The following is a 72089-nucleotide window of genomic DNA, read 5'->3' on the forward strand; positions in this document are numbered from 1 at the left end:
TTACCCAAAAGGTATCTAAAAACCGAGATCTATAACATGAGGAATGAAACATAACTTAAACCATTTTACACTAATCAAGTCAAGAAAAATAGTTCATTTGGTTAAGATGAACATATTTGGACATAAAACCCATTTTTGGGCTTAAATTGTTAAAAATACAAAACTAAGGGCCCAAAACGACAATTTATAATTTATGGAGGTTAAAAAGGGTCCAAACAGTTTCTAATACAATTTTTCTGAATATCAACATTTTTGAGGGGCTTAAAATGTAAATCTTGAACTTAATGGGCTAAAATGGGCTTTTCGGCCCAATAAGCTCCAATTTGCGAAAATTTTTAATTTGAGGGGCTGGAAATGCAACTTTCTGTAAAACAGGGGATTTCAAGTGTATTAAAACCATTTCAAAGGTCAAAAATGTTTTTTTTCAAATTCAAAAGGGATCAAAAATGCAAAACTTTTCCATTTTGGGCCAAAACTGTAAAAGTTGCGAAAATGGGGGTTCCAACCTAGAAAACTTCATTTTTTGAAGGACTTAAGCTGTTTACAAAGTAAATTTGGGCTGAAAATGTCTTCTCAATAAGTTATGGTACTAAAGTGTCAAGAAAAATGGTTTAAGGACTAAAATGTAAATTCTTTTATATAATGGACTAAAAGTGCAAATTTTATCCAAGAAGGGTTGTGAAAAGGTAAAATCTTCCCTTTAAACAAATAAATCCCTTAAGACAAAATACGAGATCCACGACTACCGGCGAAACGTAATAACAAATACACTTTCAACACCAATATCGTTACCAAACGAATTGATTCGGTCTCGAATCAATAACAAGACAAAAATCAATAAACAATAGTACTTCAATAAACACGCGAGATCTACGAGGAGTCAATATTCAGTCTTTGGGCTTGAAAGTTTCAAATCGTGCTTGTTGGGCCTTGCTAGCCCAATAACATGATCTTTGGGCCCGAAGGGAACGCGCTTACATGTTATTGGGCCTTCTATGACCTAGTTCCATGTAAAAGGACTACAATAGCTGTATTGTGTTGTTGGAACCCAAGGGTCCATTGGTACTGCTAGCGAAGCCGAGAAGTCAAATGCGAGTCGGGCCAAGTGCCTTTCGCATTCCCGATAGCTTTGAACAACTTATGGAAATAAAGGGGGCTTTGTACCCTCCTTTCTCCTCGATTGTGGGGCTATGAGAAGTCAGGGTGGTTGGATTAAGTGAGTAGTATGGACGATGCCTAAAGGATCGTTTGTAATTGGTAGTTATAAACTAGTCGTTTTCATTAATGCGTGATTATAACAACTCACAACCCATAATTAATCCAATGTCACCTGGGTAATATCGAGTAGACAAATTCGTGGCGTAAATCAAGAGAAGTCAGGGTGGTTGGATTAAGTGAGTAGTACGGACGACGCCTAAAGTATCGTTTGTAATTGGTAGTTATAAACTAGTCATTTTCATTAATGCGTGATTATAACAACTCACAACCCATAATTAATCCAATGTCACCTGGGTAATCAAAAACAATCGTTGTATCGGTATAACAATAAATAAGACACGTAATTTTATGTATTGGGAAAACCTCGGGTTTTCCCGGGGAGTTCAACACTTTTACCTATGTGATGTATACAACGTTCAACAATTATACATGTTTACAAAAATCGACTAGCATACTTACGGATCTTCACACTTTTTATAAACAATACTCTTTTCAGAAAATATCGGATTTTCTGGGTTTTTCAAACTTCACAGAAATCATTTTTCACAACATTACTTATGAACTCACCAACATTTCATATGTTGATGTTTTTCCAAAATACTTGTATTCTCAGGTAACAGGTAAACCGAAGAATAAGTACCAAGTGATGTCATGGTGTTTTGCTTAGATTTATTATCGAACGGTTTATGTTATGGATTTGTAATGTTTAAAACAATGTACTGAATGTAAACAATATCAGTTGTAATATTTCAATGCATGGTGATGAATGATGTTATGATTCATGTATAATCATTGTGATGGTATTCAATTAAGTCACAATAGCCCTCGGACGTTTCCGCCGTCTGGTTCGGGGGTGTGACAGGTTGGTATCAGAGCTCTGTTTATAGTGAACTAGCATATCTAACCACACATTGATATGCAACTATAAACCTAAAGAGGGATTAACACAACTCGGAACAAAACAAGTAAAACATAACAATAAAAACACCCTTGCTTGTATTAGGAACAAGAACATAATACCGAACCAAACAAGATAATGCTAGTATCTCGGTTAAGCCAGAACTGTTCTAGTCATATCGAGGAGTGGATGTAGCCTGATCAACTACATTCCCTCCAAGGTATAACTATCACACGTCCTGAGAAGATCGTGATAGCTAGGGAACCTAAAAACATACCCGTTTATCACCAAGAAGAGAACATCCATTTAGTTTATACAATAGTGGTAGAGGCATAGGATAATGATAGTTTATTCGTATACCTTCTCCCAGCCTTCATGGAAGGGGAGCAGCAGGGCATTCAGTTTCATCAAGTCCTAGTGGCTCACGGAATGCTTGAAGATGAACCAGAAGGGAATTAAGAGGGAGCACACGACGTCGGACCTGACGAGTACACGGACACTAACTACGAGTTTGAGGAGACTGATGATGACATGGAGGAAGGAGAAAACTCGAGCAAAGATAACACCACGTCATTTGTCGGCGAGGCGCAACTGGACCACCCCGCCCCACCAGTGAACCCCGCAAGGGAGAACCACTCTCTGGAAGCTGAGATTGCCGCCCTGCGGCAGCAGCTGTTCACCATGGAAGCATGTGCAGTACAAGCTGAGCATGAGAGGGATGAGGTCATTGGAGACATGACTGAGATGGCTCAGTTGCTGGCTCAACACTTCGGCATATGATCCCGCCACTATATTAGGACATACCATGGAGTGTTACGGATAGACTTATCTTACTAGCTCATTAGGATCTATGTTATGTACCCCGACTCTATGTTTAAGTGACTACACTACTCATAGATTCGTTATGCTGTCGAACTAATATCACTTATATATGCTCTTTCGAGCAAAATTTTCATATATCAAATGCGGATAATATTAGTAAACTTTTATGTGTTTTACTTTGATGTGGTAATCTGCTATGTGTACGAATCCATGATTGTGTGCCAAATTGTGAAAGTACCTAAGTTAGTGCCACACACCTAGCTCATAGGATCACGCTCTCACAAAAAGCACAGATACTCAACATCTTTCTGTTCCTTGGTAGAAAGATGCCTCGACGACCCACTCGCGGAAACCCTGGACCAACCCCACCCGAAGTTGACTCAACTGCATTCCAGGCAGCTGTATCTGCTGCGGTCACCGCAACAATGGCACAAATTCACCAAGGGAACGATGGAGGAGTCAACGGACAAGAGGCCGGGAGTTTGAACAACGGAATGAATCAAGGACCCACCAAAACATGTTCCTACAAAGACTTGACAAACGCCAAACCACGAACCTTTAACGGCACTGGAAGAATGATCACCCTGAAACGATGGATCGAGAAGGTGGAATCGGTGTTCGAGATATGCGATTGCCCTGAAGAGATGAAGGTTAAGTTTGTTGCATGCACTTTTATTGACCAAGCGCTCACTTGGTGGAACGGACACGTGGAAGCAATAACACTCCCCGTAGCCACTTCCATGCCATGGGAAGAAATGAAAGATATGTTGATGGCCGAATACTGCCCTCGTGGTGAAATTCAGAAAATGGAGCAAGAGCTGTGGAACCTCACTGTCCGGAATGCTGATATAGATACCTATATATCAAGGTTTAGCGAACTGTCTCTGTTATGTCCTAGCATGATCACCTCAGAAGGAAAGAAGATCGAGCGATTCATCTGGGGACTAACCTCCCCGATCCAAGGAAACATGATAGTTGCAAATCCCGAAACTTTCGACATTGCTAAGAGATTGGCCAAGAAGCTGTATGACCACAACAACAAGAAGGGTGAGAAGCCGGCGGAGACTGAAGCTAAGAAGGAAAAGGATAGCAAGAAGGGGAAGAACGACAAGAGAAAGGGGCGTCAAGGCTCCGAATCTTCCAAGAAGCAGCAAACAGTGGCGGTTAATGCTGCAACTGCGCAAGTTCCGCCCACACCACATGCTTCAGCCTCAGCTGCTCCAAGTGCTCCTAGACCTTATTCCGGTAATCTTCCCAAGTGCAACAAGTGCGGTCTCCATCACAATGGAGAATGCAGGGAGATGCAGTGCACCAGTTGCAATCGGAATGGGCACACGGCAAGGTACTGCAGGACTTACCCTCCTCAGAATCAACAATAGGGAAGCAACAACAATAACAACCGCAACAACAACAACACCAACACCGGCGGCAACAATGCAGGACCTAGCCACACCTGCTATGGGTGTGGAAGGACTGGGAATTTCCGTCGAAATGGCCCTAAAAACAACAATCCCGAAAATGGAGGAACAGGAAGGGTGCTGACCATGGGTCAGGGGGAGGCGATTCAGGATCCCGCTATTGTTACCAGTACATTTCCCCTAAACCACACTTATGCACGCATCCTATTTGACACCGGAGCAGAGCGAAGTTTTGTGAGCAATAAGTTTAAACATTTGTTAAAACAACAACCCCAGAAGCTCAATGAAACCTTTACGGTGGAAATGGCCAATGGGAAAAACGAATCCACTGGGAAATCTACATCGGATGTACCCTAACCCTAAATCAACACGTCTTTCAAATAGACTTAATGCATGTTTCCATTAGGAGTTTCGATGTGATTATTGGCATGGACTGGTTAATCCCCCACCATGCTGAAATTATGTGTCACGAGAAGGCCGTTCGCCTTCACCTTCCCAACCACGAAACCCAAATTATTTACGGAGACAAACCTAGCATGAAACTTTACCTCATCTCGTGCATCCAGGCACAGAAGCATCTGCGAAAGAACGATTTGACGTTCCTGGCTCACATATTGGATAAAACCAAGGAAGAGGTTAACATTCAAGACATTCCAATAGCACGTGAATTCCCAGACGTATTTCCTAAAGATCTTCCTGGAGTACCCCCAGAGAGACAAGTTGAGTTCCGAATTGATCTCGTTCCGGGAGCAACTCCTCTCGCTAAATCGCCTTACCGACTAGCTCCTGCTGAAATGCAGGAATTGTCCAGCCAACTCAGCGAACTCCTGGGCAAGGGATTCATCCGACCCAGCTACTCGCCATGGGGAGCTCCGGTCATCTTTGTCAAAAAGAAGGACGGATCTTTTAGAATGTGCATCGATTACAAGGAGCTAAACACACTCACTGTCAAAAATCATTATCCACTCTCACGAATCGACGATCTATTTGACCAGCTCCAAGGAGCTAGTTACTTTTCTAAGATAGATCTACGGTCCGGGTACCATCAACTCAAGGTCCAGGAAGAGGATATTCCCAAAACCACTTTTCGAACTCGTTACGGACATTATGAATTTGTCGTAATGCCCTTCGGTCTAACGAATGCCCCTGCCGCATTTATAGACCTAATGAACTGAATCTGTCGACAATTCCTCGACAACTTTGTTATCGTCTTCATTGACGACATTCTAGTCTATTCCCGAAGCAAAGAAGAGCATGGCCAACATCTTCGACAAATCCTGGAAACCCTGCGGACGGAGAAGCTATACGCAAAACTCTCCAAGTGTGAGTTCTGGCTCCGTAGCGTGAACTTCCTAGGTCATGTTGTTAGTCAAGATGGAATACATGTGGACCCTTCTAAGGTCAAATCCGTTGAAGGATGGGCGGTCCCGACGATACCCACATAAATTCTCCAATTCTTAGGCCTAGCAGGCTACTATAGGAGGTTCATTCAAAACTTTCCTAAGAATGCCAAGCCACTTACCTCGCTTACACAAAAGGGCATACCATTCAAATGGACGGACAAACAAGAAGTTGCATTCCGAACTCTGAAGCAAGCACTCTGCAGTGCCCCGGTACTATCTTTACCAGAGGGAACGGAAGATTTCGTGGTTTACTGTGACGCGTCAAATCAGGGTTTAGGTTGCGCTCTCATGCAGCGTGGAAGAGTGATAGCTTACGCATCCAGCCAACTAAAGACACACGAAGTGAATTATACAACCCATGATATGGAATTGGGAGCAGTGGTCTTTTCTCTGAAGATTTGGAGGCATTACCTTTATGGTACGAAGTGCACCATCTTCACAGACCACAAGAGTCTCCAGCACATCTTGAATCAGAAAGAGCTGAATATGAGGCAACGAAGATAGGTCAAACTATTAAACGATTACGAGTATGAAATCAAGTACCACCCAGGCAAGGCCAACGTGGTAGCTGATGCCTTGAGCCAGAAGGATTACTCTAATCGTCATGCGAAAACTCTCTCAATAACCATCCAATCTCACCTAACCACTCAGATCAGGGTAGCCCAGTCAGATGCAATGAAGACGGAAAACAGAGCAAGCGAAGCATTACGCGGAATGGAGAAGAATCTAGAGGTAAAAGAGGACGGAGTATACTATTTCATGAACCGTATTTGGGTCCCTAAACTCGGAGGATTTATGGAGGTAGTCATGAATGAAGCTCACAAGACGCGATACTCCATCCATCTAGGTTCGGAAAAAATGTACTTGGATATTAAACAACAATATTGGTGGTCTAACATGAAGGCAGAAATTGCCACATATGTCAGCAAGTGCCTTACTTGTGCCAAAGTAAAGGTGGAATACCAGAAGCCCTCGGGGCTATTACAGCAACCGGTGATCCCCGAGTGGAAATGGGAAGGGATTTCCATGGACTTTGTGACCAATCTACCCAAGACGTCGGACGGATTAGACACTATATGGGTAATAGTTGACCGACTGACGAAATCCGCCCATTTCCTGCCAATAAAAGAATCCTACAAGATGGAGAGACTGACCCGAATATACATCCGAGAAATCGTGAGGCTTCACGGAGTACCATTGTCTATCATCACAGATAGAGATAGTAGATTCACTTCACGTTTTTGGCAATCACTTCAGAAAGCACTTGGAACCCATCTCGACATGAGCACTGCTTATCACCCACAAACGGACGGTCAAAGCGAACGAACCATCCAGGTTCTCGAAGACATGCTTGGCGCATGTGTGATAGACTTTGGGAAGTCTTGGGATACCCACTTACCTTAGTTGAATTCTCGTATAACAACAATTACCATTTGAGCATCAAAGTCGCTCCTCTTGAAGCCCTATATGGACGTAAGTGTAGATCACCGTTGTGTTGGGCTGAAGTGGGCGACACCCAGCTAGCGAGGGAACTAACATCAGACAAGAAGTTAACGGGACCAGAGATCATACGTGAAACCACGGAAAAGATAGTTCAAATCAGAGCTCGACTACAAGCATCGCACGACTGACAAAAGAGCTACGCTGATAAACGGCGAAAGCCCTTAGAGTTTCAGGTCGGGGATCGACTGCTGTTAAAAGTTTAACCTTAGAAAGGGGTCATTCATTTCGGAAAACGGGGAAAACTGAACCTACGATACATTGGACCTTTAGAGATCGTTGCCCGAATAGGTCCAGTGGCGTACAAACCGCAGCTACCCGCTGAGCTAAGTAGTGTACACCCCGTGTTCCATGTTTCCAATCTAAAGAAGTGCCTATCAGATGAAACTCTCATCATTCCCCTTGATGGGATTGAAATCAACGAGAATTTCCTGTTCGTTGAAGAACCAGTCGAAATCATGGACAGGGAGGTGAAGCGTACTAAACAAAGTCGCATCCCGATCGTGAAAGTACGGTGGAACGCGAAGCATGGGCCAGAATTCACGTGGGAACGCGAAGACCAAATGAAGCAAAAGTACCCTCACCTATTCTAGCATTCTCAAATCTAGCTTTCAAAAGAATTTCGGGACGAAATTCTCTCTAACGGGGGGATCATGTCACAACTAGAAATTTTTGTGCCTTGTAACTACAACGCTTAAGCCAAATTATGAATCAAAGACATGAGAGCATGTATGATGCTTACTCTATGACAACAGAATTTCAATCAAACACCCCATACAATCATTTCAAGTAGTCAATAAGCAATTGGAAACCCTAGAAGTTCTTGTTTAAGTCCATTTTGGACTAGGACTTCCTTATTGGGCCCAATGGACCAATAAGCTTCCAATTTGACCATATCGGGATTAGAACTCTTAAATGGGCTCTAATTGGATCCACTTCCATTTATTTCAATATTTTGGGCCATATTGGGCCTAGAATGAAATAAATTAATTAAATGAACCATATTGGGCCATAATTAACCTAATTTAGCCCTAATAGGTCATAAAAATCCCACATATATTTATTTGGCCCAAACATCACTTAACATAACCATGAAAAAGGGCTTAAGCATACAAGGCCAAAATTCTTTTCTTTTTCCTCTCTAATTCTCGGCCCAAGCCCAAAAGGAGAAGAAGAAGTTGACTTCTTGCATGACACCTCATCTTTGTATGGAAGATATCTAGGTTATTACACTTCAAACATCCATGCCATCTCATGTTTTCATGCAACTCACTTCAAAATCACTCTTCTCTCCTCTCTCTCTCTCTCTTGCTCTCGGCCGAATCCAAGCACACACACACATTTCACTCACAATTCTCTCAAGAAACTCTCTCATTCCATCTCCATATTTTCGAGGTCTAGGAGGTGTTCAAGGGATTCTTCCATAAAAATCATCATCTAAGGTAAGATGTTGCTTAGATCCATAAGCTAGCTATTTCATTCCGTTCAAGAATCATCTCCTAATTCATTCAAACTTATGATTTAGCACCTTAGAAGCATCAAAGTTCGAGATCTTCCAAGAAAGGTTGCTAGGACCGAATTTTTCTCATTTTTCCATCCAAAAACCGAAACCACACCCAAGGTGAGCTTCATACCCCTTTTCTTTCGGTTTTCATGAGTTTTTATGGGGGAGAATACAAGAAAATGTATAGATCTATGAGTAAATGTATGCTATGTGTGATTTGATGCATGTTTGTGTGTAATATCATGTGTTGTGATGAATATGTTACCCAAAAAGTATCTAGAAACCGAGATCTATAACATGAGGAATGAAATAAATATAACTTAAACCATTTTACACTAATCAAGTCAAGAAAAATATTTCATTTGGTTAGGATGAACATATTTGGACATAAAACCCATTTTTGGGCTTAAATTGTCAAAAATACAAAACTAAGGGCCCAAAACGACAAATTATAATTTCTAGAGGTTAAAAAGGGTCCAAACAGTTTCTAATACAATTTTTCTGAATATCAACATTTTTGAGGGGCTTAAAATGTAAATCTTGAACTTAATGGACTAAAATGGGCTTTTCGACCCAATAAGTTCAATTTTGCGAAAATTTTAAATTTGAGGGGCTGGAAATGCAACTTTCTGTAAAACAGGGGATTTCAAGTGTTTAAAACCATTTCAAAGGTCAAAAATGTTTTTTTCAAATTCAAAAGGGATCAAAAATGCAAAACTTTTCCATTTTGGGCCAAAACTGTAAAAGTTGCGAAAATGGGGGTTCCAACCGAGAAAACTTCATTTTTGAAGGAATTAAGCTGTTTACAAAGTAAATTTGGGCTGAAAATGTCTTCTCAATAAGTTATGGTACTAAAGTGTCAAGAAAAATGGTTTAAGGACTAAAATGGAAATTCTTTTATATCATGGACTAAAAGTGCAAATTTTATCCAAGAAGGGTTGTGAAAAGGTAAAATCTTACCTTTAAACAAATAAATCCCTTAAGACAAAATACGAGATCCACGACTACCGGTGAAACGTAATAACAAATACACTTTCAACACCAATATCGTTACCAAACGAATTGATTCGGTCTCGAATCAATAACAAGAAAAAAATAAATAAACAATAGTACTTCAATAAACACACGAGATCTACGAGGAGTCAATATTCAATCTTTGGGCTTGAAAGTTTCAAATTGTGCTTGTTGGGCCTTGCTAGCCCAATCACATGATCTTTTGGCCCGAAGGGAACGCGCTTACATGTTATTAGGCCTTCTATGACCTAATTCCATGTAAAAGGACTTTCAATAGCTATTGTGCTGTTGGACCCCAAGGGTCCATTGGTACTGCTAGCGAAGTCGAGAAGTCAAATGTGAGTCGAGCCAAGTGCCTTTCGCATTCCCGATAGCCTTGAACAACTTATGGAAATAAATGGGGCTTCGTACCCTCCTTTCTCCTTGGTTGTGGGGCTATGAGAAGTCAGGGTGGTTGGATTAAGTGAGTAGTACGGACGACGCCTAAAGGATCGTTTGTAATTGGTAGTTATAAACTAGTCATTTTCATTAATGCATGATTATAACAACTCACAACCCATAATTAATCCAATGTCACCTGGGTAATCAAAAACAATCATCGTATCAGTAAAACAATAAATAAGACACGTAATTTTATGTATTGGGAAAACATCGGGTTTTCCTGGGGAGTTCAACACTTTTACCTATGTGATGTATACAACGTTCAACAATTATACATGTTTACAAAAATCGACAAGCATACTTACGGATCTTCACACTTTTTTATAAACAATACTCTTTTCAGAAAATATCGGTTTTCTGGGTGTTTCAAACTTCACAGAAATCATTTTTCACAACATTACTTATGAACTCACCAACATTTCATATGTTGACGTTTTTCCAAAATACTTGTATTCTCAGGTAACAGGTAAACCGAAGAATAAGTACCAAGTGATGTCATGGTGTTTTGCTTAGATTTATTATCGAACGGTTTATGTTATGGATTTGTAATGTTTAAAACAATGTACTGAATGTAAACAATATCAGTTGTAATATTTCAATGCATGGTGATGAATGATGTTATGATTCATGTATAATCATTGTGATGGTATTCAATTAAGTCACAATAGCCCTCGTACGTTTCCGCCGTCTGGTTCGGGGGTGTGACATGCACTCACCTGATTAGGTGGTGATTCCGAACTCAGACATCACTTCGTTATCTCAAAACAATTTTCCTCGATAAAACCTAGTATTAATACCACTAGGGTTTAGTTTTTAACGTTAACCGCGACTAATTAATAGTCTAGCTATTATTACTATTATATAAGCGTTAAATAACACTCAATATAACTCATAATAATAGCCCAAATAATTATTTTAAGGTCCTAATAATGTTACTATAATTATATAAAATCTATATTAAATATAGTATAGACGTAGCTCACTTTCAGCGGGTTTTTATTAAAAACCGGGTTTCGCTGGAGCAGCGTTTCCGAGCCGAAAGCTTTTCTTCTCGGAGCCGTCGGGCGCTCCGGGGCTTTCTTCTCATGCTAGGGAGGTTCCCTAGACTTGGGAGGGGTTTAGGGAGGCTAGAGAGAAGTTAGAGAGAGAAAGAGAGGCTTATGATGTGAAGAAAATATGAAGAGTTCACCCTTGTATTTATAGGAGTTTTATAGTAAAGTAGTCTCTAAGCTTCGTTCGTATCTGCCGCGTACGAGCTCCGTTTTCTACGTTATTTATATCCACGTGTTGTTATTTATGAGTACTACAACTTTCATTTAGACCCCGTCGGCTAATTCTTCTTCTACCTCATATTTACAAAAACTGTATCGAATTCGCCGCGCTCGAAAAGTAGAGACTAAGCTCGTCCATAAGTTTTGCGTAGATCTCCATTTTTGTCGATATTTATATCTACGCATTGGTATTTACGAGTACTACAACTTTCATTTGGACCTCGTTGGCTAATTCTCATTCTATCTCGGATTTACAAAACTGTATCAAATTTATCGCGCTCGAAGAGTAGAGACTAAGCTTCGTCCATATCTATCTCATACTATCTCCGTTTTTGACGTTGTTTATATCCATGTGTAGGTAAAAATAATATCTACAACTTTCATTTTGACTCTGTCGGCTAATTCTCGACCGATCATAAATTTAACAGTAGGAGACGTTTAGACTGTTAAATGACCGCGGAGAATTCGTAACTCCTTCATACGAAATCCGTTTTCGTCCATCTTTTTACCGTTGAGTTCCTATTAGTTATATATTTAACTCTCATTTAGGTCGTGTAAGCCAAAAACCGCTCGAACTAAAATTCGAGTTTCGGGCTGTACACTGCTAAGCCGAAACTTTGAAAAATCATAACTTCCTCATACAAAGTCAGATTTGAGAGTTCTTTTTATGGATTTTCTCGTTTTAACATACTCTACGACTTTGGTTTAGATAAATAAGGCTAAAAAGTCTTCTATCGTAAATTTACTTTTTACGCTTCCCGGTGCTGTGCCGATTTTGCCGTAAAACTTCGACGGGCCATAACTTCTTCGTTATAAATCGAATTTCGGTGTTCTTTATATGTACGGAAACCTTGTGACATATAATATAACTTGGTTAAGATTATTTATTCTAAATAATATTTTGCCGAAAAGGGCATACCATTCAAATGGACGGACAAACAAGAAGTTGCATTCCGAACTCTGAAGCAAGCACTCTGCAGTGCCCCGGTACTATCTTTACCAGAGGGAACGGAAGATTTCGTGGTTTACTGTGACGCGTCAAATCAGGGTTTAGGTTGCGCTCTCATGCAGCGTGGAAGAGTGATAGCTTACGCATCCAGCCAACTAAAGACACACGAAGTGAATTATACAACCCATGATATGGAATTGGGAGCAGTGGTCTTTTCTCTGAAGATTTGGAGGCATTACCTTTATGGTACGAAGTGCACCATCTTCACAGACCACAAGAGTCTCCAGCACATCTTGAATCAGAAAGAGCTGAATATGAGGCAACGAAGATAGGTCAAACTATTAAACGATTACGAGTATGAAATCAAGTACCACCCAGGCAAGGCCAACGTGGTAGCTGATGCCTTGAGCCAGAAGGATTACTCTAATCGTCATGCGAAAACTCTCTCAATAACCATCCAATCTCACCTAACCACTCAGATCAGGGTAGCCCAGTCAGATGCAATGAAGACGGAAAACAGAGCAAGCGAAGCATTACGCGGAATGGAGAAGAATCTAGAGGTAAAAGAGGACGGAGTATACTATTTCATGAACCGTATTTGGGTCCCTAAACTCGGAGGATTTATGGAGGTAGTCATGAATGAAGCTCACAAGACGCGATACTCCATCCATCTAGGTTCGGAAAAAATGTACTTGGATATTAAACAACAATATTGGTGGTCTAACATGAAGGCAGAAATTGCCACATATGTCAGCAAGTGCCTTACTTGTGCCAAAGTAAAGGTGGAATACCAGAAGCCCTCGGGGCTATTACAGCAACCGGTGATCCCCGAGTGGAAATGGGAAGGGATTTCCATGGACTTTGTGACCAATCTACCCAAGACGTCGGACGGATTAGACACTATATGGGTAATAGTTGACCGACTGACGAAATCCGCCCATTTCCTGCCAATAAAAGAATCCTACAAGATGGAGAGACTGACCCGAATATACATCCGAGAAATCGTGAGGCTTCACGGAGTACCATTGTCTATCATCACAGATAGAGATAGTAGATTCACTTCACGTTTTTGGCAATCACTTCAGAAAGCACTTGGAACCCATCTCGACATGAGCACTGCTTATCACCCACAAACGGACGGTCAAAGCGAACGAACCATCCAGGTTCTCGAAGACATGCTTGGCGCATGTGTGATAGACTTTGGGAAGTCTTGGGATACCCACTTACCTTAGTTGAATTCTCGTATAACAACAATTACCATTTGAGCATCAAAGTCGCTCCTCTTGAAGCCCTATATGGACGTAAGTGTAGATCACCGTTGTGTTGGGCTGAAGTGGGCGACACCCAGCTAGCGAGGGAACTAACATCAGACAAGAAGTTAACGGGACCAGAGATCATACGTGAAACCACGGAAAAGATAGTTCAAATCAGAGCTCGACTACAAGCATCGCACGACTGACAAAAGAGCTACGCTGATAAACGGCGAAAGCCCTTAGAGTTTCAGGTCGGGGATCGACTGCTGTTAAAAGTTTAACCTTAGAAAGGGGTCATTCATTTCGGAAAACGGGGAAAACTGAACCTACGATACATTGGACCTTTAGAGATCGTTGCCCGAATAGGTCCAGTGGCGTACAAACCGCAGCTACCCGCTGAGCTAAGTAGTGTACACCCCGTGTTCCATGTTTCCAATCTAAAGAAGTGCCTATCAGATGAAACTCTCATCATTCCCCTTGATGGGATTGAAATCAACGAGAATTTCCTGTTCGTTGAAGAACCAGTCGAAATCATGGACAGGGAGGTGAAGCGTACTAAACAAAGTCGCATCCCGATCGTGAAAGTACGGTGGAACGCGAAGCATGGGCCAGAATTCACGTGGGAACGCGAAGACCAAATGAAGCAAAAGTACCCTCACCTATTCTAGCATTCTCAAATCTAGCTTTCAAAAGAATTTCGGGACGAAATTCTCTCTAACGGGGGGATCATGTCACAACTAGAAATTTTTGTGCCTTGTAACTACAACGCTTAAGCCAAATTATGAATCAAAGACATGAGAGCATGTATGATGCTTACTCTATGACAACAGAATTTCAATCAAACACCCCATACAATCATTTCAAGTAGTCAATAAGCAATTGGAAACCCTAGAAGTTCTTGTTTAAGTCCATTTTGGACTAGGACTTCCTTATTGGGCCCAATGGACCAATAAGCTTCCAATTTGACCATATCGGGATTAGAACTCTTAAATGGGCTCTAATTGGATCCACTTCCATTTATTTCAATATTTTGGGCCATATTGGGCCTAGAATGAAATAAATTAATTAAATGAACCATATTGGGCCATAATTAACCTAATTTAGCCCTAATAGGTCATAAAAATCCCACATATATTTATTTGGCCCAAACATCACTTAACATAACCATGAAAAAGGGCTTAAGCATACAAGGCCAAAATTCTTTTCTTTTTCCTCTCTAATTCTCGGCCCAAGCCCAAAAGGAGAAGAAGAAGTTGACTTCTTGCATGACACCTCATCTTTGTATGGAAGATATCTAGGTTATTACACTTCAAACATCCATGCCATCTCATGTTTTCATGCAACTCACTTCAAAATCACTCTTCTCTCCTCTCTCTCTCTCTCTTGCTCTCGGCCGAATCCAAGCACACACACACATTTCACTCACAATTCTCTCAAGAAACTCTCTCATTCCATCTCCATATTTTCGAGGTCTAGGAGGTGTTCAAGGGATTCTTCCATAAAAATCATCATCTAAGGTAAGATGTTGCTTAGATCCATAAGCTAGCTATTTCATTCCGTTCAAGAATCATCTCCTAATTCATTCAAACTTATGATTTAGCACCTTAGAAGCATCAAAGTTCGAGATCTTCCAAGAAAGGTTGCTAGGACCGAATTTTTCTCATTTTTCCATCCAAAAACCGAAACCACACCCAAGGTGAGCTTCATACCCCTTTTCTTTCGGTTTTCATGAGTTTTTATGGGGGAGAATACAAGAAAATGTATAGATCTATGAGTAAATGTATGCTATGTGTGATTTGATGCATGTTTGTGTGTAATATCATGTGTTGTGATGAATATGTTACCCAAAAAGTATCTAGAAACCGAGATCTATAACATGAGGAATGAAATAAATATAACTTAAACCATTTTACACTAATCAAGTCAAGAAAAATATTTCATTTGGTTAGGATGAACATATTTGGACATAAAACCCATTTTTGGGCTTAAATTGTCAAAAATACAAAACTAAGGGCCCAAAACGACAAATTATAATTTCTAGAGGTTAAAAAGGGTCCAAACAGTTTCTAATACAATTTTTCTGAATATCAACATTTTTGAGGGGCTTAAAATGTAAATCTTGAACTTAATGGACTAAAATGGGCTTTTCGACCCAATAAGTTCAATTTTGCGAAAATTTTAAATTTGAGGGGCTGGAAATGCAACTTTCTGTAAAACAGGGGATTTCAAGTGTTTAAAACCATTTCAAAGGTCAAAAATGTTTTTTTCAAATTCAAAAGGGATCAAAAATGCAAAACTTTTCCATTTTGGGCCAAAACTGTAAAAGTTGCGAAAATGGGGGTTCCAACCGAGAAAACTTCATTTTTGAAGGAATTAAGCTGTTTACAAAGTAAATTTGGGCTGAAAATGTCTTCTCAATAAGTTATGGTACTAAAGTGTCAAGAAAAATGGTTTAAGGACTAAAATGGAAATTCTTTTATATCATGGACTAAAAGTGCAAATTTTATCCAAGAAGGGTTGTGAAAAGGTAAAATCTTACCTTTAAACAAATAAATCCCTTAAGACAAAATACGAGATCCACGACTACCGGTGAAACGTAATAACAAATACACTTTCAACACCAATATCGTTACCAAACGAATTGATTCGGTCTCGAATCAATAACAAGAAAAAAATAAATAAACAATAGTACTTCAATAAACACACGAGATCTACGAGGAGTCAATATTCAATCTTTGGGCTTGAAAGTTTCAAATTGTGCTTGTTGGGCCTTGCTAGCCCAATCACATGATCTTTTGGCCCGAAGGGAACGCGCTTACATGTTATTAGGCCTTCTATGACCTAATTCCATGTAAAAGGACTTTCAATAGCTATTGTGCTGTTGGACCCCAAGGGTCCATTGGTACTGCTAGCGAAGTCGAGAAGTCAAATGTGAGTCGAGCCAAGTGCCTTTCGCATTCCCGATAGCCTTGAACAACTTATGGAAATAAATGGGGCTTCGTACCCTCCTTTCTCCTTGGTTGTGGGGCTATGAGAAGTCAGGGTGGTTGGATTAAGTGAGTAGTACGGACGACGCCTAAAGGATCGTTTGTAATTGGTAGTTATAAACTAGTCATTTTCATTAATGCATGATTATAACAACTCACAACCCATAATTAATCCAATGTCACCTGGGTAATCAAAAACAATCATCGTATCAGTAAAACAATAAATAAGACACGTAATTTTATGTATTGGGAAAACATCGGGTTTTCCTGGGGAGTTCAACACTTTTACCTATGTGATGTATACAACGTTCAACAATTATACATGTTTACAAAAATCGACAAGCATACTTACGGATCTTCACACTTTTTTATAAACAATACTCTTTTCAGAAAATATCGGTTTTCTGGGTGTTTCAAACTTCACAGAAATCATTTTTCACAACATTACTTATGAACTCACCAACATTTCATATGTTGACGTTTTTCCAAAATACTTGTATTCTCAGGTAACAGGTAAACCGAAGAATAAGTACCAAGTGATGTCATGGTGTTTTGCTTAGATTTATTATCGAACGGTTTATGTTATGGATTTGTAATGTTTAAAACAATGTACTGAATGTAAACAATATCAGTTGTAATATTTCAATGCATGGTGATGAATGATGTTATGATTCATGTATAATCATTGTGATGGTATTCAATTAAGTCACAATAGCCCTCGTACGTTTCCGCCGTCTGGTTCGGGGGTGTGACATGCACTCACCTGATTAGGTGGTGATTCCGAACTCAGACATCACTTCGTTATCTCAAAACAATTTTCCTCGATAAAACCTAGTATTAATACCACTAGGGTTTAGTTTTTAACGTTAACCGCGACTAATTAATAGTCTAGCTATTATTACTATTATATAAGCGTTAAATAACACTCAATATAACTCATAATAATAGCCCAAATAATTATTTTAAGGTCCTAATAATGTTACTATAATTATATAAAATCTATATTAAATATAGTATAGACGTAGCTCACTTTCAGCGGGTTTTTATTAAAAACCGGGTTTCGCTGGAGCAGCGTTTCCGAGCCGAAAGCTTTTCTTCTCGGAGCCGTCGGGCGCTCCGGGGCTTTCTTCTCATGCTAGGGAGGTTCCCTAGACTTGGGAGGGGTTTAGGGAGGCTAGAGAGAAGTTAGAGAGAGAAAGAGAGGCTTATGATGTGAAGAAAATATGAAGAGTTCACCCTTGTATTTATAGGAGTTTTATAGTAAAGTAGTCTCTAAGCTTCGTTCGTATCTGCCGCGTACGAGCTCCGTTTTCTACGTTATTTATATCCACGTGTTGTTATTTATGAGTACTACAACTTTCATTTAGACCCCGTCGGCTAATTCTTCTTCTACCTCATATTTACAAAAACTGTATCGAATTCGCCGCGCTCGAAAAGTAGAGACTAAGCTCGTCCATAAGTTTTGCGTAGATCTCCATTTTTGTCGATATTTATATCTACGCATTGGTATTTACGAGTACTACAACTTTCATTTGGACCTCGTTGGCTAATTCTCATTCTATCTCGGATTTACAAAACTGTATCAAATTTATCGCGCTCGAAGAGTAGAGACTAAGCTTCGTCCATATCTATCTCATACTATCTCCGTTTTTGACGTTGTTTATATCCATGTGTAGGTAAAAATAATATCTACAACTTTCATTTTGACTCTGTCGGCTAATTCTCGACCGATCATAAATTTAACAGTAGGAGACGTTTAGACTGTTAAATGACCGCGGAGAATTCGTAACTCCTTCATACGAAATCCGTTTTCGTCCATCTTTTTACCGTTGAGTTCCTATTAGTTATATATTTAACTCTCATTTAGGTCGTGTAAGCCAAAAACCGCTCGAACTAAAATTCGAGTTTCGGGCTGTACACTGCTAAGCCGAAACTTTGAAAAATCATAACTTCCTCATACAAAGTCAGATTTGAGAGTTCTTTTTATGGATTTTCTCGTTTTAACATACTCTACGACTTTGGTTTAGATAAATAAGGCTAAAAAGTCTTCTATCGTAAATTTACTTTTTACGCTTCCCGGTGCTGTGCCGATTTTGCCGTAAAACTTCGACGGGCCATAACTTCTTCGTTATAAATCGAATTTCGGTGTTCTTTATATGTACGGAAACCTTGTGACATATAATATAACTTGGTTAAGATTATTTATTCTAAATAATATTTTGCCGAAAAGTCGTTTTCGACCCCTATTATCCCTAAATTGACTAGCCCGGATCTACGGGCATCACAATTATCTCCCCCTTAGGATGATTACGTCCCGGAATCATCAATGAAACATGGCAGTATAATGACTCCATATGTTATCTCTTCATCCTAGGTAATAACTGTAATTTCTATGTTTCTTCAAATGAATATCTAACTCTAAGACTTCCTGATTGCAAGCGGTGCTCGATCTTGTACTTGCTCCCTATCTCACGTTAGATTCCAAATTATGACCTTCAAGTCACAATCTCGATCCTTACTGGAGACTGCTTCTTCTTCTTAACAAACATAAGATAAGTTATTTTATTACTAAAATGGACCGATGTGTCATCTTTTAATGACTTATCATCGTATATTCCCACGCTTAGACTCAGGTCTCTTAGAGTCTTCCAGAACAGACTATACATTTCTTCATGTTCTAATCACACCTTAAAAGGTAGCATTTCTAGCTACAAGCAACTATCGTGATACCTCTACCGATCGCTTTTATTATCTTTTATTTCGATCTTCCGGCTTAAGTCAGATGCTACATCAAACTTGGTTCTCTGAACCATGTAACATACTCATCGTAGTCGGACTCAATTCGATATGACCACTAGGGTCGAAATAACAATCATCCTCTTAGTCATTTCCGAAACGATGGTAACGATATATTTGAATAAAACGATATCAATTACTAGTTTCTGGGTAACCTTGTGACTTTCCCTGATCCAAGCGTGAGTCCTGTGCTTCCGGTAGTATAGGCCTCTACTACCATTCACACCTACTCATACTCGCCCCAAGTATTGTCCCGCAGTTTTCCAAGTCACCACACAAGAAAATCACATAACATCTTAACACATCAAATATCAAAACGAAGGTTTATTACTCCTTGAAACTATTACATAGGTGTTCAAGTTCACCCTAGACTATGCCTCTAATAGGCTACATCATATGATTCTATGGTTACTTCATAACTCGACCTTCGGATGTCAAGCCTTCACTCCTGAATCCTCGCATTGTCATCTGCTTCGTCAAGGATCATTTGAAACGCTCTGGCCTTTGGTTTTGGCGGCACATTTGGCTTTTTAGCCCCCTCTCTCTTCGGGCAATCTTGCTTGAAGTGCCCTTCCTCATTACATTCATAACACACCCTTTTATTGAATTTACACTCGTTGGAGTAATGCCCATGCTTCCCACACTTGAAACAAGTCACCTCCTCACCGCATTTTCCAGAGGGTTTCTTTTTGCACTTCTCGCACCATCTTTCTTCACTCCCTTCTCCTCTAAACTTCCTTGTATTAGACTTGCTTCTCTCATCGGGCTTCGCAGACCTCTCAAACTTCCTCTTTTCGCCAACCTCGGTCTTGTTGGCGGCTCTTCCCTTGATCATCTCCTTAACCGACTTGGCAGCCCAGATAGTTGCCTCCAAAGTAGGTGCCTGACGCACTGGCACTGCATATTCCCATGGAAGTCCTTTTGCGTACTTGTCGATTTTCGTCAGCTCATCCGGAACAAGAAGTAAGGCAAACTCCATCTGTGAAGTTGTTGGTGTATTTATCAATAGACATGCTTCCTTTCTTCAAGGTAAGGAATTGGTTTCTAGCTCGAGCAGATTTTGGGCTGAGCAGTACCTACTTTTGAACTGCACCAAAAATTCTGCCCACGTCAATTGCAGGGGCTCATTGGGGCTTAGAGTCTTCCACATAGTGTTCCACCAATGAACCGCGACTCCTCTGAACTGGCATACCGCAAACGTGGTTTGTAGTTTGCCTCTACAACCACACGTCATGAAAGCTAACTCCATCTCCTAGATCCAATCCATGACCCCTATCGGATCTTCCTTTCCAGTGAAAGTCGATGGCTTGCAAGTCAGAAAATCCTTGTACTTGCATCCATTCCTCTCGACTCCGTCATCTTGGTTGTTTTGTCGAACTGTTGGTGGATCGACTTGACCAACGGTTCCACTGTAGTTCTCCTCCTCAGTCTGCCCTTCGTTCAACTCGGGTCGTTCGATCTGAATAGTCGCTTACTCTCGATTTTGTTGGAGCAAACATCTGGTTTCCTCCATTTGATGATCCAACATCATTTGGATCGATGCTTGCACTCCGGCCATCATTATTGGCTCAGAAGCGGCTACCACAACTGGTATTTGCTCAATCACTGGGGGATGACCTCGGTTCCCATTTGCATTCACGTTTCCGCTACGGGTCCTTTCCATCTTGATCTATACACCGAATAAGGTGAATCTAGATCTTAATTTAGGATTGACATCTTAAATCATCCTTATCACTCTGAAACGTTTATATGTTAGTTCTAATATCGTACTCATATGTTTAGAATCCTAAACACATAAGGTTTCCAGATCCGATCGGCAACAGACCATAGATCCGAATAACTAATAGCATATAAGGCACTAAGCATTTAGCACATAAGAGCATTTTAGGCATAATTCCTAAAATAATCTAGTGCTCACACCTCACAATCATCTCTTACCATTCTAAGTTTAAGTCTAGAAATAAATCCATATTCCTATTTCGTTTAAACTAATGCTCTGATACCCACTGTGACATCCCCATTTTCACGGCCAGAAAAGACCGATTTTGTTTATGCTTTATAAAAATCAGAGTACTTCTTTTCATAAAAATGTTGCGGAATTTGTTCCCAGAAAAATACGATAAATACGTTATCAAAACATTTTCGAAGAAACGTATTTTATTCATTTTAAAATGCTTGGGATGTCATCGTCAATACAGAAACATAAACATAAACAGAACTTACATTCATTTACACTAGTGATCTACATCTCTTTTAAATCTCTCAGTGTAATGTGACTTCATATCAACACCTATGATATAAATAAACGGAGTGGGTCAGGTTAGGAAACCTGGTGAGTACATAGGGTTTTCTACCCACAATAATATAATTATTATGTTTAAACAATCAAACAATCAACCCAATTACCCATCCCCATTATCTTCTTTATTCTTAAGGATCTACCCTAAGAATCAGCTATTTCTCATTCATTCATTCCTAAGGATCATCCTAAGGAAACAACATGAAGTCCATTGTTGCCAATGACACATTGGTCAAGCGCAGCTGCTAATATTGTCACTTAGGCACAGCTGCCAGAATTGGGACATTTTCTATGAGGCGCTTCTGCCGGTATTGACCTTTAAACACTATTGTCATGGTCATAAGGCTCCCTATTAGGCGCAGCTGCCAATACTATCCTTAGAGCGCAGCGGCTAGGACGTTTATCTAAATCATCTACGGGTTGTGGCGCAGCTGCCAGTGCTCATCTATAGGGTACTAGGTCCACTGCTGCCAATGTATACCTATAGGGCACTAGGTCCGTACTACTAATGTTCCTCTAATTCAACTTTTATCCCTCATCATTCATCTTCCCATGTTTTACCCAACATATTTTGTAGATATAAAATACTTTATACAGTTTACATCATTTAAAACATGTATAAAAATCTTTCACCAGCATAGACAGCAAGTATTCAGACAATATGCACACATAAAACGTAATTTATACTAAAATACTTCATATCTATGTGTAAGATGAAAGGGACCATGCACTCACCTGATTAGGTGGTGATTCTGAACTCAGACAACACTTCGTTATCTCAAAACAATTTTCCTCGACAAAACCTAGTATCAATACCACTAGGGTTTAGTTTTTAACATTAACCGCGACTAATTAATAGTCTAGATATTATTACTATTATATAAGCGTTAAATAACACTCAATATAACTCATAATAATAGCCCAAATAATTATTTTAAGGTCCTAATAATGTTACTATAATTAACTAAAATCTATATTAAATATAGTATAGGCGTAGCTCACTTACAGCGAGTTTTTATTAAAAACCGGACTTCGCTGGAGCAGCGTTTCCGAGCCGAAAGCTTTTCTTCTCGGAGCCGTTGGGCGCTCCAGGGCTTTCTTCTCATGCTAGGGAGGTTCCCTAGACTTGGGAGGGGTTTAAGGGAGGCTAGAGAGAAGTTAGAGAGAGAAAGAGAGGCTTATGGTGTGAAGAAAATATGAAGAGTTCACCCTTGTATTTATAGGAGTTTTATAGTAAAGTAGTCTCTAAGCGTCGTCCGTATTTTCCGTGTACGAGCTTCGTTTTCTACGTTATTTATATCCACGCGTTGGTATTTACGAGTACTACAACTTTCGTTTAGACCCCATCGACTAATTCTCCTTCTATCTCATATTTACAAAAACTGTATCGAATTCGCCGCGCTCGAAAAGTAGAGACTAAGCTCGTCCATAAATTTTGCGTAGATCTCCATTTTTGTCGATATTTATATCTACGCGTTGGTATTTACGAGTACTACAACTTTCATTTGGACCTCGTTGGCTAATTCTCATTCTATCTCGGATTTACAAAACTGTATCAAATTTATCGCGCTCGAAGAGTAGAGACTAAGCTTCGTCCATATCTATCTCATACTATCTCCATTTTTGACGTTGTTTATATCCATGTGTAGGTAAAAATAATATCTACAACTTTCATTTTGACTCTGTCGGCTAATTCTCGACCGATCATAAATTTAACAGTAGGAGACGTTTAGACTGTTAAATGACCGCGGAGAATTCGTAACTCCTTCATACGAAATCCGTTTTCGTCCATCTTTTTACCGTTGAGTTCCTATTAGTTATATATTTAACTCTAATTTAGGTCGTGTAAGCCAAAAACCGCTCGAACTAAAATTCGAGTTTCGGGCTGTACACTGCTAAGCCGAAACTTTGAAAATCATAACTTCCTCATACAAAGTCAGATTTGAGAGTTCTTTTTATGGATTTTCTCGTTTTAACATACTCTACGACTTTGGTTTAGATAAATAAGGCTAAAAAGTCTTCTATCGTAAATTTACTTTTTACGCTTCCCGGTGCTGTGCCGATTTTGCCGTAAAACTTCGACGGGCCATAACTTCTTCGTTATAAATCGAATTTCGGTGTTCTTTATATGTACGGAAACCTTGTGACATATACTATAACTTGGTTAAGATTATTTATTCTAAATAATCTTTTGCCGAAAAGTCGTTTTCGACCCCTATTATCCTAAATTGACTAGCCTGGATCTACAGGCGTTACAATTAACATCTAACGGACCGTCGATTGAATGATTTTGCCCTAAGCCCACAACCAAAACAAGGAACAGGAAGTAAAGTGAAAATCACACATTCGAATGCCTATTTGTTCTTCATTTTATATAACCCTAATGCGTACACTAAGAAATTATAAAGAGAACGATAATGGTCCTATCCGAAATGTAACTTACACTGTACTAGAAAATAGTATATTGTAATTGGATTTGTATGTAATCCTTTTTAATGTATGTGTCTGGATTCACCATTTGTATTGTAAAATATTATATTGTAGTTTTACACTTAAATAAAAACAAATGAAGTTATCTATGTATTCATACATTAATGGTATTGTTAATACCAAATTGTGAGTTATTATAACCATGCCCGATGACCTCGAATGGCCTGATTACGATGTTTTTCAGGTGTCGGCAAAGATATGATATTTGTCACCCCAGGCCTGCCGACCTAACCGTAGCTAAAAGTTTAGGTGCGTGGTTGTCTGTCCCATATAAATCTATACACAGGTGTCACACTCTCCCTTCAGGAGACTCTGGTTATAATGTTAATACCAAATTGTGAGTTATAATGTCAGGTCTTTTGTTGGTACTTAGAAAAGTACTTGAAGTGCGTCTCACAAAGTTATATTGATGGTTACGTGTAGAGTAATGAAAAGCCTTTATATAATGAATAAACTATATATATATATATATATATATATATATATATATATATATATATATATATATATATGTCCCATAGACTATACCTATCATAGTTTATATGTTTGTTTGTCAAGTACATTTATATAAATACGTAGTAATTATCTTGTCCAGTTTCAAAAGGTAAGGTTAAAACATTATGTTTTGGGTTGTAACCCACAAAATAGTAACTAACTAGGATGTACGCCATTTTCTATGAAAGTTATATTTTAGTAAAAGCTTCAAAAATCATGTAGTTTCACAAGTCTTAAATTTCTTGTTATTTATAACATAGATATTTGTAAGGTAAACAAAGTTTTACTTGTACCCCCCCCCCCCTAAAAACATGAAAAATATTGAAAATGTGGGGGTATGAACTCACATTGAGTGGTTTTGTTTGTTGATTTGAAGAGGTGTTGAGAAGCTTTCAAGTCTAAAAGCTTGAATGGAGTTGATGAACTTCCTTGGAGATACCTTTATCCTATGTGTTTTTAACACATTTAGAGTGGTTAAATGGAATGAATTAAACATAGGGATGTAAAGGATGCTAAGAAGCATCAAATTTATTTACCAAATCTAGGAAATTGGTTGAATAAATAAGCCTCTCTTAAGCTTGAAGCTTGACCTCTTGAGAGAAATTAGAGTTTTATAGTAGTGAAATGGGTTTGTGATATGTGAGGGAGTGGTTTTCGTGCTTAATAAAAGAAAATTGATGATAAGATATTTTGTTGGAAGTATGGAGGTTAAAGCATTGATATTTGATGGATAATACGTGGGTTACTATGACTTCATTGGAAATGGGTGAGTTTTCACATCCTAAAGCAAACTTTCTTGTCTTATCCTCAACCATGACCGCAAACACTTCTAAATACTTTAGGATGACCAAATTTACAAGTGATTTCGGTACTAGGCATGGCTTGAATAAGTGTTTTTGATCATATCACCCTTGTTAAGGTGTTTTCGGCCTTAGTGGGTCATTAGTATGTGTTTTCGACCCTAATGGGATAGCTTGGGGTTGATTTTGGTCTTAACACTTCCTAGACATTATGATTTCGGTTTTGAGTGATAGAATTCATAAAGATGGTAGTCTTAACGTCAAGAATTTAAGTCATCACATAATTGCATGTTTTTTGCTAAAACTATTGATTCTTGTTTGAATTGTATGGACCTTTTTCAAGGCTTATTTCAACATAAATTTCCAATTTTATGTTATCTTTAAATCATACAAAAGGTGCCCTCTTGGCTTTCATATAACATTATTGCATCAAGTTACATAAGATATATTGTGTGTATACACTTATACACAAGACCTCTTAGACTTAGCTTGATCTAAAATTTTGCCAGTTGTCATAGTCTCTAACATATATGGTTAGCCCCAATGTTAGTTGCCACTTCTCGAATTCCCTAAACCAATAGTGCAATCATGAATATTAACTCTTTATTTCTATGTCTAACCTAGAGATGTCTCCATTAATCAGATATGTGTACTCCTCAATTAGTCAAAGTTATGGTCTCTTGATTATTAATTAAGTAGTTAATTCAAGCATCATAATCCGAATACAATCATAACATCTTGCACTAACTACATAGGCGTAAGATTACCAATATTAATAAGCATATATATTTAATTAAGAACTCATAATAAATTAAATAGTTCTAAATAACCAAAATATCAACCAACAATAGAAATAGGGTTTAATACATATCTAGAAATAGGGTTTAATACATATCTAGAAATAGGGTTTAATACATATCAAATTTTCATAAAGGGTTTGATCCCAAGCATTGGAAAAAAAAGATATAAAAAATTAAATACTTTACTAATTATAGATAGAAAGGCAAATCGTTTGATAACCTAATGAATTCTTATCTTGATATTTAGATTTGTTTCATCTATATCAACCTTCCTGTTGATCTCGCCGAGGGACCCTCAAAACAACCTCTTTGGTCATTTCCCCCTCCCCTTTCTCTTCCATTATGATTTTTATTTTGTATCTACATGCTTCTAGACGAAATTAGGTGTGTTTTTATAGTCTTTTTAACCGACATGAAATCTCGCCAAGATTCTAAAATCATGGTGGGTGAAATAAAAAAGCTAGAAATTATCATCAAAATCTTCAAAATCTTTTCCATGCTAATATCTAACTATCTTTCTTGTTACGTACTTCACCAGAATGTGTCGAAAATTTCCCTTTTCAACTACAATTCACCAATATGCTATATTCAGCTAAAAATATACTTATAAAGAAACTAACAACTAATTTTCATATTTTAATCATAAAAACGCCTAAAAGGTACATGAAATATCCCTTAAAATATGAATTAAGGACACATTAAAATATCTACCACTTGACTTTTGCTTGTCCCCAAGTAAATCCTTAACAGTTTAGGCAACAATATAAGTTCGAAAAACAATTAAGATCCATTATTTTATTCTAAATGCCACTAAAAGAAGTCAATGACTTTATATATATATATATATATATATATATATATATATATATATATATATATATATATATATATATATATCTCCCTTCTTAATAAACAAAACCGGTTACCCACGTGTCATACAAAAAACCGTTTTCCTCCAAATGTAAAATCCCAATTATACCCATGATTGGTCTCACGTATCATTAGAATCGGAACTTAACATTAGAATCGGAACTTAATTTAAATTAAATTTGGAATTTATCAATCTGAATATGGCAATAATATGACAATTTCAATGTGCAATTCCGATTATGGATGGAAATCGAATGGACTATTGAATCAATTTTCGTTATATGGCCGATTAAATGCATCTTTTTATGGTATCAAGATCAATCGTATCAAGATCAATTTTCGCTATTATGTTCAATATATAATTGAAACATAGGAACAACAATCATTCTTTACTGCATATTGTTCCAGCAATCAAGAATCATTCTTCAATCGGCTACTTCAATCGTTCTATAAGTTTCTTATTTTTTTTCCAATTCTCTGTTTTTTGTTTTTTCTGAACTTCATATGCTTCAATCAATTTTTGTTATATGCTCGATTAAGGACATTAACGACAGTAATTCTGTAAGTTTCTTATTATCAATTTTGGTTCTAATTGTGTATATGCACGGCCATGATTCTCGATTGCTGTGTTAATCAAATTTCGTTATATGCTCGATTAAGGACATTAGACACAGTAATCTGAATATGGCAGCAAGCATTAAGGACAGTAATCTGAATATGGACATTCAACGGGGACTTTATGGTCGGTTTGATATGCTTGAATCACTGATTTTTTGTCAAATCCTTGTTTGAATTTGAATATTAGGTCGGTTTGTTCTTATTATGTTCCTACTATCTCACTCTGTTTATCAAACTTAAAGATTTGTTATGTCACTCTGTATTTATCTCAACAGTTTTATTAACAATATCTAACACCAAACCATTTATTACAAGTTAGATCATTCTATAAATTTACTTTAAGAGTAACCAAATGTGACTTTTTATTTACACATGGATTATTGATTTCATTTGTTTATCCAAGGAATGCCATTTATGATACTTTTTTAAACATTGTTCTGTTTATATAGGGACCATTATGTAAATTTATTTTACCAGGGATCATTTTTGAACTTTGTTTACCTTTTTGTTAATCTTTACTTTTTACAATTCCATTAACACCCTCTGTCTACCATAATATAGCATTTCAGTTTTCAGTTATTTACCTGTTATAGCATGCTTCTTTGATAGAATACCATTTATGATACTTTTTTTAAACATTTGTTTGCTAGAACTTCTTATACATGGAAAATTATGTAAATTAATTTTACTTTGGCTATATTAGCAAATTGAATTTTTCTTTCAAACAAGTAATTATAACAAAACAGTTAGCATTTCATTTTCTGTCAAATTTCTATAAAATGGCTATATAAATTTTGAATCACACTTTGCACTTTCCGTTTTATGGCTGTTTATAGCATTTAACTTTTGTTTTCTGTCAAATTTAGCATCTTACTTGGTTCCTATTTTTCTGATTTTCCTGTTTAGGTTATGTTTTATCATTGTTTAAATCCATTACTATTGCAAAAATTTACATCGATATTTTTTTAATATACAGTTAACAATTTCAGAATTTTGACTTCTTTTCCTACCATTTTTACCTATTTTTACTAAATTTTACAAATCCAACTTAAGGGCCTCTTTCTAATAAGGATACATTTGGTATATTAGTAAATTGAAGTTTTCTTTCAAACAAAGGAATCATATATAGATCAAACTTATCATTATTATTTTTAATTATGAATGCTGTATAGGGGTATATAGTTTCTGTTAGCATGTTTGTTTTAGAATTTGTTTTCTTTGTATGAATGTTTCAATATAACCATATTGTATTATTCAGTTTGTTCTTATATTATTAGTACTCCATACACATAATTATAATTATTTTGTGTACTTTTCTGTTATAGTGACAATGGCAGAAAGAAAGATCACTTTCATTAGAGACTTGGACAATATGAAGGATGATTACACACTAAAAGTGTCTATCATCCGGCTGTGGAGATCGCTTTCAGATGGCAACCCCACTATTGTCAGATCAATTGAGATGATACTCATGGATGAAATGGTAAAATCTACTATTTTAATAGCATTATTCAAAACCATTTTTTTATTTGATCATTCCAATAATATTATTCAAACTCAATCATTGAAGATGTTATCTTCAATGTTGACCAATTTATATTTATTAAAAATTCCCTTTTTAACATTATATAATATTCTTACCCTATGTGAATAGTGTACAAAAATCCGAGCAAGTGTGTATCCAAGAGATTTTCAAAGGTTTGAGTCCAAACTGAAAGAAGATCAAGCTGTTTACATCCGGTCCCCCACTATCACTCCTAACAAATACACTTTTAAAATAAGTGATGTAACCTCCAAGTTAAATTTGAATGGAAGAACAACTGTTAACGGGTGTCTACACTTTCAATCCAAAACAACATATGGATTTTCTTTTGTTTCTTTTGAAACAATTATCTCTGCAACAGCTACATCTAATGAATCAATTGGTAATTTCCCTCCTTATTGATTGTATATTATATTTAATTCTTTAATTTCACATCATTTTGACATTTTGTATTATCATTTTGTAGATATTATTGGTGAAGTTGTTTCATTAGGAAAGCTTGATTCCCGTGATGTCAGCAAATCTCTACATAGGCTGCCTTTACAAATAAGAAACTTAGAGTAACCAAAACTTTTTTTATATTATATCTTATATCTTATATCTTATATATTACATTCATTACTTTACAACTTGCATGTAGAGTTTTAGTATTATATATTCATTTAACCATTATTACTTTTGCAGAGGTTTGCAGGTTAACGTTACGTTGTTTGGAGATATTGCATACCAGTTAATTTCTTATCTTGAAGCTCATAAACAAGTTGGTCATGTGATTGTCCTTTTGCAATTTGCAAGAATTAATGTCTATAACAGTAAATTTTTTATACAAATCAACCTTATTTTAGTCTTTTATATTACTCATTCTATTTACTATTTTATTTTGTTTCATCAGCAACACCTTCTGTTAACAGTTATTATGAACAAACACGGATGTTCATAAATGCTAATCTTCCCGAAATTGCTATATTCACAGATAGGTAACAAAACATTTTAATAATTCATCGTTTTTTTGTTTCTGTTTAATAATTTTATAATTTTATTTTCAAACTCCTAAATTAAAAACAGCTTGGTTGGATTACGAGGACTTCAAAACCCTTCTGCGTCTTTGACTTTTGAAAGCTCTAAATCATATTCGGAATCTGATGACTTTTTGAATAATTACAAAGTTAAAAATGTTGTCGATTTGATAGAACCAAAAGAGGTATGTGAATATTTTATCTGTATTGATGTGATATTGTTTTCTATTTAACAGATAATTAAATTATAATGTTTTTTATGATCCTTTTGATTTTTTTTAGGTCGGCCAATATATCATTGTCAGGACCATTTATGGTATTCGCCAAGATATTGATTGGTATTATGATGCATGTACAAACTGTGGAAAGAAAGTTGAAACAGAAGATGTGTTCAGCGGTCCAGATAGTGGTGATGCAAGTGTCGTTTTAAAATGCAATGGTGATAATTGTAAAAATAAGAAGATCTCTTCTGTTCCAAGGTTTTTTACATTTAAGAAAATATCAACTGAACAACTTAACTACATTATTAACCATTAAACATATTTTATGTTTATTTATGTGGGAATTTTTTATAGGTATAAAATACCTATTCGTGTGCAAGATGATTCTGGAACAATCACTCTAACTCTCTTCGATAGAGATGCTTATAGACTCGTCAAAAAACGCGCACGTGATCTTATAGATAAAATCAAACAGGTATAACATAATTATAATTTTTGTTTTCTTAATTGCTGTTATTTGCTGTATTTTCTTTATATTAATGTGCTTTTAAACATAAATATATTATATAACACATTTATTCCAGGCTGGGATAATCCAAGATTATATCCTTATGACCTCAAATGTCTGGAGCATAAAAATATGACTTTTAAGATAGATGTTAATAGTTTTAATGTATCCAATAACTACAATCGGTTTGGGATACTTGGCTATACGGTTGATAGTAACGTTATCGATGCTTTGGAAAAAAAAGTTAGCTGTCGAGGTATTTATATATTATTTTTATTTGTTTTTTTAATATTACTTTTTATGATGCATATTTTTTTAATGATCTTCACTAATAAATTGTAAATCTATATTGATTGAGAGCTATGTCCCACTAATTATATAAATATTTAAATTTCTGAATCAGGCATGTAGTCCTGCAAATGCTGATGATATAGAAATCGCATCTCATGAAGTATCTCAAGAAACAAAGTCCTTAAAGGTTATATTATAAATTTACATTATTTAATTTTATATAATCTATTTTAAAAATTACTTTTTGTTAATATTTTATTACTAAACCTATTTACAACATTTTGTTTTAAGGATGCGATATCGCAAACAGGTGATAATTTGACCCCAACATTGCCTGACAAATTTGAAGCTACAAGTCCGTTCAAGTATAATTCCCCAACAATAGTAAAAAACGAAATGTTGGAGATACCATTGGTGTTGATGATTATGATAATGTGAATTCGTCCACCAAGGTCCCTCGATTGAATTCCAAAGTTGATGGCAACACAAGTCTATTAATACCAAAGCTTGAAAAGTAATTTCAGATTGTCCTTTTTTAATCAACAATGTTCTTGAATTTGGATTTTTTTTGGATTCTCTTTCACAATATTGCTCTTTGTGATGTATATTGTTCAAACATTGATACTTCTTGCTTTATTTTTGCTGGTATTCTATATTTTAATACGATTATGATTTTAGGGTTATCATTGTAATTAGACTAATCTTCTTTTAATAAATGTGTGGCATATATGTTTGTGTATTTATGTGTAAAAGAAGCAAAGAAATATGTTTCTAAAGAGTCTTATCAGAAATATACTAATTATTTAACGATGGTGGTCTTGACAAGTATTAATTCGTTTCAAGCATATACAAATAAGTATATTACATACAACTAAATTACATTACTTGTATTTACAATCATAGATACTAATAAGGTATATTTTTAGTTCTGGGCAAGGACGTATTCATTTTAACGTCATAAATAATTTTTCTGATGAAATTAAAGTGATAACATAAATAAAGTACATACCTCTGGAATAATTTGTGGGCAACAATGGAGTTTCCATCAAATACACAACCAACTAAATGCCCAACAATAGCAACCAACATAACTCTAAAACGTGTGTTGTTTCTAGGTTCATCTATCACATTCAGCATTCTCTCATTTACTGTAAAAAAAAACTATTTTTTGGGTTATGGCTGTAATTAGATTAATCTTCTTTTTAAATTATGTGTGTCTATTGATACTTTAATTGAAGGAAACCATTATGTTTTTACAGATTTTTTTACCAATATATTTGCAATAAAAATAAAAAAAAAATTACAATCAATAACATTCTACTTTTCATTTTCGTGTTATAAGATATCAGTATATTTGCTTTATAAAAAAGATGTCTCAAATTTGAATACATTCAATAAATTCCTGTTCAAAATAATGATCATTTTTTAAACATGGACATATTCATAATTTTCACAATAAAATGGTATATTGGTGCATGCATTCTTGGGAATGTGCTTTGATATTATTTGAGGTATTGTATTAAAAAAAATTGTAATCAAGCTGTCAAATGAGATTTCTCATAATATTGAACACGCAACAGAAGAAACAATGCATCAGATGTCAATTTTGCCCTTTGTCAATTCTTTTGATCAGCTCTAAAATTTCAATCATTTAAATTCCATTAAAATTGTTTATTGATTATTATAATATTGAACACGCAACAGCAAGAAACAATGCATGACATATTAATTAATCATTCTCCAGTTTCAAAGGGTATAATGGTAATTAGAACAACCTGATAAAAATAATAATCATTTTTTCATACTGACATATTAGTAATATTTGTAATGTCACAGCAGTGGTATATATTTTGTGACTTTCTGTGTTTTTCTCTTACAAAGGGTATAATGGTACCAGATCATTGATACTGAACCGGATCAATTCACAACTTACTCATATGTTCTTGTTTCTTCAGCACTACAAAGTACAAAACAATCCACATAACAACATTTATATATGCTAAGGACGAAAATGCCCTTGCCATGGGATTCCTTGTGATGTAATAAATGAAGCCCAAAAGAACATATATATGTTTACCATTAAAGCACATACCACTAACATGTAATCCCATGAACCTATGCAAACTCTTGGTTTTTTTTATACAAGTATTATAAGTCTAAATTACTTCAAATAAATCAGAATAATAAAAATGGTTATGTTATTACAGTTTGTTATATTGATATACTGAAATATAATGAAATTATAAACTTCAAAAAATAAGTATTCTGCAAAAATTCAGTTTCCTACAAATTTTTCACTTCTGTCCTAACAAAAATTCACGTTCCTGTCAATGTTAAATCCCATTTTTACCCCTGATTGGTTTCACGTACTATTACAATCTTTGATTTGATTAATAATCGAAATATATATGGCATTATGGCAATATGGCAATTTCAATGTGAAATTCCGATTATGGATGGAAATCGAATGTACTTTTGAATCAATTTTATTTATATGCCTGATTAACTACATCTTTTTATGGTATCAATATCAATCGTATCAATTACATTTAAGTTTCATTATTGGGTCGATTGGATTTTATTATGTTCAATATATAATTGAAACATACGAATAAGATTCATAATTTACTGCATCGTGTTCCATCAATCAAGCATCATCGACACTTCAGCAATCAAGCATCATCGACACATTGTGTTCCAGCAATCAAGAATCATTCTTCAATCGGCAACTTCAATCCTTCTGTAAGTTTTTTATTTTTATGCAATTCTCTGTTTTTTGTTTTTTCTGAACTTGATATGCTTGAATCAATTTTCGTTATATGCTCGATTAAGGACATTAACGAAAGTAATTCTGTAAGTTTCTTATTATCAATTGTGGGAAAAAACTGTGTTAATTGCAAACATACGATCATAACAACGATAAAAAACTTATGTTCTGTTCATCTATCGGTCCCCTTTCTCAGTATTGAACGTACGTTATCGATTGGTAAACAGTTAACGCTCTGTTTTTTGTTTTTTCTGAACTTGATATGCTTGAATCAAATTTCGTTATATGCTCGGTTAAGGACATTAAAGACAGTAATCTGAATATGGCAGCAGGCATTAAGGCAGTAATCTGAATATAGACATTCAACATGGTCTTTATGGTCGGTTTGATATGCTTGAATCACTGTTTTTTGACAAATCCCTGTTTGAATTTGATTATTAGGTCGGTTTGATCTTATTATGTTCCTGCTATCTCACTCGGTTTATCAAACTTAAAGATTTGTTATGTCACTCTCTATTTATCTCAACATTTTATTAACAATATATATGCAATAAACTTCAAAAAAAATACATATAAAGGCATTACCTGTTGCAGGGGTATATATTTTTTGTTAGCATGTTTATTTCAGATTTTGATTTTTTTGTATGAATTTTTGTTGTGACACCTTACCTCCTGCAATAAGTAAAAATTTATAATTAACTTCAATGGTCAAAAATGCCTGCGCCATGGATTTGACAAACTTAAACATTTGTTATTTTTGTCCAATTCTCTGTTTTTTGTTATGTCACTCTATATTTATCTCAACACTTTTATTTTTATTAACAATATATATGCAATAAAATTCGAAACAATCCACATAACAACATTTATATATGCTAAGGACGAAAATGCCCTCGCCATGGAATTCCTTGTGATGTAATAAATGAAGCCCAAAATAACATAGATTTGTTTACCATTAAAGCACATACCACTAAGATGTAATCCCATGAATGTTTGTTAGCATGTTTATTTCAGATTTTCATTTCTTTGTATGAATGTTTGTTGTCACTGCCTACCTCTTGCAATAACTAACAATTTATAATTAGGTTCAATGGACGAAAATGCCCTCTCCGATTACCGCAATCTTATTAATTTATTAAGATTAAGATTAAGAATTTATGTTCCTGCTATCTAAATCAGTTTCTCAAATTTAAAGATTTGTTATGCGACTATATATTTATCTTAACACTTTTATTAACAATATATATGCAATAAAAATTTTAAAAATAGATATAAAGGCATTGTACTTTTATTTTTCATGTTATAAGTAAGTCCAATGTCTGTCTTAATTGCAAAAGAATGATCATAACAACGATGAAAAACTTACGTTTTGTTCATCTATCGCTCCCCTTCCTCAGTCGAGAGATACAAAACGGGCTAACACATGTCATATCCAAAACGGGCTATATACACGGAATAAAGTATAATAAATAGTCCATTTTTAGTTGTTACAATCGACAAGTTCCTCATCCAACTTGGTGTTCATTAGAAACAAATGTCATCTTATTTGGAACAATACCTTTACTAAGATCATCTGTAGGAATCACATTCACCTTCTATGTTTTTTGTATTTTCGCAACCTCATATGCTTAATATATCATAATCTGTAAATTTGTAAATATGGATAATGTATTTTCATCTTTTTATCCAATTATCTGTTTTTTGTTTTTTCTGATCCTGATATGCTTGAATCACTGATGTTGTCATTGTTTGTTTTTTTTATCTTTTTATCTGCCTACTATTCCAGGACATATTGGTAATTTTCACATCAGGGGTATATAGTTTCTTTTAATATGTTTGGACCTAATATCCTTGATATATCATAATCTGTAACTATGGAATTGGAAGTCATTCATCAAAATCATCCTCCCTAATAGTATCTTTTCCAACAATGCTTATCTTTATATAACATAATAAACATTAGTTCCAATAGTTACAAAGTAAAATAACAGAATGAAAGAAAAATGTAATCCAACAATACAGTACAAAAAAAATTATATCTGCAACAAAATTCGGAAACATTACATATAAAGGTATTGTACTTTTGTATTTCATGTCATACGTAAGTTCAATCGACAACATTTTTTTTTTTTTTTTAAATTTGACAATAAATTTCAATATATAATGTTTTTGTATAAAGTTATATATTTTGTTCCATTTCAGATAGCAACTACTAACATGGACTCCTTTAAGACTAATAAGAAGATAAAATTAAATAATTTATATCTGGATAATACAAAACAATTACATTCGTACACTACATCAGTCGGTCAAATTCCAACTTCTACAAATGTTACTAACCCTGGTGATAACGGTACATTCATCATATATTTTACAACTTTCTTTATCAATGTTTTTAATCTGAATTATAACTATTTCATTTGTGTATATTTGATTATGCAGCTTCAAATAGGAATATCTATCACGTTCAGGCTACAGAAAAAAGAAGAATAAGAAAATTATACTTGGACAATAAAAAAAAAAGGTTCGACCGAATGAATCCATACAACTACATCAACTTCACATCTTTTTAAAATAAATGAAAATGATAATTTACTTAATTCGTTATACACTTTTCTTCTTTATTCTTTATTTAAATTTAAATTTAAATATCTAAATTGAAATTTCTCACATGCTCATTTTTTGTATTATGTCTTTTTGTATATTAATATTCATAGAATATTTTGGGGAGTTACATTATTATTTAAAATTTATCCATTTGTTATCACAATTTTTTTTGCAGCCAAATTCAAAGGAGTTGTGCATCGAAATAAAAACCTATCCGCATCTACATCAAGTGTCAATGTTTCAAAAAAATCAAATTTCCAAACTTCTCCTTCACGTCTAAATGTTAGAACTCCGTTATCTAACATTTCAAATGGTAACTCATTTATATTACCATTTTATTTTATAATATATATTTTTATTGTATCACATTTAATAATGTATACCTTCAATCTTCTTTTACCAGTCATGGATATTTCCGATAACAGTTTTCAATCACGGTTACCAAACATCAGATTGGATTCAAACGGTAACATACTTGATTGCTTATACATTTTTTTTCTCTTTTTTAAATCTGTAAAATAAAAATTCTGTCATCCATATTTTTTTATATTATCTATTTATCATTATTAGTATTCATATACTATTTAAAAATTTACAAGATTATTTAATATTTATCCATTTCTAATAAGATATTATTTCCAATCAAGTTAAAAGGAGTTGTCGATCGAAATAAAAGTGTATCCACATCTACATCAAGTGCAAATATGTCAAAACAAACAATGTTACGTACTCCTCCTTCACATTTAAATGTTAGAAGTCAGTTATCTAACATTTCCAACGGTAACTCATTTATTTTTCCATATTTTTTTATAATATATGTTGTTATTGTATCATATTTGATAATCTACATTTCAATCTTCTTTTCTCAGTCAATCGATATTCCCAATAACAGTTTTCAGACACCGTTACCAAACATGAAATTGGATTCAACCGGTAAAGTACTTGATTTCTTTTAAACTTTTTAAGTTTTTTTTAAATATATGTAATAAAATTTATTACATCATCGTCTTTTTATATCATCTCTTTATCAATATTCATATTTATATAATATTAAAATAATTATTAAACAATTTTACATTTCTGATAACCATTTTTTTGTATATGAATTCAAAGGAGTTGTACATCGAAATAAAAGCACATCCCGATCAAAAACAAGTTCAAATACATCAAAACAAGCAATGTTACAACCTCCTCCATCACATTTAAATGTTAGAACTCCGTTATCTAACATTTCCAACGGTAACTCATTTATTTTACCATTTTAATTTGTAACATATATTATTATTGTATCATATTTAACAATGTATACTTTCAATTTTTTCTGCAGCCATGGATATTTCCAATAATAGTTGTCAATCGCCGTTAACAAATATTAGACAATTCTCTGTATTTTCAAATGGCGACACATCCAACAAATCATCTACAATAACATCAAAACCGTCTTCAGTCCTGTTAGCTAATCCAAATAATAAAGCAATGAAAAAAAGGCCAAATTTAACTCCTATTCCAATATTTGGTTTGAGATCCGATCAAGACAAAATCGATGGTCAAAATGAGCAAAACATATACAACGGTATATCAAAAGGTAATTTTGATACAAATATAATATTTACATTTGTTCATTCAATATTTTTCACTTATATAAACTTACAAATTTAACATCTTTATGTCAACCTTAATTGACAGATTATTTGGATCATGGTGATCAGATTGTTGTATGCCAAACATGTTTTGCAAAATTATGGAAAGAAGAATCTATCAAATGTAAAAAAAAAAATGAGAATCAAAATTATTCTTTATGTTGTGGTTATGGCAAAGTTGAACTACCAGCTTTAAAGAATGCACCTTCAAGTTATGCCCATCTTTTTACATCGGGAGATTCTAAAAGCAAACACTTCATGAAGAACATTCGTTCTTACAATTCTATGTTTTCTTTTACGTCAATGGGTGGAAAAATTGATTCCTCAATCAATAGAGGAAATGCTCCATACATTTTTAGACTTAGCGGTCAAAATTATCATAGTATCGGAAGCCTTTTACCGGAACATGGGTTAAAACGAAAATTCTCTCAGTTGTACATATACGATACTGATAATGAGATCGCGAATAGACGGACATATTTTGGGTACACTTTTCACAATTATCACATTAATAGATATCTTATTCATCAACATTATATTATTTATTTATCTTATGTTTATATGTTCATGTTACTTGCAGTGGAGATAATCAACGATCTACGTCAAATTCTTCTGTCCTTGATAATGATATTATACAAGATTTGAAGTTGATGTTGGGTTCAAATAATGTCTTGGTTCAGTCTTATAGAATGGTTAGGGATTGTTTTCATCAAAACCCTCATGTTGATATCAAGTTGAGACTTATTGGAAGAAGGGACCAAGATGGAAGGATATACAACCTACCATCTGCTTCTGAGGTTGTCGCTTTAATTGTTGGAGATATTGGTGATTCAATTGATAATAGAGATATTGTTGTTCAAACGTCATCAGGTTCTCTACGGCGTATTAGTGAATTACATCCATCATACCTTCCTCTTCAGTATCCACTACTGTTTCCATATGGTGATGATGGTTACAGGGTTGACATACCACATCGAGGTATTACACCAATAAGCAACAGCAAGAGGCCCAACTATACAATGAGAGAGTTTTTTTCCTTATAGAATACAAGACAGGGATCAATATTTTTCACTAATTCTTAATTCAAAAAGGTTGTTCCAACAGTTTTTGGTTGATGCTTATACTATGATTGAAAGTGAGAGATTACGTTTCATAAGGAGCAAACAACAAATTCTTAGATGTGAGTCTTATGAAAAGTTACGTACTCAACAGAACCTAGGGAATAAAGATATATCCAACGTTGGACAACGTGTAATCTTACCTTCTTCATTCACTGGTGGTGCATGTTATATGATGCAAAACTACCTTGATGCCATGTCCTTATGTAAATGGTTTGGATATCCTGATTTCTTCATAACCTTTACATGTAATCCAAAATGGCCTGAAGTTAAAAGGTTTCTTCATAACACTTCACTAAATCCAGAAGATAGACCTGATATCTTATGTAGGCTATTCAAAATAAAGCTCGATGCTTTGTTTAAAGACATACGGGAAAATAAAATTTTCGGCATTGTTAAAGGAGGTAATAAAACTTGTATTTATTTCTAATAGTTTTGTTATAATGATTATTTAGTTTGTTAATATTTTTGGTAATTTGCAAATATATTTCATCCAGTACAAAGATTATCTTATTTATAAAATTAATTTGCAGTGGTCTATACGATTGAATTTCAAAAAAGAGGTTTTCCACATTGTCATATTTGTCTGTTTATGCATGCTAACTCCAAGCGGCCTACTGTTGAATATATTGATCCGATTATTTCTGCTGAGATTCCAAATATCAATGAAGATCCAGAATTGTATTCACTTGTAAGTGAATTCATGATACATGGTCCTTGTGGAGCTGAAAATATGAATTGTCCATGCATGGTTGACAAGCAATGTTCGAAAAATTTTCCAAAGCAATTATGTGGTCATTCTTCGGTTGATGTCAACGGTTATCCCTTATATATGAGAAGAAACAATGGATATTTTGTCGAAAAATCAGGTGTCAAGTTAGACAACAGAAATGTTGTTCCATATAACAAATATCTGTTGAAAAGATATCAGGCACACATTAATGTTGAATGGTGCAATCAGGGATCTTCCATAAAGTATCTGTTTAAATATATAAACAAAGGTCCAGATAGAGCTACAATTGCTGTTGACATCAACGCTGATTCTAATCACAAAAAGGTTGTCGATGAAATAAAAGATTATTATGATTGTAGATATATATCTGCATGTGAAGCATCATGGCGAATATTTAAGTACGATGTTCATTACCGATATCCTTCTGTGATGCGACTACCTTTTCATCTTCCTGATCAACAACAAGTCATATATGCCGCAAACGATGATATTGACGATGTTCTTGAACAACCTTCAGTTGCTGCTTCTATATTCACATCTTGGATGGAATGTAATAAAATTAATAAAGATGCACGAAAACTTACATATGTTGAATTTCCTACAAAGTTTGTTTGGAAACCTGATGATAAGTTGTGGAAGCCAAGGAAAATTGGACGTTCAATAGGAAGGATTCACTCTATTTCACCTAAACTTGGCGAAGTCTACTTCTTACGGATTCTTTTAAATAAAGTGAAAGGTCCAAAATCATTTGAAGAAATTCGCACGGTAAACGATGAAGAATTTCCTACTTTTCGAGATGCATGCTATGCTTTGGGCCTCTTAGATGATGACAAAGAATACGTTGATGCAATTAAGGAAGCAAGTCATCCAGGAACTGGTTTTTATCTTCGTTTCTTATTTGCTACGATGTTAATGTCTAGCAGTTTGGGTAGACCAGAGTTTGTTTGGGAAAATACATGGCAACACTTGTCAGATGGTATTCTTTACAACCAACAGCGTAGATTAAAATCTCCAGGTATTATAATTTCGTATCATTATATGTAAAAACGGATTTTATATATTTTAAATATGCACGGTATAATTTTTTTTACCATTAAATTGGTTAATATTATATTCTTTTTGACATATTGTTCATTTTTTACAGGTTTATCACTCAATGAGGATCAACTCAAAACCTGACTTTGTTCGAGATCGAACAGATTTTACTTCGTAACAACACGAGTCTTAAAAATTATAAACAAATGCCTTACTCTGATTCCGACACAGTTTCTTCTTCAACAAATCGACTTATCATGGAGGAGCTGGAGTATGACATAATGCTTTTAAAGAAAGAGTTTGATAGTATGTTTCATGCATTAACAAACGAGCAACGCAATATTTTTCTTGATATCATGACTACAGTCAATGATAATAAAGGAGGTGTGTTTTTTGTTTATGGATATGGTGGAACAGGCAAAACCTTTCTTTGGAAGACGTTATTTGCAGCAATTAGATGTAATGGTGATATAGTTTTAAATGTTGCTTCAAGTGGTATTGCATCTTTATTATTGCCTGGAGGTAGGATAGCACACTCTCGGTTTATAATTCCGTTGAATCTTACCGAGTATTCTGTTTGTAAGATACCGCCTGATAGTGAACTCGGCAGATTAGTAAGAAAAAGCTCATTGATTATTTGGGATGAAGCACCTATGGTCCACAAACATGCATTTGAAGCTTTAGGTCGAGCTCTGAGAGATGTATGTAAGTTTGATAAGTCTACCAACTCAGATATTCCATTTGGAGGGAAAGCGATTGTTTTTGGAGGAGACTTCAGGCAGATTCTACCTGTTGTTCAAGGAGGTAGCAGACAAAATATCGTTAATGCTTCTTTAAGCTCTTCATATATATGGCAACAATGCAAAGTCCATAGATTAACAAAAACATGAGACTAACCGTTGGAAAGGATCCATCTGATATTCGAAAAATACAAAATTTTGCAAACTGGCTTTTGGACATAGGAGAAGGAAAATTTGGTGGTTTGAACGATGGTGAAACGATTATTGATGTTCCGGATGATATTCTGATTAGTGATCCACATGATCCTATAGGTTCATTAATTGAGTTTGTATATCCTTCAATCTTGGAAAACTTCAACGGTACGAGTTATTTTCAAGAAAGAGCTATACTAGCTCCAAAAAATGAAGTTGTCCAACAAATCAATGATCGTTTGTTAGCATTGTGTCCCGGAGAAGAAGTAGAATATTTAAGTTCAGATACTCTTTGCCAATCCGAGTTTATTCATGATCAGTTTGATCCCAATTTATACTCCTCGGATATTTTAAATGGTCTTAAGGTATCAGGTTTGCCAAATCACAAGTTAATTCTAAAAGTCGGTGTTCCAGTTATGTTACTAAGAAATATTGATCAGAAAAATGGATTATGTAACGTCACTAGACTACAAGTGAAATCTCTTGGAAAACGTGTTATTGAGGCAATTATAATATCTGGAACTAATATCGGAAAGCAAACATTTATTCCAACAATGTCTTTAAGTCCATCTGAAAAAAAAAATTCCTTTCAAATTTCAAAGAAGACAATTTCCATTGGCTGTATGTTTTGCAATGACAATTAATAAAAGTCAGGGGCAATCGTTATCAAAGGTTGGTATGTATCTCAAGGATCCTGTTTTTTCATATGGACAACTGTATGTTGCCTTATCTAGAGTTCAAAGTAGAGAAGGACTGAAATTGTTAATTTTAGATAACGATGGTAGACTTACAAACAAAACTTCAAATGTTGTGTATAAGGAAGTTTTTAGGAATTTATAACTGCTTCTTACCCATTAAATTCTAACAATTATGTTTTTTTCTGTTTTTTTGTAACATTTTTTTTAAATAATTTATTCTTTATATAGCATTGTAATCCATAATATTCAGTTTGTTTTGATATTTCATTTTCAGACTTTAATAGACGCTACATGGTGTTTCTTGATTCCTCCCCATTACAAAAAATATTGATTTGCCCTCACACTTCATAAATCATTCACATATTCAAAGATGTATTTTAGTTATCTTCATATTTAACTTTCGATGGATTGATTGCGTTTCTATTTAACATATATTCAAATTTATATACTTTTTTACAAAATTATATTAATTTGAATTTTAAATAATCATTACAAATATTGCTAAACAAACTTAATTCTTATTAATAATATGAATCTGTTTTTCAATTTTTGACCCGTAGTTTCCACGGGTTGTAACCTAGTATATAATTTCTTCGATATTTCACATTTTATATTTGGAAGTTTTCTTTACTTCATTTCTTTTATTTTTACTTGGAAACCCAACTTATTCTATGTTGGTTAATAAAATTTTAAGGGGTACGTTACGTTGATTATGCAAAATTCTAAGGTATCTAACGTAACAAACGTCTGATTTTACAATTTGAAAATTCACTTGAAATTCTAAAAAGAACAAAAATAATATCCAAAATGGTTAAACACAACTTAAGAACTATTTTCTTAGAAATAATTTAGCATTTAAACTCAATTTTCCTAATATATGCATCTTTACATTATAATATGCATTTCTGCATGTTCGATCGCATACCCAAATTTCAATAAGAAAATATATTTGTTCCTTTTCGAATAATATAATGTCTTCGTACCTTTGCGAATAAACAATTAATAAAAATGAACGACTTTTAGAAAGGACTCCATGGGATAGAAGTGAAGTGGTGGATATTTGACTTGAGGACAAAATGTTTGTTTGAAAACTTCTTCAAATTTGAAACTTGTTGGATTAGCTGGAATTTGTATTTTTTTTTTCAGCAAATGGCCACACTTAAGTAATTCAGACATCTTCTTTGGCGGGATTTTGGCATCTTATATGTGTACGTGAGCATTGGCATCTTCATCATTTAACTATTATGGAATGAACTGAGTTGAAAAAATTTTCATTTGCAAAAAGATGCTAGAGTTGAAAAAATTTTCATTTGCAAAAAGATGCTAGAGTTGGTCGAACATGAGGTTCTTCTTCTGCTTGGGGCCTTCTCTCAATTTCTAATTAGTACTATACGTCTTTCTTTTTGTGAATAATAAGTATTCAACTTGTGTCCGTGCTAAATACTCATTCGTTTAAGCGCTATTCTTCAGTTTTAACTCTACATTCCTTATTTCCTCTCTTTGAAAATAGCTTTAGGTCATGATTTGGCACTTTGAACCAATAATTTGTTCTTAAAGTCATGCATTCATCAGCAGTATCAAATTGTGGCATGATTTCATTAGATGTGGCATGATTTTATGTTCTCTATCTTCAGTTTTGACAAATATTCGTGGCACGTAGTAGATAATTGTGGGCATGATTTTTTACAGTGCTTTTAGTTTTTCTTCAAAAATAGTTTTCAGATCGACTTGTGTTGAATACATTCACCTTCCTTCCATCTTAAGCTTTAAATTTATTATTGAGATTGACCCCTCGCTTAAAATTGTGTAATCCCCCACTTCTTATTACAAAGCATATTTTCATGATCATTTTGTTCTTATGAATTAACTAGCACTATTTTGGCATAAGAACTATATTTTTGCAATAAGAAGAACTATAGGTATCACATGACTTATAAGCTATTGTTAACCAACTAAATTTAACAAACTATTATACCTAAGGCAGTATACTTAATCGGAAATAGAATAACACAAATAGATTCGATATACTAGCTATTATGGTTGACTTAATGGAAGTGCAGTAGATTAATGCTTCGTTGATTACTGATTCCGAAGGTGAGTAGATAAATGTTCACTAACCTAATCCTTTAGCAAATAAATTAATTCATACCGTGATAAAACGAATAAACTAAAATGTTTACTAGTGTTCAGTTCAAGTTATGTGAGATTTGTAACAGATTAATCTATTTTCTTAATAAAATCAATTAAATATATGATTGGTCTTCATATATTAACTCCTACATTCACTTACCCACTTTTCTATTTCATTATAGGTTTTTGGTCAAAAAACTAGGCCTACAATTTTGCAAATCACAAGATCATAAGATTCAAGTAAATTGAGAATGACAGGTCATGCAAACTTAATTCAACTGATCAATAAACAAAAAATTAGTTATCATAAACATAGATAGGTTCTTTAATAAACTAACATAACAAATATTCAACTTAGCATAATCCAATTCATAAATCAACTCATAAATAAGGAAGCAATCTAGTCTAAATGAAAGTTAGGGTGTTAGTCGTTAACTTCATAAAATAAACATATAAAAACAATGTTTACTTTAGAAGACATAATCAAATCAAAGTAATCAAGTAAAAGGGAGTAATGTTTCCTTAGATATATAAAAATCCAGCTAGTAATCGAATTTTGAAATTTAAAGCCTTCCAGGTTTGTCTCTGATAGAAGTCAATAATAGCTTCCAACGTAAGATAGGTTTGTGAGATAATTCAATTCATTTATAATTTTCCAAAAATCAGTGCAGCATAGCATGGTTAATGGCCACCACGCCTTGGTTGGTGCAAAAATCGTGCATCCGACAAGTCATAGACTTATCAGGAATCTTCACTTCGCCATGGTGTGGAGAGGTTCCACATGTCGTGGTCCTTTATTTTTTCATCCTCTTTGCGCCTTAGTCCAAGTTCCTAGCTTCCAACATCCAATTTTCTTCCTTTCTGATCCAAGCATGTATTTTCCTACTAATACACAAAACATTGCAAATTAAGTATCTTTTGTCCTGATAATGAGCACAATTAAGTCTAAAATATTAAGATATGATAATATATATATATATATATATATATATATATATATATATATATATATATATATATAATAGTAGCGTACACCCACGATGCGATGGTGACGATTTGTTTCATTCTGGCTATTAATTTACAAATGAAATTTAGTGTCATTTCAGCGGTCGTCATCTTGTTTCTTTCGACTTGTTTCATTTCGGTGATTTGTTCCTTTCGGCGATCAGATGTCTCTAGACGGGCGGCAAATAGTAATTTGCCTCCATTACTCTTTCTTTAGCAGCGGACGGCGATTACTTTCATTTAACGAATAATGTTAAGATGATAAATTTCCACTTTATTTGTTTCATTTCGAATTGAAAAGGTAAAATATGTTATATTATATATAATAATATTGAACTACATTTAAAATAAAAGATATTGCCGTTTTTCGAGAGTATACATGACATAACAATATGAACTTTTAAATATTAAATTATATATCGTTTTTTCTATTTTTTTTCATTCTTTTGCGTTTTGTTTTCAGTGTGGTAAAATTCATTCTTTTTTATATTTGTATTAATAAGGCTTATTAATAGTAAATAATAAAGTGTCACACCCCTAAACCAGACGGTGGAAACGTCTGGGGGCTGACGTGACTATCAATTGAAATATCATTACAATGAATATACATGAAACATAACACATTCATAACCAAACATTACATAGTACAACTGGCATTGTTCACATCAAGTACATTATTTATATTACATAATCCCAAAATATTAAATGTTTGATGTTTAACAATATCACAAAAGAAACTTTCATTACACACTTGATGCTTTCTCGTTCTAATGGTTACTTGAGAATACAAGTTATTTTGAAAACGATCAAAATATATAATGTTGGTGAGTTCATAAGTATGTTTGATGTAAAGTAGTTTATGTCGCTTGTAAAACCAATAAAATCCGATATTCTCTGTAAAAAGACTGTTTATGAAAAATGTTGCGAAGATCCCATAAGTGTATGTGTGTGTGATTTAAGACATGAGAAATGAATAACTTTCATATTTTATCATTGTATAAACAGTATATGTTTATAATAAATACCGTTGTTACCCCCGGAAAACCCGATGTTTTCCGTTTTAAAATAGTATGGCGATTTTTGTATTATTGAATAATTTCTCGTACGTTTACTATATATGAATTCGCCTTCCCAGATAATGAAATGAGTAACGGATCTCGATGTGAGTCGTTATATATGAATTCGCCTTCCCAGATAATGAAATGAGTAACGGATCTCGATGTGAGTCGTTATAACCATACATGATGATGACTATTTCGCCTGCCTTAGCATTTGTGAAAATGTCGGATTTGATCAAGGTTTTGTCATCCTAGACTGGCCGAGTCTAACTGTAGCGAACAACTTAGGTGTAGGGGAGTCACCCCCGTATAGATCTATAAACAAACTCTCACTCTCCCTCCGGGAGACTCTGATTATAACTACAGGTTACGCCCAAACACTTGTTGGTGCTGAACGACGTTTCTCAATAAATCCAAACTGATAGTCTATGAATATGAATAACCTTGTCCATAATTGTTTAATGTTTTTGTGATTATTAAGTGGGCCTAACAAACATGAGTGAGGACCATGACGGACTGTAGGTCATGTATCTTATTCTAGGCCTTCGAGCATACGACAGCCCGTTAAAACCCATTAAGCTTGTGATGAATGTTTGGGACCACATTAGTAATACAAATGGGCCACTGAGGCCCAATAGCATTTAAAAGTTAATGGAGGTCTAAAAAACACGTAACTGGGCCACCAAGACCCATTAAGCATATTTTAATTATAATGGGTCCAAGAGATTATGAAATTAGGTCACGAAGGCCCAATAAGCACAAATAGGGAACAATGGGCCCAATTATCGTATCATGTATTTGTTTGTCTATATAACTAGTGACATAGGATTCGTTTTACTTTGATTACTTATTTACGAAGCAAAAACACCCGATGTTCGATTTATAAAGACGTTATGTTTTAACGATATATGTATATATACTTCGTGTCCATAAGTTAGAAATTGTTGTATTCTTGACATATCTGATCAAAATGTTTATTTGGTCATTTCAGCCCATTCTTCACCAAAAGTAACATTTTCAGCCCCTTTTAAATAAAATGACATTTTTAGTCCTTTTTAAATGAAAACTGACATTTTTGGTCCTTAAGTTTATTCTCTTGGCATTTTCGGCCCAAAATATTTATTAAAATAGAGTTTCAACCCAAGTTATAAACTTTGAACATTTTCAATCCTTTGTTTACAAAATTTTACTATTTTGACCCAAATTTCGAAAATTTTACATTTTTAACCGAAAATCCAAAATGTTTGCATTTTAGTCCTTTTTGATAAATAAGGCCATGTTAACCCCTGGAATAGGTTCATTTACGTTTATAGCCCCTGTTTAGAGAAAACTTTCCATTTCAGCCCCCTTAAATTTGATTTTTCGCATATTTGGGCCTAAATAGCTGAAAAGCCCAAATTTAAGCCCTATAGGCTAAAATTTACATTTTTAGTCCTTTAAAAAGCATAATATTAATAAAAGCTCTTATTTTAGCTGTTTTAACCTCTTGTTCTGTAACATCCCGAAATTCAGGTAAAGCTATTTAACCCTTCTATTTTGTCAAGTTGTCAAGATTGGTCCCTTGAGAGAGTTCTTGTGGCAAATGAGTAAGCTGGGCGTACTGGGGAGTACGCTGCGCGTACTCATGCGCTTAATTTGGACGCCGACTCGCCTGGGTACGCTGGGCGTACATGGGGTTACGCTGGGCTATGATATGCTATGATATGATATGCGCCCGAACGGTGAATCCCCAAAATACCCTTACGTGATGTGTTTTCAGATATGCTATGATATGTTATGCATGCTAGAGTAGGCTGGGTATTCATATTAGGACTAGAGTGGCTTGATTTGTGATGCCTTAGCCTAGGAGATCACTGCTCCTATGAGATGCCTTGAGAGTGAGTAGGTAGCAGTGAGGAGCTTATGAGAGGTCTTCTGGAGAGTAACCAATGAATAGCGAGAATAGAGTACTTGTGATCTGGGATCCAAGGAGGAGGACTTGGGGTGAATACTAATGCAGTGTGTTCGGTAGTATAGGGCCCGTACTACTAGAGACACCGGATCAGTGAGCAGTCCAAGTAAGAATCCTTAGGATACTAGGGGACAAGTAGGGTTGCGTTATCGAGTACGAGTATGCTCGAACGAGTATCTGATGTTTTTATGTTGTATTTCAGAGACACCATGGTTGGGACACGGCACACACCTGAGAGCAGCAGTGTCAGTGATGAGGAGATCCACCGGTTGATTCATGAGGAAGTGGTTGCGGCCATACGAGCTGAGATACCATAGATGTTCGGGTCTATCAAGACCACGTTGATCGAGACTTTTGATGAGCGGTATACCGCTCTTACTGATGTTGTTGTTGCTGCGGCCACCGCTGCTGCCAGACCGCAGGGAGGCGATTCGTTGCTGTACCGGGATTTCAGCAACACGAAGCCACCAAAGTTTGATGGGACGCAGGATCCGATCACTACTATGAGATGTATTATGGATGTTGAGGGGTGTTTCTATACTTGCTCGTGTCCGGAGCATTTGAGGGTGCGGTTTGCGTTGAAGACGAAGGACTGGTGGAAGTTTGTATCGGCCGATTTCACCCCAGCTGAGCTTATTGCGGTGACCTGGGACAGGTTCACCACTATGTTTCGTGATGAGTACGTTCCCCCTGTGGAAAGGGAACGACTGGCTCAGGAGTTTTTGACCCTCAAGCAGGCTACTTATTCAGTTATTGTGGTTACTCAGAAGTTTCATGAGAGGGCGATGTTTTGCCCTGAACAGGTGTCTACCGAGTAGGCTTACATGAGTCGATATCTGAGTGTTCTCAAGAGAGATATCCGTGAGTTCGTGGTGAACTCGAATTACCGGACATTTTCCGAACTCCGGGAAAATGCTCGGAAAAGGGAGATCAAGCTAGAGACTCGGGCCAGGGAGGAGGGGGAGTCTTAGGGAAGGGATCGGCGACCGGCACAATCTCAGCTGGTAGCCAAGCGGGCAAAGCCTGCTGATTCGAGATATGGGGGTACGAAGGGCCGCACTTGTGGAAAGTACGGCAAGAGTCACGAGGGGACGTGGAGAGTTGGAGTATGTTACAAGTGTGGGAAATAAGGCCATTACGCGAGGGATTGCCCCAAGGGATTCTCGGTTTGCTTTCATTGCAACCAGACCGTCCATCGGAAGGCCGAGTGCCCTCAGCTACATCAGGTATCAGCGCAGGGATCTGCACCTGCTGTTAGAGCTACCGAGGTTCGGCCACCGAAGGCTGAGGCACTGAAGGCTTGCGGGAGAGCCTTCCAGTTGACAGCATAGGAGGTCCGCGCAACACCCGACGTTGTGGTTGGTATGTATTCTTTCCTCTATTTATTTTGTGTCTGAGATATTGTTCTTATATTATGATATGCGTAGGTATGTATTCTTTCCTCTATTTATTTTGACTCGAGTGCGAGTCGATCTTTTGTGTCGTTAGCTTTTAGTCACCATATCAGTATTTGTCGAGAGGAATTGATTCGACCTCATCGGGTTTCCATAGCTGACGAGCGAGCGGTTTATGCTACTGAGGTGATTCGGGGATGTGTACTCGAGATCTTCGGTGTTGAATTCCCGATTGATCTGGTTCCGATTGTGATGGGGGACGTTTGTGTTATAGTGGGCATGGATTGGTTGAACCGTTTTGGGGCTGTTATAGACTGCGAGCGACAGTTGGTGATGATACGAGACCCTAGTGGGGGAGTGCTTATGGTGTACGGCGAGGGTACCCGTCCTGAGTCAGCATTTTGTTCGGATGCTAGGGCGAGGCAGAGTCTACAGTAAGGTTGTATAGGGTTTGTGGCCTATGTGATGGACACACGAGTGGCAGCGGAGAGGCTAAAATTGGTTGATGAGGTACCGATAGTGCGAGAGTTCCTCGATGTTTTCCCCGAGGAGCTGCCGGGTGTGCCTCCCGAGAGGCAGGTGGAGTTTCGCATTGATTTAGTTCCGGGAGCGGCGCCTATTGCTAAGGCACCCTATCGCCTTGTGCCGCCGAGATGCAAGAGTTATCCTCACAGCTCCAGGAGCTGCTGGGGAAGGGATTTATCAGACCAAGTAGCTCGCCTTGGGGAGCGCCGATCCTTTTTGTCAAAAAGAAGGATGATTCACACCGGGTGTGTATTGATTACCGAGAGTTGAACAAGTTGATGGTCAAGAACCGTTATCCCTTACCGAGGATCGATGACCTGTTCGTTCAATTTGACAGAGCATCTTGGTTCTCCAAGATTGATCTGAGGTCTGGGTATTATCAGATGAGAGTGCAGGATGAGGATATCCAAAAGATGGCGTTCAGAACTTGTTATGGGCATTACGAGTTCGTGGTGATGCCTTTTGGGCTCACCAATGCACCGACAGCGTTCATGGATCTAATGAACAGGGTATGCAGGCCGATGTTGGATCGTTCGGTGATCGTGTTCATCGATGACATATTGGTTTATTTGAGATCTAAAGAGCAGCATGAGGAACATCTGAGAGAGATTCTCGGGGTGTTGAGGGTGGAGAGGCTTTACGCTAAGTTCTGCAAGTGTGATTTCTGGTTGCGAGAGGTCCAGTTCTTGAAACACCTCGTCAACCGAAATAAGTTATTGGTCGAGTCGGCCAAGATTGAGGCAGTGATGAGTTGGGAGGTGCCGAGATCCCCTTCGGAGATCAGGAGTTTCCTGGGGTTGGCTGGTTATTATCGGAGATTCATCCAGGATTTCTCCAGGATTGTTGTTCCTCTCACCAAATTGACCCGGAAGGGCATGACTTTCAGTTGGGGCCTAGAGTAGCAGGCCTCATTTGAGACACTTTGCCAGAAATTGTGCGAAGCCCTAGTGCTGGCCCTTTTGGAGGGAATGGAGGACTTTGTGGTATGTTGTGACGCGTCAATATCGGGACTGGGTGCAATGCTGATGTAGAGAGGGCATGTGATAGCATACGCGTCGAGGTAGCTGAAGCCTCATGAGACGAGGTATCCTACTCACGATATGGAGCTGGGGGCTATGGTGTTCGCCCTTAAGATTTGGCGTCACTATTTGTATGGGGTTCGGTGTACCATATACATGGACCACAAGAGCTTAAAGTATCTGATGGATTATCCAAACCTGAACATGCGTCAGCGAAGATGGTTGGACGTGGTAAAGGATTATGAGTGTGAGATCCTGTATCACACGGGCAAGGCTAACATGGTAGCAGATGCCTTGAGTCGTAGGGCAGCGAGCGCCCCCTTGCGAGATGTTTGTCTGAGGTTGAGAGTGATGACTCCGGTGTTGGACACCACTCAGGAGGCCCAGGTAGAGGCCATGGGACCGGGGAACCGCAAGCGAGAGCGGGTGATAGGTCAGATATTTGATTTCATTGCCGACAGCCGGGGGCTTATGACCTTCCAGGGCCGGATTTGGGTGCCATTTAAGGGTGGGGCACGTGCCATTTTGATGGAGGAGGCGCATAGGTCGAGTTTTTCGGTCCATCCCGGGGCCACTAAGATGTATTTGGACCTGAAAAGAGACTATTGGTGGCCCTGTATGAAGAGGGATGTGGCGTGGTTTGTAGAGAGGTGTTTGACCTGTCGCAGGGTTAAGGCCGAGCACCAGTGTCCACATGGAAAGTTGCAGCCACTTGAGGTTCCCCAGTGGAAATGGGAACAGATTTCCATGGATTTTATCACCAAATTGTTGAGGACTGCGAGAGGCGTCGATGCAATTTGGGTGATCGTCGACCGGCTGACAAAGAGCGCTCACTTTCTTGCGATCAATGAGAGGTCTTCCACAGAGAGGCTGGCAGACGTGTATGTGAGGGAGGTGGTATCGCGGCATGGTTTACCGATCTCGATTGTGTCAGATCAGGATGTGCGTTTCACTTCCAGGTTCTGGAAGAAGTTTCATGAGGAGTTGGGTACTAGGTTGCATTTCAGTACCGCTTACCACCCACAGAAGGACGGACAAAGTGAGCGGACGATTCAGACGCTCAAGGAAATGTTTTGGGTATGTGTGCTGGACTTCGGAGGGAGTTGGGACACGTATCTGCCTTTGGCTGAGTTCTCCTATAACAACAGCCACCATTCGAGCATTGGTATGCCTCCCTTTGAGTTGTTTTATGGGAGGAGGTGTCGGACTCCCATCTGCTAAGGAGAGGTAGGGCAGCGAGTGATGGGGAGCACTAAGATAGTGATTCAGATGACATAGAAGATATAGTAGGTTAGACAGAGGCTACTGACGGCCCAGAGTCTCCTGAAGAGTTACGCGGATAGGCGTCGATCCGAGCTCGAATTTCAGGTTGGAGATTTTGTACTCCTGAAAGTGTCTCCTTGGAAAAGAGTGATCTGATTTAGGAAAAGGGGCAAGTTGGGGCCCCGGTACATTGGACCGTTTCGCGAGGGTGGGTAGGGTAGCATATCGATTGGAGCTACCTGCAGAGTTGAGCCTGATTCATGATACCTTCCATGTGTCTCAGCTGAGGAAGTGTATAGCCGACGAGTCGGCAGTGGTGCCATTGGATGATATCTAGGTGGACGCAGGGATGAATTATGTTGAGAGACCGATCGCGATCTTGGACCGGAAGGTCAAGGTTCTGAGGAACAAGGAGGTGCCTCTAGTTTAAGTCCAGTGGCAGCATCGGAGGGGGTCCGGGCTAACTTGGGAGTTGGAGTTAGAGATGCGGGAGCAGCATCCGGAATTGTTTTCGGCATGAGACTTCGAGGGCGAAGTCTGGTTCTACTGGGGGAGAATTGTAACATCCCAAAATTCAGGTAAAGCTATTTAACCCTTGCATTTTGTCAAGTTGTCAAGATCGGTCCGTTGAGAGAGTTCTTGTGGCAAATGAGTACGTTGGGCGTACTGGGGAGTACGTTGCGCGTACTCATGCGCTTAATTTAGACACGAACTCACTTGGGTAAGTTGGGCGTACCCAGGGTTACGCTAGGCGTAACGGGTCCAGATGCAAACCCTAAATGTTTTTCTTGAGCACTATTTAAAGGATGCTAAGGCTCATTTCTCACCCTCCATATCAGTGAGTGAAACCCTAAAAGAGAGCCTTCCATCGTCCTTAGTGAGTGTGTGTGTGTTTTGGGGCAAAAAGTGTCTTGGTGTGTTAGTGAAGAATAAGGAGAAGATCTTGTGGAGGACAGTACTTGAAGTGCAAGTTTGGATCTGTGATATTCAGAGAAAGGAGCTTCATCTAGAGGTATAAAGTTCAAAACTTTCCTCTTTATTTGGTTTGATGTTGCATGGACCATTTTTAGGGTTAAAAGTCCCAAAGGTGGAGACTTTATGAGTGTAATGTACTCCATGGACCTAGATCTCTCCTATTTCAGTGATATTTGTGTTATAGATCCATAAAGATGCCATCTTGGTCGTTGTTATAAGGTCATGCTTGAATTATGGACTTTTTAGAGTTGGAAAATGGAATGTTATTGGTGCTAGTGACTTTTTCAGCCATGCAAAGGCTTAAAGTCACCGACTTTATGGATTAAGTGGCTTAGAAATGGTCAGATCTAAAAGTTGGACGTGGGTCTTAACTGTTTAATACCTCAAGAGCTTAAAGTCTGAAACTGGGAGTTACGTGGGGCGTAATCCCAGTACGCGCAGCGTAAGGGGTCGTACACCTCGTTTCTATGAGGACGCTGGGTACGCCCAAAGTACATGTTTGGTACGCGCAACGTAACCTAGAGGGTTGACTTTTGTTGACTTTTAGGGTTTGGTCAACTTTAGGGTCTTTGAGCCATGAGAGGGGTAAAATGGTCTTTTACCCTCCTGAGAGTACTAAGAGAGGGAATTGTATAGCCTTGGGAGATGTATTGATTTAGAGTGTTTATTTCATATGATTAGGTGGAGGCTAGACCCGATTTTACAGAGTTCAAGATTACCGTGTTACCCGAGGTAAGTCTTTTCACTATATGTTACCTATAGTGGTATTTATGTGTTGACCGGAGGGTCTTATGTGCTATGTATGAGATTATGTGCAATATGATATATGTATGCTATATGATTGTATAGACCGGACTGGAGGGTCCAACGATTCATACTGGACCGAAGGGTCCAATGATACAGACCGGGCCGAAGGGCCCAACGAGCTATGACCGTACCAGAGGGTCCAACGAGCTACGGGACTGGAGGGTCCCGCTGAGACACACCAACCGAAGGGTCACACTGTAGCCTCAAGTAGCGTATGTGTTGTATGTGGTATTTTGGGGAACTCACTAAGCATTTATGCTTACAGTGTTATGTGTTATGTGTTTCAGGTACTAGTGACAATCGCGGGAAGGCGCCGACATGATCCGTACACACACAGTTAGGGGATTTCATTTGTGATCTAGGGATATGTTTGTATATGATGACAGTTGTTGAACATGTGATTTGAGAATGTTTAAATGATGATTATGTTATTTGAAAAATGAATTTTTTTTAAAAAAAATTATGTTGTTACTGATGAGTTTTATACAAACAATCCTATGTATGCATGCAACCCAAGAGTTGGATCTATGTTATCACTATTAGTTATACAAAATTATGAACATGTGAAGAACCCTAACAAGCTTCTAGGGATTTAGAAATTCACAAAGAAAGATGAAATACATACCTCTTGTTGTTATATTGTAATAACAACTTAAATATTGAATCTGCTTGTCTTTGAAAGCAAGTGCCACAAGTGTCGCGCCTCTAATGGCTCACAAACAAACCTAGCAACCAAGGATTACTATGGAGAGAGAAGGGAAGTGGAAAATTCGGCTCTAAGCCTCTCTAAGGCTTCCAAGTCACCCTTAGAGCCCAAGGAAACCCTAGGACACTCTAGATTTCGTTCCCCACCTCTAAGGGAGGTTCTAGAATGCTTCAATGTTCAACTTTTTAACATTGTCACCTTTAGTCCTTACAGTTTCAATTAATTCTTTTAATCCTAAAATTAATTCCAAATTAATTTTTGATTAATATTAATTAAACAATATGATTTCTAATCAATATATTATATCCATAATACATTAATAAATCATTTATCTTGATTTCAAATTAATTTATTAACCAAGTAATAAATTAATAAATCAGTCTTCTCTCTCCAACAATTATCCTATTCCATTTCCAGGTTTGAAGGCAACCCAAAAGGACCATGCACAACCAGGTCAAGTACTTACCAAATATAGTTACATGCTTAGACACTAATCCAACAATCTCTCACTTGGAGAAGTCTAGTAACCATAAATGCAAGTACAACCTGATTGGCAATCATAGCTCTCAAAGACGCTGTCGAACTCTCATCGTATCAGTAACCTGTCCTTTAGATAAGGAATCGTATATTCCTCCATTCTAGATATCGTATAGACATGAAACATGAATTGATATCATTCTCTCAGTCTATGTGTTGTTTGCTGATTTCTGATTTACGACGACTGACTAATTGAACAAATCAAATTAGCCCTAGCCCGGCCGAGCATTTACGTTTGTCATCACTAAATCATCGAGGGGCCCACAGATATCTCTTTTATCCCACTTTAGGTAAAAGTAACGGATAAACTTGGACTCAATGGTTGTTTGCACTCACTCCCCAAATCACACACAACAATATGTTTTATAACAAGTTACTGGTGCATTTACATATTATCAATGTGTAACCGATTCGCAAGATACAACTCACACATCTCGGTTTCAAGAATATAAGATATTATTGTATCACCAATCGCTCGTGATAAAATTCATGAAGCGATCCAAGTGACATGGGTTTAATCCAATGCTCAAAATCATATTCATAAACGCTCATGAATGTTGCAGCAAACCTTTGCTATGTCTAATACACTTTAGACAATCTACAAACTAATTCATGACAGTCTTCATACATACCTACTTCCAAGACATGAACGACTGTGGAGCATTCGAATAATTTGATTATTCTGAAATAATTAGTTATTCAGGAAGTCAAAACATGCAAAGTGAAACACAAGAATAATACTAATCCTATATGGTCCCAAACCTTTGAGTACAAATAAAACACCTTTTATTTATCACCATATCGATTACTCATTATTTGTTTTTTTGGTTAATTAACTTATTACTTGAATTATTACTACAATTGTCCCATGCTCTTAGCATGCACACAATGTTTACCTATGGTCCTTACTTTTTGAAATAGATCAAATGAACACATTTCCAATCATACTCATTTCACAACTCCCAATCCTTATCACAAGTGTAAGAATATCAAATTCTTGCCACTTATAGAATATGTTATATTCTAACGTTTTATGCAACGATTCTTTCGTAATGCCACTGCACTAAAGTCACAAAGACTATTGCCAATGAAATTACAAAGTCCTCTATTGGAGATTGTTGCAAGACAATTCCATAGATACGAAGTCTTATAGTCAAGGTACATTCCTTTGAATATCCTTCTGCATAAAAGTTTCTAATCTAGACATATAGATTCTTAACGTCCAACTCCCAATATAGAAACATTTCCATATTTGCCATATGACAATTCATTATCAATTCTTGTAATAATAATGTCATTATGGTCCATCCACTACTATACTTCCAACTATTCACAAGCAACCAATCCTTGGTGAACCTTACATTGTCCTTTGATAGTTGTTTAATAACCTTAGTCATGTATGGTTCTAGTCCTTTTTCCCTCTTAATGCTCTAGGCATTTGGAAAATTTTAGAACGATCAATTATTACAGCATATGCGATCGATCCTATACTCGTAGCGTATGGAACACGAAGAATAATGTCTTAAATAAAGACGTGATACTTTAACAGCCTTTTGCCATAATATTTCTATTTTCCATGTTCTCAAAACTCGAATTAAGAAAAGGGATGCCGTAATCATAATCGAATTTTGAGAATGCAATTCATATATTTGACTAAATTTGATTAAAATTTCTCGATCTAAGCTCTTAGTTTAACATCCGGATTCCCACGTATATTATTTCTTCAATTAATTTTTGGAGTTTGTGGAGGAACTCGGCAAGTTGGTGACAAGACTCGCCGAGTAGGGTCGCGGATGTTCATCCTAGTTCACGTCCGGACTCGGCGAGTCCATGGGTGGACTCGGCGAGTCCACGCTGTTTAGTGAAGCCCTAATTTCCGGGGTTTAAGACCTATTTAAAGGCCCTTATGGTCGTCTATAGTGGCTACTACACCCCAGAGAGAGACTTAGATCGTTTGAGAGGCAAGGAGTGGCCATTGTTGATCTTTTGGTGTATATGGAAGGAGATGGTGATCAAGGCAAGAGAAGGCTAAAGGAAGTACAAATCTAGTGATTTCAGAGTTCAAGGGCTTCATATTAAGGTATTCTTTCGGGCTTCTCCAGTTTTGAATGGTTATTCATAGAGTTAGGGTTTTCTCACCCCTTTGAAAGATGATTGTGTAGAGTATTTGGTCCCTTCTCGAGTTTGTGCCTTGGATCTGGACTGAAAGAGGTCCAGAGACCTTAACCCTTGGAGCTTTATGAGTCATTTTGGGGTTATTGGACTTAGGTTGCCATTTTTCGGACTAAATCACCATTTGATGCCTTTTTGTTGATATATAAGCTTCAAGATTCAGACTTTACGTGACATTCATGCTTGGGAAGGCTAGGTCTATGGATTAGGGGCACAGATCTGACCTTAGGAGGTCAATAGAGTTTGTGCATGGCATGAACTTGCCGAGTTGTTCTTGAGACTCGGCGAGTAGAGTTAAGGTTTCACGCAAATCACTCAGTGAGTAGACTTGCCGAGTTGGGGGATAACTCAGTGAGTCAGAAGGGGATTAAAGGACTGGATTTCAAGGCGATACTCGCCGAGTTATTCTTGAGACTCGGCGAGTTGAGTCAGGGTAGCCCCGCGATTCATGCCAGGTGTGACTCGTCGAACATAAGGAAGGACTCAACGTACCAAGCGGGACGGAGAGTTAGTGGACATGTGTGTACTCGCCGAGTGGCCGGAGTGCACTCGGCGAGTTGGGTCAAAGTTTGACCGTTGACTTTTGTTGACTTTTAGGGTTTAGTCAACGATGGGGTCCTTGAGTCAAAAGGGGGGGTAAAATAGTCTTTTACCCTTCTGAGGGTGCCAATAGAGGGTTGAGTCTAGTCTTGAGAGTTATATTTATGAGAGTATTTACTTTATGTGAATAGGCGGAGGCTAGTCAATATTTCTACCGAGTCAGAGATTTACCGAGACGTCTGAGGTGAGTCTTCTCACTATGCCTTACCCGATGGGGTAATTATGTGTGACCGAAGGGTCTTATGTGTATGGTGTATATGCGATGTAAGTTATATGTGATATGTTATGTAATATGAGTATGATGTGGGCTGGAAAGTCAAGATGATTTGGACCAGAAGGTCAACAGAGTCTGGGATGGAAATCCCCTGAGACACTTGGATCGGAAGATCCTATGGCTTGGAAAGGCGTATGTGCAGTATGTGGTATTTTGGGGAACTCACTAAGCATTTATGCTTAAAGTGGTATGTGTTATGTGTTTTAGGTACCAGTGATGATCGCGGGAAGGCGCCGGCATGACACGTACACACGCACATTGGAGTTTAAATATTTTGAACTTGGGGTTTTGTACTGATACAATGTGATACAATGTTTTTATTTATAAATGCAAATGATATTTCATGGTTTTCAAAAGTGAAAAATTGTTCTAATTTTTACGGCGTTACAAGTTGGTATCAGAGCCTTGGTTTGAGGGATTCAGATACATCTTCGGGCATATCTAAACTCAAACTGGGGATTTGAGGAAAATTTTAATAATAAAGTAAAATTTTTGAAAAGGAGTGAAACAGAGCAGAGCCGTGTGTACGATCATCCAGCGCCCGAATGGTGATTTCCCAAAATACCCTCATAATAAGTGTTATCAGATATGCTATGTTATGCTGTATGATGAACTACGATATGCATGCTAGAGTAGACTAGGTATTCTTATTAGGACTAGAGTGGCCCGATATATGATGCCTTATACTAGGGGTTTTGCTACTAGAAATGCTTAAGAGTGTTTAGATAGCAATGAGGTGCTTATGAGAGATTTACTAGTGAGTAGCACTTGATAGAAAGAGTAGAGAACTTAGGATGTCGGGCTCAAGGAGGAGGACTAGGGATGAATGCCGATGCGGTATGGACGGTAGTATTGGGCCCGTACCACTGAAGATATCGGGTTGGTGCGCAGTCCAAGTAAGAATCCTTAGGGCACTAAGGAACCAGTGGGGTTGAGTTATCGAGTGTGATTATACTCGAGTGGGTCCCTAATATTCTTATGTTGTATTTTAGAGGGAGATCATGGTTGGGACACGCCACACACCAGAGATCAATGGGACGAGTGATGAGGAGACCCGTAGGATCATCCACGAGGAGGTGGCTGCGGCCATCAGTGCTGAGATTCCAGAGATGTTCGGGTCTATTAAGACCACCTTGATTGAGACTTTTGATGAGCGGTATGCTACTCTTTCTGATGTTGCTGTTGTCGCAGCCACTGCGGCTGTCGCTGCTGCCAGGCCGCAGGGGGGTGACTCGTTGTTGTACCGGGAGTTCAGCAACACGAAGCCACCAGAATTTGGCGGGACTCAGGATCCGATAGTCGCGATGAGGTGGATTTATGACATAGAGGGGTGCTTCTACACATGTTCATGTCCGGAACATCTTAGAGTTCGGTTCGCGCTGAACCAGCTTCGCTTGGGAGCGAAGGACTGGTGGAAGTTTGTGACGGTGCACTACACTCCTGCTGAGCTTGCTGCAGTAACCTGGGAGAGGTTCACTGCTATGTTCCGAGATGAGTACGTTCCCTAGGTGGATAGGGAGCGATTGGCACAGGAGTTTCTGACCCTTAAGCAGGGTACTGAGTAGGTTATAGAGATTACTCGGAAGTTTCAAGAGATGGCGATGTTCTGCCCTGAGCACGTGTCGACCGAGCAGGCACGTATGAGTCGATATCTGAGCATTCTGAGGAGAGAAATTCGTGAGTTTGTGGCAAACTCATCATACCGGACATTTTCTGAACTTCAGGAAAATTCCCGAAAGAGGGAGATTGAGTTGGAGACGCAGACCAAGGAGGAGGTCGAGTCTCAGAGGATGGATCGGCGGCCTGCACAGTCTCAACCGGCAACCAAGCAGGCCAAGTCCGCCGATTCGAGGTCTGGGGGTCAGAAGGGCCACACTTGTGGAAAGTGCGGCAAGGGTCATGATGGAGTCTGTAGGGTTGGTGCTTGCTACAAGTGTGGCAAGGAGGGGCATATAGCCAAGGATTGCCCCAAGGGATTCATGGTCTGCTTTCATTGCAACTAGACCGGGCACCGGAAGGCGGAGTGTCCACAGTAGCGAGGGACGACACAGGGAGTACCTCAGGGATCTGCCCCTGCTGCTGCGAGAGCTAGTAAGAGTCGGCCGGTGAAAGTCGAGGCGCCGAAGGCCCGATGGAGGGCGTTTTAGCTGATAGCGGAGGAGGTCCGTGTAGCACCTGACGTCGTGGCTGGTATGTATTCTATCATGTTTTCATTTTTATGTTGAGATATTGTGCTTATGTTATGTTATGCGTATGTACTTTTCTTGTGAGTTCTGTACCTGCTCTAGTGTTATTTGACTCGGGTGCGAGTCGATCTTTTGTATCGTTGGCGTTGAGTTGACCTCTAAGAGTTTCCATAGCGGATGAGAGAGCGGTGTATGCCACCAAGGTGATTCGAGGTTGTGAACTTCAGATTTTCGGGGTAGCGTTTCCGATCGATTTAGTCCCCATTGCGATGGAGATGTCTGTGTCATCATGGGCATGGACTGGTTGAGCAGATTTGGAGCGATCAGCGACTGCGAACGAGAGCTGGTGACCATGCGAGACCCTAGTGGGGAAGTTCTTACAGCGTACAGCGAGGGTACATATTCTGGGTCGGCGTTTTGTTCAGTCGCCAGGGCGAGACAGAGTCTTCAGCAGGGATGTAAGGGATTTATAGCGTATGTGATGGACACGAGGGTTGATTCAAAGAGACCGAGGTCGGTGGAAGAGGTTCCGATAGTGCGTAAGTTCCCGGTTGTATTTCCGGAGGAGTTGTCGGGTGTGCCTCCCGTGAGGCAGGAAGAGTTCAGTATCGATCTGGTCCCGGGGCTGCACTTATCGCCAAGGCGCCCTATCGCCTTGCACCTCCCGAGATGCCGGAGTTGTCCTCGCAGCTTCAGGAGCTGCTGGGGAAGGGATTTATTCGGCCGAGCAGTTCGTCGTGGGGAGCACCTATCCTTTTCGTCAAGAAAAAGGATGGTTCACACTGGATGTGCATTGATTATCGGGAGTTGAACAAGTTGACGGTCAAGAACCGTTATCCATTGCCGAGGATTGAAGATCTGTTCGATCAGTTGTAGGGAGCATCTTGGTTCTCCAATATCGATATGAGGTCTGGATATCATCAGGTGAGGGTGCGAGATGAGGATATCTAGAAGACAGCGTTCAGGACTTGTTACGGGCATTACGAGTTCGTGGTGATGCCTTTCGGGCTCACCAACGCACTAGAAGTATTCATGGATCTCATGAACAGGGTGTGCAGACCGATGTTGGATCGCTCGGTGATCGTATTCATCGACGACATTTTGGTGTATTCGATATCTAGAGAGCAGCATGAGGAGCATTTAAGGGAGATCCTCAGGGTTTTGAGATCGGAAAGGCTTTATGCCAAATTCTCTAAGTTTGATTTCTGGTTGCGAGAGTTTAGTTCCTGGGACATCTCGTTAATCAAAAAGGGATATTGGTCGACCCGGCCAAGATTGACGCGGTGATGAGTTGGGAGGTGCCTAGGTCACTAACGGAGATCAGGAGTTTCCTATGACTGGCAGGCTACTATCGAAGGTTCATCAGGGATTTCTCCAAGATAGCCGTGCCACTCACTAAGTGGACCCGGAAGGGTGTAGCTTTTGCTTGGGGTCTAGAGCAGCAGGCCTCCTTCAAGACACTTCGCCAGAGACTATGCGAAGCCCTGATGTTAGCCCTTCCGGAGGGAATGGAGGACTTTGTGGTATATTACGACGCGTCGATATCAGGGTTGGGAGCAGTGCTTATGCAGAGAGGGCATGTGATAGCATATGCATCGAGGCAGCTGAAGCCTCATGAGGCGAGGTATCCTACCCATGATTTAGAGTTGGGGGCAGTAGTGTTCACCCTCAAGATCTAGTGTCACTATCTGTATGGAGTCCGGTGTACCATTTACACGGATCATAAGAGCCTGAAGTACTTGATGGATCAGCCCAACCTGAATATGCGACAGAGGAGATGGCTGGATGTGGTAAAGGATTATGATTGCGAGATCCTGTATCACCCAGGTAAGGCTAACGTGGTAGCCGATGCCCAGAGTCATAGGGTGGTGAGTGTTCCGATGCGAGACGTTTGTATGAAATTGACAGTGATGACTCCGGTGTTGGACACCATTCGAGGAGCCCAGGCCAAGGCCGTGAGACCAGAAAACCAGAAGAGAGAGCGATTTATCGGACAAGTATCGGAGTTCGTTACCGATAGCCGAGGGCTTATGACTTTTCAGGGTCGGATTTGGGTACCGTTTGTGGGTGGAACGCATACCATTTTGATGGAGGAGATGCATAGATCGAGGTTCTCGATCCATCCCGGTGCCAGTAAGATGTACATGGATCTGAAGAGGGAATATTGGTGGCCCTGTATGAAGAGGGACGTCACGTGGTTCGTTGAGAGGTGCCTAACCTGTCGCAAGGTTAAGGCTGAGCACCAACGTCCGCATGGTAAGCTGCAGCCGTTGGAGGTTTCTGAGTGGAAGTGGGAACATATCACCATGGATTTTATCACCATATTGCCAAGGATTTCTAGGGGTGTCGATGCAATTTGGGTGATTGTCGACAGGTTGACGAAGAGCGCTCACTTCCTTGCCATCAATGAGAGCTCTTCTGCTGAGAGGTTGGCAGAATTGTACGTGAGAGAGGTGGTATCGCAACATGGAGTGCCGATCTCGATTGTCTCAGATTGAGATGTGCGTTTCACTTCCAGATTTTGGAAGAAATTTCATGATGAGTTGGGTACGAGGCTGCATTTTAGTACTGCATACCACCCATGGACTGACGGGCAGAGTGAGCGGACAATTCAGACGCTCGAGGACATGCTTCGAGCATGTGTGTTGGATTTCAGCAGGAGCTGGGACACGTATTTGCCCTTGGCGGAGTTTTCCTACAACAACAGCCATCATTCGAGCATTGGCATGCCACCCTTTGAGTTTTTGTATGGGAGGAGGTGTCGGACCCCCATTTGCTGGGGAGAAGTAGGGCAGCGTGTGATGGGTAGTACAGAGATTGTGCTTCAGACGACTGAGCAGATACAGCAGGTCAGGCAGAGGTTGATGACCGCTCAGAGTCGCCAGAAGAGTTATGCGGATAAGCGACGATCTGAGCTCGAGTTCCAGGTTGGTGACTTCGTGCTCCTGAAGGTATCTCCTTGGAAAGGAGAGCAAGATGGGGCCCCGGTATATTGGGCCATTCAGAGTGATCGCGAGGGTGGGCAGGGTAGCGTATCGTTTGGACCTACCTGCAGAGTTGGACCAGATTCATGATACCTTCCACGTGTCGCAGCTGAGAAAGTGTATAGCCGACGAGTCACGGTGGTGCCATTGGAGGATATTCAAGTGGATGTGGACCTAAACTACATTGAGAAACCGGTGGCATTTCGGGATCGAAAAATCAAGGTTCTGAGGAACAAGGAAGTGCCTCTGGTGCAGGTCCATTGGCAACATCGGAAAGGGTCAGAGCTTACTTGGGAGTCGGAGCGTGAGATGCGTGAGTAGCATCCGAAGTTGTTTTCAGAACGAGACTTCGAGGACGAGTTGGTGCCAAGACTCGCCGAGTGTGAGATGCGTGGGGGAGAATTGTAACATCCGGATTCCCAATTATATTATTTCTTCATTTAAGTTTTGGAGTTTGTGGAGGAACTTGGCGAGTTGGTGCCAAGACTCGCCGAGTAGGGTCGCGGATGTTCATCCTAGTTCACGTCCCGACTCGGCGAGTCCATGGGTGGACTCGGCGAGTCCACGCTGTTTAGTGAAGCCCTAATTTCCGAGGTTTGGGACCTATTTAGAGGCCCTTATGGCCGTCTATAGCGGCTACTACACCCCAGAGAGAGACTTAGATCGTTTGAGAGGCAAGGAGTGGCCATTGTTGCTATTTTTTTTGGTGTATATTGAAGGAGAAGGTGATCAAGGCAAGAGAAGGCTAAAGGAAGTGCAAATCTAGTGATTTCAGAGTTCAAGGGCTTCATATTAAGGTATTCTTTCGGGCTTCTCCAGTTTTGAATGGTTATTCATAGAGTTAGGGTTTTCTCACCCCTTTGAAAGATGATTGTGTAGAGTATTTGGTCCCTTCTCGAGTTTGTGCCTTGGATCTGGACTCAAAGAGGTCCAGAGACCTTAACCCTCGGAGCTTTATGAGTCATTTTGGGGTTATTGGACTTAGGTTGCCATTTTTGGCACTAAATCACCATTTGATGCCTTTTGGTTGATATATAAGCATCAAGATTCGGACTTTACGTGACATTCATGCTTGGGAAGGCTAGATCTATGAATTAGGAGCACAAATCTGAATTCAGGAGGTCAATAGAGTTTGTGCATGGCATGAACTTGCCGAGTTGTTCTTGAGACTCGGCGAGTAGAGTTAAGGTTTCACGCAAATCACTCAGTGAGTAGACTTGCCGAGTTGGGGGATAACTCAGTGAGTCAGAAGGGGATTAAAGGACTGAAGTTCAAGGTGGTACTCGCCGAGTTGTTCTTGAGACTCGGCAATTTGAGTCGGGGTCGCCCCGCGATTCATGCCAGGTGTGACTCATCAAACATAGGGAGGGACTCGACGTACCAAGCGGGACGGAGAGTTAGTGGACATGTGTGTACTCGCCGAGTTGCCGGAGTGCACTTGGTGAGTTGGATCAAAGTTTGACCGTTGACTTTTGTTGACTTTTAGGGTTTGGTCAACGATGGGGTCCTTGAGTCAAGAGGGGGGTAAAATAGTCTTTTACCCTTCTGAGGGTGCCAATAGAGGGTTGAGTCTAGTCTTGAGAGTTATATTTATGAGAGTATTTAATTTATGTGAATAGGCGGAGGCTAGTCAATATTTCTACCGAGTCAGAGATTTACCGAGACGTCTGAGGTGAGTCTTCTCACTATGCCTTACCCGATGGGGTAATTATGTGTGACCGAAGGGTCTTATGTGTATGGTGTATATGTGATGTAAGTTATATGTGATATGTTATGTGATATGAGTATGATGTGGGCCGGAAAGTCAAGATTATCTGGACCAGAAGGTCAACAGAGTCTGGTATGGAAATCCCCTGAGACACTTGGATCGGAAGATCCTATGGCTTGGAAAGGCGTATGTGCAGTATGTGGTATTTTGGGGAACTCACTAAGCATTTATGCTTAAAGTGGTATGTGTTATGTGTTTTAGGTACCAGTGATGATCGCGGGAAGGCGCCGGCATGACACGTACACACGCACATTGGAGTTTAAATATTTTGAACTTGGGGTTTTGTACTGACACAATGTGATACAATGTTTTTATTTATAAATGCAAATGATATTTCATGGTTTTCAAAAGTGAAAAATTGTTCTAATTTTTACGGCGTTACACTTAGATTTCAAAACGAAGTACAATATTCTCTCCCTTAATTATAGCAAAACAACTTTTCAACCCTTGCAACTTTGCAAATTAAAACACTTGTTTTCTATAATTATTATTGCTAACTTGCAACTTACCATAATTATCATGCTCCCAGTAACATGATGATTATATTCATACCAGCATAACACTTATGCTCCCACTAGCTTTGACATGTATTCATAAAAAAGTTGAACTTCTAGAAAACAATGCTTATTGAGTTTCTTAAGTTCATATTTCTAATAATTAGATGCTTCGATAAGACTTTATCTAAGCTTCATACACCTTTTCTTAGATAACTCAGATGGGTGTCTAAACGATTCTAGAACTTATAAAAATAAGTTTAAAATGATCAAACCCATTTGCCATTTCCCACAATTCGAACTATGAAGAGGGATGTCGTAATCATAGTTGAATTTGAGAAACCCAAATTACATAATGCTATCTTCAAAATCTCTCTTAGTGAAAGCGTTTCCTCACAATCATTTTCATGAAGGATAGAAACCTTATGATACTTAGATTTTATTATGTATATGCCCTTATCCATGTGAATTTGTTATAACCATAATCACAAGATAATGTTAGTGACAAATCCAAATTCTTATGGATAGAACATGTTCATTCTTAATTTCTTGCCATCAAGGGTCCCACCATTGCTTCCAAGTTATTGAGCAGCCCACCACTTCATTTCAATGTACCTTCCATTGAATAAGGTGCCTTGCCCCTATGCAATCCATTAAGAACTCATAGAACTCACATGCATAGTTGACCAAACTGGACTGACACAGAAACAAAAATATGTTAACACGATAGGTTAGAAACCTCAAGTTGTGTGCTAATGTTTAATAATAGGTTTACTCTTGATTAGTTCTTGAACCTATTCAAGATCATTTAGACTCCCACTAACCTCTTGAAATATAAGATTCTCTTGTCAAGAAACATTCCTTGACAAAACAAATATTCAAGAGTTAGTGTGTGTCTTTATTAAGACAAAACCTACACATAATTTGGTACTAGTTGGTCTTTGTCTTATTCTAGACATCACAACTCACCAAAATGTGAAAAAATAAGAACATTCCCACTTAAGATTCTATCACTCAAGTCATAATCTTGGATTTTAACTCTAAGACTTGATCTTGAAACGAAGTACGATTCATCTTATTGACTTAACCCATTTGACAATTCCCGAATCCTCTTCTTAGCCATACTTAGTGTACTAAGGTGTCCTTAGAGGATGAATTGTAATATGGTTCTTAAGATGATCATAAAACATGATACAAAAGTACTCTCCCTTCTTCTTAGATTGGAGAAACTTTTATCTTTATGCCTAATTGATCCTTCTTATTCCTTGTACCATTCATTGAAACTTTTCGATGATTCAGAATTACACTTAATCTTGTAAGCATAATCATGTTTACTAGACTTTTAGTAAATCATGAAAAATAATCGTGTTGTTATTTATGGTGGACTTGACTAGTGCACAACATTGTGAACTCGATCTTCTAGTCCTTCACTTGACTCTTTGTCAAGGAATTAGCCTTAAAATTTCTAAGTACCAAGATTTCCATACATCACATGGTTCAAATCATATGGTTCCATGCTTCTGTCCAATTGAAAATTGGGCGATGGGAATATTTCCTTACTTAGAAAATAACATAACTAAGAATCACATCCACTTTATATTGCTTATAATAGAAACACACAAACATCAATTTTCACAATTGCCATTACAAGGAAATATAAATAAGACAAAATCAAAATTTATTTTATTGCAGAAAAATATATATCCTTACAATGTAAATAAAAACTATGTTATTACATATTCCTAAGCAATCTACCATAACTCTAAGCAGCAGCTCAAAAATCCGATCATCGAATCCATGCGATCGTAATCCATTTCTTCGCGATTAGACCCAGCTCGCTCCTTCCTCTAAGCTTCCTTTCTTTTCTTCAATCCTTCTAAAACATCAAAATATAATCTTATCACAACATGTATTAAGAATCTCCAAATAGAATTTAATGGCGTTAGATAGTGGATTTTACCTAAAGCAGAGTCATACATCTTGACTCTCCCATCTCTTAGATCTTTTAGGTAGTGAGGGAAGCTTCGTAACCAATGCCCCTTCTTTTAGCAGTATAAACACATGGATTCTTCTGGAATGGTACACGGGACTATTTCAGACTCAGCCTGTCTCTTGCGTAGAGAAAACATTTTTGGACTTCCAATGTTTCCATTTCCCATAGAAGGTTGGGATATTGATTTATCAGAAAAAATTTGCTCGACCAGTGCGCAAAATCATTTCTGATTCAGCAGCAATAAGCAAATGAGTCAAATCAATAAGGGTCATGTCGTGGTCCATCATATAGTACTCTCTAACGAACTTACCATATGATTTGGGAAGTCACTGAAAAACCAAGTCAACAGCTAACTTTGTAACGACCCATTTTTCACATCCAAAAATTTCATTTTTCAATTAATATGTGGTAAAATCATTTGTAAATAAAAATTGTTTGATCAAACCATTTCATAACATATGTTATGTCTAAAATTCAAAGCATGTAATCAAATCAAATGTCAGAGTATAAATCCCAGAACAATTCCCATAAATGCGGAAAACAGTGTGCGTGTGTATGATGTGCCGCTACCGCGCCAGCTTCTTCCCCTTCGACGAAGAGGTACCTGAAACCAAAACTGTAAACTGTAAGCACGAAGCTTAGTGAGTTCCCCCACTGTACCACATACCATACAATCACATAACATAAATACTGTCAGACTATTCTAGGGTGCCTGACTACCCGGTACGGCCATTCTGGGGTGCCGACTACCCATGCGGCCATTCTGGGGTGCCATCCTACCCGTGTCAAGCCATTCTGGGGTGCTGACTACCCATCGGTCCTAACAACCGATCCTCGGGGACTATTTCACCCCCTACTGCTACTATCACATATATCATAACATAACATATTATCAGACATGTCTGGGGTGTCTGAACTACCCTTCGGTCCTAACAGCCGAACTCTACCTCCTTCTACCTCTGGCTCATATAACAGGTCATGCTAGCATATAGACATAACCTCACATACTGTCAACATATTTGGGGTATCTGACTACCCTTCGGTCCTAACGACCGAACTCTACTACTATCATATAGATAACATATCATGCTAGCACATAACATATCAGGTAGTAGCAAACCTAGATGATATCACAAAGACAATCATCTAACATACAACTCCTATTGGTGGGCTGGCATTGCGGCCGTAGACCCACCGCTACTGGAAGGTAACTCACCTCAAAGTAGCTGCTGATTTGAGTGGGAACTGACTGTCTACTGCTGTTGCTGCTGTTCCGGAAGTCCTCCGGCTATAATTCCCACAAAACGTTCAGTCAAACATTACTAGCTGTACTTAGGGTAAAATGACCATTTTACCCTTGACCAGGTCAAAGTCCAAGTCAAAGTCAACTTCTAGTTGACCCGACTCGCCGAGTTGGCTTACCAACTCGTCGAGTCCCTATCCATTCGATTGTCCTTAATCTTGTCTCTACTCGTTGAGTTAGGCATTGACTCGACGAGTTCTCCTTCTAAACTGATGCCCAAAGTCCTTCATCCTACTCGCCGAGTTGTATGAACAACTCTTTGAGTTCCTCTTCATCTGATGAACACTCTATGCTGTGACTCGCCGAGTTGTATGAACAACTCGCCGAGTCTGTTCTTGAGGTAAGAAGATTGCCTTAGACTCGCCGAGTCAGGGCATTTACTCGCCGAGTCCCTCCATGGATGAGTCTGGCTTCTGACTCACTAAGTCCACCCATGACTCACAACTCCACTCAGCAAACACTAAAAAAAGGGAAAACTCGGGGCTCGCGACTCGACTCGCTGAGTCGTTCACATGCAATTACTATACACTCGATTTGGCTTGAATCCAGCTCATTCCAAACATAGATATGGGTTCTTAGGGTAGGATTTACACGTAAAGTTTCCAACTTTATGTGTATACATGAATAGAATGGGGATTTAAGGTCAAATAAGGGCTAAAAATGGTAGATCTAGAACACTCAAGGAATATGCTTCCATAAAGGGCCTGAATCCGAGCTTCTGGAGCTCAAACATGCCTAGATCTAGAGGTTACTCAACTCATTACAAACTCTAATCCATAATCAAGCTTGGAAATGGATCAAAAAGGACTTTAATGGTGCTCTAAGGGACTTCAAGCATAAAAACAGAAGGAACTGAGTTATGCCTCAATGAATCACTGAAATATCACCAAGATATTCGACCTCCTTCTCCTCCTCTTGATCTACTCTTCTTCTTCTCTCAAAATCTTCAAGAAATCACACCAAGACACTTCAATCTCACAAGAAGAGGGGTTAAGACGATATAGGGAGCTCTAAGGGTGAAGGAGTCAGGCTTGGGGCGCATAAGGCTGGTTTAAATAGGGTGAAAACCCTTGAAATTAGGGTTTCATCCAGAAAGCGGGGACTCGTCGAGTCCAGAATGTGGACTAGCCGAGTCGCCAACTTAAACGTAATCAATGTCCCGACTATACTCGGCGAGTCGGGCCTACAACTCGCCGAGTCCAAGGCTAAAAATGTAAGTCACTTAGATAGATTATACGTACTAGGAACCAGGTTCTTCAAACTTCCTTGAGACATCGACACCTAACAATCTTGTCAATGTGTGACTTCATCTTCAAGACGTATGTACACACAGACTTTCCATCTTTGTGTCTTATTGCCAATAGGGTTTTAGTGGCCTTGAACTTTTTTAAGTTTTTAAACACGTGGGTCAGAGAGAATTATTGGAGGAGGTGGATAAATGAAGCATGATTTCCATTTCCACAATCCAATCGTGGAACATCATCTTCATGTTGAAAACCTTTTCCAACGGATTTAGGAAGACCATAGTTGTCAGACTTTGACATCTATGAAATGCGAGAAAAATCAAGTTTAATTGATTGACTCCTTAATAAAACACCCAAATGAGATATTAAGGCTAGGACCCAACACAATATTCTACAAATTGGAAGAGAGATGTCGTAATCCAACTTGCAGAACATTTGAAGGTAAGTGAATGACGATTCACTAATTTTCCACCATGAAAAACGAAAAAGGAATTTAAGTTTTAAATGTATTGAAAACTCCTAGATCTTTTGATATTCATTAAACTTTTCAATGACATGTTTAAATCTCAATATGCTCCTCGATTTGTGACTGGGATACCGAGGATCACAAAACAATGTGTGAATAACCATGCAAATATACATGGTGCCCCCAACATTACAGTCACCTATTCGATGTGCCAATTAACCACACACGCTCCATCGAACTATGACAAACATTGAGTCACCCTTTGCCACCATTGCTTAGA

At 37.9% G+C, this 72089-nt stretch overlaps 4 protein-coding genes across 4 annotated transcripts; all 4 read left to right on the forward strand.

Annotated features, from left to right (window-relative positions):
- The first annotated feature begins 29176 nt into the window (after positions 1-29176).
- On the forward strand, positions 29177-31863 carry LOC145060113 (uncharacterized). The gene is made up of 10 exons (XM_079007836.1): positions 29177-29329; positions 29501-29771; positions 29856-29949; positions 30074-30201; positions 30282-30366; positions 30455-30590; positions 30688-30884; positions 30981-31101; positions 31538-31612; positions 31717-31863. Exons 1-10 carry the CDS (start codon positions 29177-29179, stop codon positions 31861-31863), a joined length of 1407 nt encoding a protein of 468 aa, XP_078863962.1.
- A 3988-nt stretch (positions 31864-35851) lies between these two features.
- On the forward strand, positions 35852-41469 carry LOC145060114 (uncharacterized). Its single transcript, XM_079007837.1, has 12 exons — positions 35852-35860; positions 35979-35987; positions 36395-36545; positions 36975-37112; positions 37203-37265; positions 38127-38384; positions 38486-38924; positions 39020-39309; positions 39398-39417; positions 39544-39961; positions 40091-41305; positions 41435-41469. The coding sequence occupies exons 1-12, from the start codon at positions 35852-35854 to the stop codon at positions 41467-41469; spliced, it is 3045 nt and encodes a 1014-aa protein (XP_078863963.1).
- Positions 41470-41531: 62 nt separating this feature from the next.
- Positions 41532-42215, forward strand: LOC145060115 (uncharacterized). Its single transcript, XM_079007838.1, has one exon. The coding sequence runs from the start codon at positions 41532-41534 to the stop codon at positions 42213-42215; it is 684 nt and encodes a 227-aa protein (XP_078863964.1).
- On the forward strand, positions 42212-43191 carry LOC145060116 (uncharacterized). The gene is made up of 2 exons (XM_079007839.1): positions 42212-42878; positions 43184-43191. The coding sequence occupies exons 1-2, from the start codon at positions 42212-42214 to the stop codon at positions 43189-43191; spliced, it is 675 nt and encodes a 224-aa protein (XP_078863965.1).
- The last annotated feature ends 28898 nt before the right edge of the window (positions 43192-72089 follow it).

Source organism: Lactuca serriola, chromosome 6 (assembly GCF_051521515.1).
Source record: "Lactuca serriola cultivar US96UC23 chromosome 6, Lser_US96UC23_V15, whole genome shotgun sequence".
NCBI lineage: Eukaryota > Viridiplantae > Streptophyta > Magnoliopsida > Asterales > Asteraceae > Lactuca > Lactuca serriola.

Coding starts and splice junctions, on each gene's coding strand:
- LOC145060113 (XM_079007836.1), top strand. CDS start 29,177: ATGGCAGAAAGAAAGATCACTTTCATTAGAGACTTGGACAATATGAAG. Junction 29,950..30,073: donor TTACAAATAAGAAACTTAGA/GTAACCAAAACT, acceptor TTACTTTTGCAG/AGGTTTGCAGGTTAACGTTA. Junction 31,102..31,537: donor TTATAGATAAAATCAAACAG/GTATAACATAAT, acceptor TTTCTGAATCAG/GCATGTAGTCCTGCAAATGC.
- LOC145060114 (XM_079007837.1), top strand. Junction 37,113..37,202: donor GTTATCTAACATTTCAAATG/GTAACTCATTTA, acceptor TTCTTTTACCAG/TCATGGATATTTCCGATAAC. Junction 38,385..38,485: donor ATACAACGGTATATCAAAAG/GTAATTTTGATA, acceptor CTTAATTGACAG/ATTATTTGGATCATGGTGAT.
- LOC145060115 (XM_079007838.1), top strand. CDS start 41,532: ATGCCTTACTCTGATTCCGACACAGTTTCTTCTTCAACAAATCGACTT.
- LOC145060116 (XM_079007839.1), top strand. CDS start 42,212: ATGAGACTAACCGTTGGAAAGGATCCATCTGATATTCGAAAAATACAA.